Genomic DNA, 72,089 nt, shown 5'->3' on the forward strand with positions numbered 1-72,089 from the left:
TGCTTAAATTGTCCTATTTCAGAAAAAGAAATAGAATAAGCTATTAATTAACTCCTCAGGAAAAAATCCCCAAGACCAGATAGATTTACATGTGAATTCTACCAAACATTTAAAGAACAACTAACCCCAATGTTATATAAACTATTTGAAAAAATAGGGGATGAATGAGTCCTGCCAAACTCCTTTCATGACACAGACATGGTACTGATACATAAACCAGGTAGATCGAAAACTGAGAAAGAAAACTATATGCCAATTTCCTTAATGAATATTGATGCTAAAATCTTAAATAAGATATTAGCAAAAAGACTTCAGAAAATCATGCCCAGCATAATACACTATGATCAAGTAGGATTTATACCAGGAATGCAGGGCTGGTTTAATATTAGTAAAACTATTAGTATAATTGACCATATTAATAATCAAATTAATAAAAACCATATGATCATCTCAATAGATGCAGAAAAAGCATTTGATAAAATTCAACATCCATTCCTACTAAAAACGCTTGAGAGTATAGGAATAAATGGACTATTCCTTAGAATAATCAGGAGCATATATTTAAGACTGTCAGTAAGCATCATATGTAATGGCGATAAACTGGAACCTTTCCCTGTAAGATCAGCAGTGAAACAAGGTTGCCCACTATCACCATTACTTTTCAATATTGTATTAGAAATGCTAGCCTCGGCAATAAGAGTTGAGAAAGAGATTCAAGGAATAAGAATAGGTATTGAGGAAATCAAACTGTCACTCTTTGCAGATGATATGATGGTATACTTAGAAAACCCCAGAGATTCTAATAAAAAGTTATTAGAAATAATTCACAACTTTAGCAAAGTTGCTGGGTACAAAATAAATCCACATAAATCCTCAGCATTTTTATACATCACCAACAAATTGCAACAGCAAGAGATACAAAGAGAAATTCCATTCCAAACAAATATTGAAAGCATAAAATATTTGGGAATCCATCTACCAAAGAAAATCAGGAATTATATGAGCAAAATTACAAGGCACTTGCCACAAAAATAAAGTCATATTTAAATAATTGGAAAGACATTAATTCCTCTTGGATAGGCCGAGCGAATATAATAAAGATGACAATACTCCCCAAACTAATCTATTTATTTAGTGCTATACCAATCAGACTCCCAAGAAACTGTTTTAGTGACCTAGAAAAAATAACAACAAAGTTCATATGGAAGAATAAAAAGTCGAGAATTGCAAGGGAACTAATGAAAAAAAAAGTCAGATGAAGGTGGTCTAGGTATACCTGATCTAAAGCTATATTATATAGCAGCAGTCACCAAAACCATTTGGTATTGGCTAAGAAATAGACCAGTCGATCAGTGGAATAGATTAGGTACAAAGGACAAAAAAGGGTACAACTATAACAATCTAGTGTTAGATACCGACATAAGGGATAAAAAAAATCATTATTTGAAAAAAAAAAAAAAACTGTTGGGAAAACTGGAAATTAGTATGGCAGAAATTAGATATGGATCCACACTTAACACCATATACCAAGATAAGATCAAAATGGGTCCACAATTTAGGCATAAAGAATGAGATTATAAATAGATTAGAGAAACAGAGAATAGTCTACCTCTCAGACCTGTGGAGGAGGAAGGAATTTATGACTAGAGGAGAACTAGAGATCATTATTGATCACAAAATAGATTTTGATTACATCAAACTAAAAAGTTTCTGTACAAACAATACTAATGCAAACAAGATTAGAGGGAAGTAACAAATTGGGAAAATTTTCCCCTCCCTCCATTTACTCCCTTCCCTAGATGACAGGCAATCCTATACATTTTACATGTTTTACAGTATAACCTAGATACAATATATGTGTGTAAATCCAAGTTTCTTGTTGCACGTTAAGTATTGGATTCTGAAGGTATAAGTAACCTGGGTAGATAGACAGTAGAGATAATATTTTACATTCAATTCCCAGTGTTCCTTCAGCTGGAAGTGAGTTGGATCTTCTTTTATGTTGAAGATATCCACTTCCATCAGAATACATCTTCATACAGCATTGAAGTGTACAGCCATCTTCTGATTCTATTCATTTCACTCAGCATCAGTTGATGTAAGTCTTTGCAAACCTCTGAGTGAAGTGGTAAATGGAGGGAGGGGAAAATTTGGAAAAATGAACACAAGGGATAATGTTATTAAAAAAATTACTCATGCATATATACTGTCAAAAAATTTATAATTATAAAATTAATTTTTAAAATTTGATTGAAAGCATCCTATTTTGTCCTTTATAATTTTCTTTACATAATTCCAGATTAATCTCTTCTTTATATAAATCTGTTTTTGATGCAATGATGGTCTTTATATCTATTAAACTTTTCTGACAGAAAGGTGATGGATTGAGAATGCAGATCAAGTTTTAGACATGGATCATAAGGGAGTTTGTTCTGCTTAACTATGTATGTTTGTAACAAAGGTTTCATTTTTCTTTCTGAATTAAAATTGAGTGGGGTAGATGAGAAAAAGAAAGTGAGAAGAAAAGATAGATTTTTATTAATCGAAAAAAAATGTTAAAAAAGAAGAAAATAGCTGTTCAAGACTAACCAATACAGAAATCAAATTTGCCAGCATTTATAATTATCTAGTCTCCCCATTATTAATTAATAGTTGAAATTGAAGAAGAAACATTTTCCCAATTCTTTCTGCAAGTCAAGCTTGCTCATAATATTTATAGTATTTTGTTTCATTTTTGTTGTTTCTTCCACTTACATTGTTGTAGTTGTGGATATTATTTTCATGGTTTTGCTAACTTCACTCTGGATCAATTCATATAAGGCATATCATGCTTTTCTGAATGCTTCATATCATCATTTTTTTTTAACAATATAGTAATACTTAATTACATTCAGGCAACATAATATGTTTAGTCACTTCCCAACTGATCTTAGTTTTTGTTCTAGTGCTCTGCTACTCCAAAAGTGAAAAAAAGGAATATTTTAAAACATATATAACTGAAATTTGTATATGTATCACCTTTCTATTTGTCTTTGATTTTTTAATGCATATTCCTAGCAACCTGATCTTTTGGTAAAAATAAATATAGCCTATATTTCTGTCTCTCCTCTCTGTCTCAATTTCCACCTTTCATTCTCTGTCAGTTTTCTGGGTATGAATGAGATAAAACTTGGGTGTTGTTTTGATTTTCATTTCTCTTATTATTAGCAGAGGGATCATTTTTACTCTAGCATTCTATTTAAGAACACTTCTAATGATTTCTCATTGAAAATAATGTTAACTTTTGGTTTTACACACGTATACTTTTTTAATCATTAAAAGTACCCTTTTGTGCCCCTGCATTGTAAAGTCTTTAATATAAATGAGAATGCTTATGTACTTTGTCAAAAGCTTTTTTATATATATATTGACTTAAGCATATAATTTAAGTTATTGTTTGTAATAATAAATAACTGCTATTTCTTCCTTAATGTTTAATGTTTGCATCAGATGCCAGACATCTTGGCTTCTATATCTTGCTTAGCTTATTTAGTCCATTGATCATTATTATATTTATTAAATATAGCAGTAGGCAGTTTTAAAATTACTGTTTTGCAATTTGAAATCTTGCAATAACATTCCTCGTCTTTCCAAATGTTTTTGTTGTTAGCCTTGATGTTCTTTTTCTTTTGTTCTTCTGTATTAATTTTTATTTTTTTCTCTAATTCATCAAGTAGCCAATTGACTTTGATTAGTATAGCGCTAAACCTGTATTATTAATTTGGGTAATATTATCACCTCTAAAATATTCATGTAGTACATCCATAAACATTGAAAGTCTCCAGTCCTTAGATCTTTTTATTTGTTTATTTAAAACCTATCTTGTAATTTTATGGCCTCATTTTATTTACATGTATACATTTACTTGGTTCACGTGTATTTTGGCAAGTTACTTTCAAAATATTTAATTTACTTAATTATAATTATAAATGATATTTCTTCATATCCATTTTCCTGAGATATTTTATTAACAATACATAAATTTCCATGGATTTATTTTATATTTTGTTGCTTTCTAAAGCTTATTTGTTGTTTTTATTAATTTTTGTTAATTATTGATATTTTAAGCAAATCATCATATAACAAGTATGAATATTTTTTGCTCTTCTTTGATAGTTTGTTTAGTTTTTTTTCTTGTTTTATTGCTATCACTAGCATGTCTAGTTGGCATCTTTGCTTCACATCAGAACTTAATAATAAAACATCCAGTGTTTCTTTCTTCTACATAATGCTAGTAAATTCCTTTCAAGATGGATGCCTGCATAGGAGGTATACCATCCAGCTCCTTAGCAAAATCCTGAAGTTTATACCAGACTGAATAATGGTTAAGATATTCAATGAGAAACTACAATAAGTCACTTTTTTATCCCAGAACTGCACCTGAAATGATCTGGAAGCTCCCTGAGAGCACCTTCCAGTCCTAGCACTAATTCAGGATAGATAGCCTCCTTGCATGGTTGGATATAGCCACAAACATATGTAACCTGAAATACTCTATCTCCTATGACAGCAAGAGCAAAAGGCTTTCCTTAGAAATCTTTCAAGATGGTCCAAAAATCCTAGTGTGGGGTCCTTGGCAATGCTGAAGAATGACAGCAATTAATTAGCATGTGCTATGGCAGTGCTCAGATCAGGACATTCAGGCCAAGGGGTTTAGAAGTCCATAAAAAATCTGTCTTGAGATACCAGAGAAAGCTCATAGGTATTCTAGAAAAACTTAACTCCAGGAGTAGAGATGACTGCTAAAACCAAAGAGAAAATATAGAGAGAAAACAAGAAAGGGCTGATGTACTTACTCCTCCAAAAGCACAGCAGGGAATAGAATCTGGCCACAATACAAAACCCCAGTTTAAGAATTAGAGTTGAAGAAATGAGTAAATCAAAGAAAATACCAACTAACATCAAAATTTATTGCAAACCTATAGATCTCTTTAAAAAAAAAAAAAAGGGGGGAGAGAATGATTATATAATCACTGCACTCAAAGGCAAATATGTTTTTTCTGCAAGGACTACATGAATACTGAGAAGAAATAAAATGAAACATAAAAATGAAATATAAACTCTTTAGGAAATAATTGGTAGATGAATAAATATCTTAGAATATAAATTGTTATATCTAATCCCTAAAATAAACTTGTCATGTGCTAGTATAATGAGGGCTGATCCCACTAGCACTTGGACATCATTGTGCAGACTAAATGGAAGCAGAGTAGATTCTGATAGCCTCTTTTCCCCACATTTATCTGAGGGAAACCAATTTCTGCTTACAAAATGGGAAAGCAGGAAGTTGAATCTCATCGCTTGGGATTCGATTCTGGGTGGGGAGGGAAGGAATACCAGGCTACAGTTATATCTATTCACTTTCATAATAATTATTAGTCTAGGGGATGTAGTTTTCAGATGTAGGCTAAAATCTGATCATTACTTACTAATGGGGAAAGGAAGATCCAAGTTTTATATTCAGGGTTTGAGTCCCTTCCCACCAAATATTGGTTCACATACACCAAATTCCATTTATGCAAATCAATAGCAAATTAGAGTCATCTAAGGGGAAATGTCTCAAAGTCTCTAGGATAGCCACTAAAGATAAGGACATGATACAGATTGTCAGACCCTCTCATTTCAACTTCTTCCCAGACTTTTATTCTCTCTTCAGTAACTAGAAGGGAGATTGGTATCATCCTGCTTCTCTCTGGTTGTTGGAAGCTAAAAGCACACAAAGAGACTCCAGGGACATGAAGAGACTAAAGAGGCTGAAACTTCCTCTCTCCCATACTTACCAATTGCATATATTAATGTGGGACATTAGACTCAAAGAAAAAAATAACTACTTCATGAGGCAGCAAGAAATATTTGTACAAAACCAGAAGATTGAAAATACAAGATGTCACCACCTATGTCTCTCAGATTGGCTAAGATGACAAGAAAAGATAATAATAAATGTTGGAGGGGATGTGGGAAAACTGGGACTCAGATACATTGTTGGTGGAGTTGTGAACTGATCCAACCATTCTAGAGAACCATTTGGAACTATGCCCAAAGGGCTATAAAACTGTGTATACCTTTGAGCCAACAGTGCCACAACTATTCCAAAGAAATCACAAAGGACAGAAAAGGACCCACATGTGCAAAAAAATATTTGTAGCAGCTTTTTTGTGGTAGCAAAGAATCAGAAAGGGAGTAGAGGTCCATCTATTAGGGTATGTCTGAATAAGTTGTGGTATATGAATGTAATGGAATATTATTATTCTATAAAAAATGTTGAATAAGCTGAATTTAGAAAGGCTTGGAAAGATTTACATTAACTGATATTGAGTGAAACAAGCAGAACAGCAAGATTATGTGAAAGATATTGGTTCTATGAAAGACTTGGTTCTTCTCAGTGGTTCAATGATCCAAGGCAATCCCACTAGACTTTGGATAGAAAATGTCATCTGCATCTAGAAAAAGAATTATGGAGACTGAATGTAAATCAACACATACTATGTTCTTTTTTTCCTGTGCTTTTTTTCATTTTCCATGGGTTTTCCCTTTTATTCTGATCTTTCCTTCCCAACATGATTCATAAAGCAATGTGTATTAAAATAAAACAAAAATTAACAAAAGAAAATATAAGATATCTGATATCAACAATCAACCTGGAAAGCAGGTCAAAGAGAGTTAACTTAAGAATCATTGAACTTGGGCAGGTAGATGGCACAGTGGATAGATCACCAGTCCTGGAGGCCAGGAAGATTTAGTTCAAATATGGCATCAGACACTTAATAATACTTACTAGTTGTGTGATCCTGGACAAATCACTTCACCCCAATTACCTTACCAAACAAACAAATGAAAACCCTTCACTGAACTCTCTGAAAACTAGTATTATAAAAAAGAACAACTATAAACTATGTTTTAGGAAATAATTAATGAAAACTGCCCAAATCTATTAGAACAAACAAGGAAAAAATTAAGATAAAAAAGTCTCCTAATATTATCCTGAAAGAAATCCTAAAAGGAAAATTCCCAGGAATATTATAACCATATGATTGTAATTAGTGTGTACAAGGCAAACCATAACTTGCTCTCCTTTATATACAAAGGATATTCACCCACTGTCCATAGGGTATTTGCTTTCTGTTGTTTACACAGTAATGATAACCAATTCCTCTTACACACATTTGCAAAGCAGCTGGCCAGAAATAGGGCTAGGATTTTGTAGAGATCTGAAATTTTCATCACTATTTGAAAAACAATTCAAACCCATATCCTAATGATAGCAGGTCAGTAGCTTCACGCATATTCTATGCTCTCTTGAACATAGAATTTATTAAATATTCAATGAATGAATGAAATGACTGAACAAGTAAGTGAACAACTGTTTGAAGTTCCTAAATTTAAGCCTGAAAAAATAATGGCTCAGCAGAGGACAGTAAATAAACAATCTATTTAGATTAAGGTTTAATCATATATCCTTATAGCTATTCACTAAAATAATGCCTTGAAATAGCCAAAAGCTCTTCTGGACATTCTGAACATTATTTGAGTCTGTGTAGGAGATAAGAACTTAAAAAAAAAAAGAAATTACCCCTTGGAGGAAGGGGAGGAACATTTGGAACACAAGGTTTTGCAAGGGTTGATGTTGAAAAATTATCCATGCATATGTTTTGAAAAATAAAAAGCTTTAATAAAAAAGGAGATAAGAACTTAGAATGGGGCTCCAGCAAATGACCATTTGACACCTTCCTATCTCTAGGTTTCTAACTGAAGATGAAGTGCAGATTTTAAATGTCCCACAGGTATTGCATGGCTACAGAAGAAAGCCCTCCTAAGGTTTACAAACATTGCTAATAGTGAGATTCTCAGCCTCAGGAGTGGAAACCAACCTAGTTCTTAGAGGAGGGGGGAAGTTGTTCCCTTTTGGTTCCCCATTACAGATTTCCTTATAACCAGATATTCAGGAAAAATAAATTTGTAAGAAATAGGTAAAGAGAATGGCAAGTATTTCTTTGAAGAGGGCAGAATTCCTCAACCAGTAAATAGGAACCTACAGATAGCTAGGGAAACAAAGTCACAGAGTATTAGGAGCAGAAATGGACCTCAATGATTTACTAATCCAACTGCCTCATTTTATAGAGGCAAAGGAAATTATTAAAGATCTCAAAGATGTAGGTGATGGAGTCAGATCTTGAAAGCACATCTTTTACTTCTTAAGACCAGTTACACCATGATGGTTTCTAGAGCTGCCAACTACCTAACTATGAGTTCACAGGCAACTTTCCTAACTCTTCTGGGTTTATTTCACCTAAATGAAGAGTTGGAATAATAATGAAGGATTTCTTTCAATTATATAATTTTATACTATTAAGTTAGTTTCTGCAGCCATGTGAAGGCACTAATTCTTCCTTCTCTACAATGTGATCACAGAACTTCAGCAAAATGAAAAATGGCCTTCCTAATGAGGTTGGAATTTTCTAAAGTAGAAGAGTCAGTAATAGTACCTATCTGCACCCCCCAAAAAAGTAGACTTTAGGTGCTCTAAGCTTAAGAAGGTGGCTCACTGCAATTCTTTTTTTTTTTTCTAATTACATAAGCACAAAGTGAATTCTCTAAAGTTTCTTAGTATTCCAAATCTTCCATGTGGGAGTTCCCTGCTTTTTGTTTTCATTTCTGTCTCTATTTAGGCTCTTATTGCATGATCATCCTGGAAAGTTAATTCTTGCTCCTCTCTGTGGAAAAAAAAAAGGGGGGCTAGAAACACTTGTGTCAGAAGTCCTATTATGGAAAATTTTCATTTCTTGCTATTATATGAAACCATGGTCATTTTTAAAAGATAAAACATACTGTTAAAAATCAGTGGATAAAAAAAATCAACAAGAGACAATAGTAATAGCTCTTCCTATTGAAAGCTATAGAAATAATCAGAAAGATAAATAAATCTCAATACAATGATTTGTGTTTTAAAAAAAGTTTTACCAATATTTACCAATGTTTTGTATAATTTCATTCATTAATTCATTTATTATTATTGTTTTTCTAATATTGAATAATCCTTAGATTTCTAATATAAATCCAATTTGTAACAAATATATTTTATATTAATTATTGTAATCTGTCAGAATTTTAATCTAATCTATTTATGCACCAATATGCAATATTAGTTTATAGTTTTGTTGAGTTTTTTTTTTCCTCTGCCTTATGCTTTCCTCTTTGGGGAACAAATTTATATAATGAAAGGATTTTGGTAGAATGTCATCTCTCTTTCCTTATATCAACAGTTTATGAAGCATGGGGATTGTGCCTTTAAATGTTTGATGAAACTCACTTGTAAATTCATCTGTTCCAAAAGTTTTCCCTCCTTTTTCTGACATTTGGTTTATTGCTTTTTCAACTTCTTTTTTGTGATATTTTATTGTTTAGGGTATCCATTTCCTATTTCTGTATTTAACATTTTTCTAGGTATTATGTCACTTAAATTTTCCAATATTTTAACATATAACTAAGCACAATGGTGTTTGATAATTTTTTCTTCTCCAGTGATTGTGATCTCTCATTAATTCTTCTTTCTTTATACTAATTTGCTGTTCCACCCTTTCTTTTTTAATTAGACTAATTTACTGAATTTTAACTCCATTTTTATTAAATTTTAAATTTTTTCAATTATTTTAATTTTGCAATTTGTTTTCAAAAAATCATTCTTTTGTGCTTAGCTTTGGCTTTATGAATTTGTTGGTTTTTTAAAAAACTCTTTTCTGAGCATTCAATTCACTGGTCTTTTTTGTTGATATATAATCAGACAAATAAAGTAATTTCTAAGGACTACTTTACCTTAATTCCACAAATATGGCGTGTTTAGTCACTATTGTCATTATTGTTAATGTAAATATTTATTGTTTACATTCATTATATTTATTCAATTTATTCCCTTCAGATCTGTATCATTTGTTCATATTCTCTAATCAGTATCTATTTTTATTAGGTTATGGCATTAAAATGATATTTTTAAATTTTTTGTTTTTCTACCTTTATTTTTGCATCCTCTGTGTCCTAGCCCAAGACAAAGTATATGAAAAGAACAATTCTATTCATCCTGAAAAATAAGCACATTCTCATATTCCTATCAAATTCTCTCAATATTTGTCAGCCCATTTTTATTTTGTCAACAGCTTGATAACCTGTCCAAATATGTGATGTCATTCTTATCTTTCTATTAAATGTATTTCCAGTCTTCATAAGTGAACACTTGGCTTGTAAGAAGGTCTGTTTGAATGGTAAGCAATCATAGAATCTCAGAGATCTAGATTATTGAATTGAAATTTTCCAGATCATGAGACACAGATGAGAAGTTTACTTTCTATGACCACACTCTTTCTCCAAGGATTCAACCATCTCTCATTTGTAGCACACACTATCTGTAGGTATGGACCAGAGTTTCAGAGTTACCCAGTCAGCTAGAAGAGCTACATTGGAGTAAACCACTGGCCAGCTATTTCAAATATTATAAGACTTTTATAATACATAAAATAAATCCAGATGAATCCAGAATAAGAAAAGATATGTAATCTATAAGAGGGGTGATCTTCACAAATACCACATAGACAGTCTGAAATTCCTTGGACAGATTCAATTTTACCTGGGAGAGGGGTGAAGGGTCCTTAAAGATTTCTTGTTGTTGCATTGATTTATTTCCCTAAAGACCTTTTTTTACTGTATTTTACCTTTAACCATAAAAATTTTATTTACTGTTTTGGTTTCTCTTTTTTGCCTTTTTTTTTTTTTTTTTTTTTTGCTTACTCATTTTTAAAGTTGTGCTTTTAAAATTTACTTAAGTGATTTTTCGTGATTAGTTCTTTTCTTTTTATCCCCTCTTTTGAAATTTGCTTTTACTTGATGTCCTTCTATTTCATTTAACACATTTGTCCTTTTGAGGTGAAATGGAATGTAAACTACTTCCATGGTGAGACTCTTTGTTGAAACATTTCAATTCAAAGAGGGGATTATGTGATTTTAAGGTAGCCAAATTTGTGGGACTATGCTTCTTGTTCCAGTAATGGGGTGAGGTTTCTTCCGCACACCCACTTCCCTTCAATCTTGCCTTTTGCAAGAGGACTCTGAGTTTTGAAGTGGTCAAAGGGTGATGGACTTGCCTATTTCTCATTGCTATCCTATTGGCACCCCTGGAATAAGTGATGATAATATTTACTTTGGAATCCAAGGACAGATGAGTCTGTCATGTACTTTGGGCATCTTCGAGTTACTGAACAGAGAACAAAGAATACTGGTAGCCCAACTTTTAAGGTTCCACAAGGATTCCAGAGTATGCCTAAGGTGAAATTTATGATCCTCCCATAACTGAAAGAAAAAATTGACTGAAAGTCCTAATATCTTCTCATTTGCTTTAAGTGGGGAATGAATGATTTGATTAAATATCAATTACATAAGTTTCCTACATAAGTCCCATCCGCTTCCTCACCATTATGATTTTCAAGCTTATTTATTGACCTTGAATACTTAATGCTCAGACCTAGATCCCCCAATCCTCTGAGCACCACCCCAAAGCTAATGTACAGCCTATTTAGAACCTTATAGAAGAAATATTACACCCATAACATTGGCCAAGTCCTCCCCAAATCCCCAGAACAGAGTAATTTTATGGAAAACAAAGAGGGTTTACTATATTTTATATGAAAAATTAAATTTTGACCAAAATATTTGAGAAAGTGGTCTTGAGCAAATGTTTCAGGATATCAAGCAGCGATTCCAAAGAGCTATAGACCCAGGAAAAAGGCTATGTGTTAGTTTTTCTCAAAAACACTCAACCAGAACATTTTTTTCAAGGTACCAATTTTACCCTCTCTCTTCTAGTCATGGTTATAACCCTGAAAGTATTTCACCATCAATATGCCCCAGGGATAGTCTCCAGAACTATGCCTGGAAATGTGCCTTCCCAGAAGAGTCCCGCATTCTCAATTTCATAATGGACCTTTACAGCTACCTAAAAGTATTCTTGGAAAACTAAATCCCTCTGGAAAATGAGAAAGAATAAAAAAGGGAATTATTCAGAAATTTAGATTGCATAAAAGATACCGATAAAAAATGTAAAACTATTGCAAAATAATTACAAATAAATAAATCTCCTTAATCAATATAGAAAAAAGATTTTTTGAATCTATTGTGTTGGCATGATCTGTTGAAATAGTTTGCTAAACATATCTAGGATTCTAAGATGAAAGTAAAACTTTCATCTTAAGGTAACTACTGGGTTTACTAATAGCATATAAATTCATTCACCCAGAAAGGATACCAGAAAATCTGGTAATCTCCTTTACAGTCATTCTTGGCTCCTAGAATTAAATTGGAAAATGAAAAACTGCTCTCAGAACTTTGACTCTACCCAAAAGGAGATGAAGTATTTTGCACAAAACCAATCTAGAACACACTAGTCATGAATGGGTCACAGAACAATAAGCACATGGAGATGGTAGGACTCCTTTAGGCTCTAGCACCGCACATTGGTAATCATTTGTTTTGTCTCTATATGGCCCATTTCCTCTCTCTAGGAAAAAGGAATCAGGCCCCCAAATCCTGTTTCTTTCTTTAAATAACTTAGAAAGATGCTATCCTTTATAATAGGTGAGGAAAGACTAGTGAGTGGGAAATATCAGAGGGAAATTGCCTTCTGGCTGACATTACAGGTATCTAGGTGAACCAAACTAATAGCTTTCTTATAAAGTCCCTCTCTGGAGAAGGTTTCAAGTTCCCTCTCATCAAGTGCAAAGACACCTAAGCTAAGACGAGTCAGAGAAGGAATGAAGGAAGGAAAGAAGTAGTCATTTTCTCTTCCAGAGTGATCCAGTGCATTGGGTCAGCTATAGATCAGCTTAGCAAAAAAAGCTGCAATCTAGATGCCAGAAGTTGGATCACAAGGCGTCCAGAGGTTTTTCTGAACAGAAAGGAGGAGTGATTTGGTCCCAACATACTAAAATCAGTGAGATGGAGCCCAAGAAGTTGGCATTTGGATTCTGGTTTTCATGTCCAGGCTATGGTTATGTCCAGCTCTGTCTTTTCCCTTATATTGCATTGCCTCAAGTATCTATCAAGAGAAATCAGTCAATGAGCCCCATCCAGCAGATGGGTCTTTGCTAATGTCCCTGTCCCCTATCTCCAAATATGTCAGCAAGTAAAAGAAGGTATTAGTTAGGGTGGGGGAGAAAAGAGGGTGTCAAAACAGCACAATTCATCATAATGAATTGTCAGGACCAATCAGCTTGAAACAGCAGTTTGCAACTTGGGTGCTAACAAATCTTTTCTGGGACATTATCTCACAGAAAAAAAGGAAAAAAATATAGGATAAATTCTTAGCACAGTGGGGCTCCCTCCCTCCACCTCCTCCCCACTTCAAAAAGATTTAACATCTAATTCAGGTTTTGACGAGCTGCTTCATCTCTGCAGAAACACTGTTGATCTCTGTCGGACCCCAACGGCCTTGGGCAGAACAGACCGAAAAGCAGTAGAAAAAGAGTGGTCCGTCTGTAATGATAAATAAATACATTATAGGATCCAGCTCTGGGGAAGGGATGCCGACACTGATGGAGCGCCATGACCTCCAACATGACTGCCAAGTCTGAGGCTTTTAATAGAAGTCAACTTCCCCCTTCCACCCTAATCTCCTTTCTTAAAGGGCCAGTGCCAAAGAGAGAGAGAGAGAGAGAGAGAGAGAGAGAGAGAGAGAGAGAGAGAGAGAGAGAGAGAGAGAGAGAGAGGAAGGAGAGAGAGAGGGAGAGAGGGAGGGAGAGAGGGAGGGAGGAAGGAAGGAAGGAAGGAAGGAAGGAAGGAAGGAAGGAAGGAAGGAAGGAAGGAAGGAAGGAAGGAAGGAAGGAAGGAAGGAAGGAAGGAAGGAAGGAAGGAAGGAAGGAAGGAAGGAAGGAAGGAAGGAAGGAAGGAAGGAAGGAAGGAAGGAAGGAAGGAAGGAAGGAAGGAAGGAAGGAAGGAAGGAAGGAAGAAAAAGAAAGAAAGAAAGATTCCTATCCCCGCCCCCAAACTCCAGAAAATGCTCAATTAGCATTTGGGGTTAGGCCCAGCTCCTCAAATATTCTGCTCTTTTGAGTTTTCCTGATAGATCCAGAAGAAGAAAAGGAAAGACACAGAGTGATTAGAGTATTCCTAGGTTTTTTAGTTCTAGGGCCATCACTCTGTTAATTATTTCCTACCTATCTTGTATATGGCTTTTTAATGTATATTTATTTGCTTATCTTGTCCCACTAGATTGTGAACTTCTTGAGAACAGGAACTGCCTTTTGCCCCTTTTTGTACCAGAGAGCTTAGTGCAGTGCCTGAAACATTACTAGGTGCTTAATAAATTGATTGACTGATATGTTCATGTCCTACCAGTAATCCACAGTAAAATCTAGGTTCAGACTCAGGTCTTTGAATTATGAATTGGGATAGAAGGGAAATCAAATACCATATTTGAAAAACTGTAGTGATCCTGATCCTCAAATAACTTATATAAACCAGTCTCAGGACAACAGGTAGCAATGACTGAATAGAGGGTCTGCCTTTGAGTCCCAGGTCCAATAATAACTAGTTATATGTATCTGTGAAACTGAGTCACCCTTTCTGATTCTGTTTCTTCATCTATAAAATGAGGGAGTTGAGCAGGTGATCTTTTAGATTCCTTAAAAGTCTAATAATCTATTAATTAATAAATTTATAATCACATTTCATATTTTATATAAGAAAATTATTGTATCTATGTTGAGCAGTATATAGCTATTGGGTCATAAAAAATTAGAGAGGGTGAGGACTTAGAACATAAAATAAAAACTGTCAGAGATGGAAAAGATCTCAGGACATGTAATATTAGAGCCAGTAATGAACTTATCATAGAGAGAAGAGAAAGAGCCAGAAGGGACTTTAAAGATCATCTGGTTTAATACTCTCACTTTCAGAGGGAGAAACTGAGACCCAAAGTAGGTACAAGTGGCAGATGTATAACTAGAAATTGGGTTTTCTGATTCCTAATAAAACATTCTTTCCATCAATAATAATACTAAAAATTGCTACTGTAAAAGTTCTGCAAGAGGAGGAGCGATCTGGCCCCAAGATACTAAAATCAGTGAGATGGAGCCCAAGCAGTTGGCATTGGGACTGCTTGTAATAAACAGTTATCTCATTCAATCCCAGGAGGTAAATATTATAGACATTATTATCTCAATTTTATTGAATTTCAGAGAGGCTAACCCCTTACTGGGATTCACATAGGTAAAATATACTAGAGGTACCATTCAAGTCCAACTACCTTCTGACTCCAAAGGCAACACTCTTTACACTAAACCCACTATAATAGGTCCCTGTCCCATTAACATTTGAGTCATACATAGTAATAGAGCACCAGCTTTGGAATCAGGAGGACTCAAGTTCACATCTGGCCTCAGAATAGCTGTGTGACCCTGGGCAAGTCACTTAATCCCAATTTCTTTATCCCCTCCAAATATATATAATTTAATTAGCATTCCCCTCTCATCTCTTAAAAAAAAAAAAATCTATCCATGCCTTGTTATATTGAGGCAGGAAAACTCTATCTAAAATATCTCTTTATTGTGTTAGTTCTCAAGCATGTGTCCCTGTTTTGTTTAACATTCACTGTGAAAAAACCAAGAATTGCATTAAAATAAATAAAAAACAAAAAACAAGAACTGTATGGAATGCTTCCATTCTTCCCCTCCTGTGATATTTTCTCCTCTCAAAAATTAAAGTTTTCTTCATTAAAGGTAAAACATCACCTTCATCCCCCAGGTGTGGACATATCTGAAATGACCATTTCAAATGATTACTATCAACATACTGTCCATAGAAAAAATCTGTGCCATCTATGGACAACTCTCCCTGATGTTTCAGATGGTAAAAGGGGAATCTGATCTGGAAGTCTTCCAAAGAGGTGACCTTGAACTTTTCTACCTTTGTAGACTCGAGGAGAGTCAAACTGAAGTCAAACCCTCAACAGTACAGTACAGTGGGGGGGGGGGGGGGAGGTGTAAAATACTGGCTAGGAGAGCTAAAAGATTGTGTCCTATCTAAACTTTATATCCACCCACCCTATTCCCTACTAAGGAATGTACATGCACTAATGGGCACATAATAGGAACATACAGATAGATAGAGAGATAGAAAGAAAAATAGATACTGATATGTTTGTCCTATTTATCTTTTTAATTTTTTTTAATTTACCACTTAATAGCATTTTATTTTTTCCAATTGCTTGTAAAGATAGTTTTTGACATTCATTTTTCTAAGATTTTGAGTCCCAAATTTTTTCTCCATCTTCATTCCCTGCCCCTCCCCCAAGATAGCAAGCAATCTTAATAAATTATATGTGTTTTAAACATTTAATTATTTATTTATTTATTTAATTAATTTTAACATATTTTAAATGTTTTCATATTAGTCATGTTGTGAAGAAGTCCTATTTATCTGGTTGCATCTAATCTAGGCAAAGGAAAAGGGTAAACATAACTACTGGGGGATCGGTACCTATTTAAAAGAGTTGAAATCCAAGTCCATTAGAATTAACTCCTTATGTCAACACTGCTTGTTATTTTGATATGCTAATTACAAATCATTTATATCCATTCATGACAATAGAAATTTACTAGGCAAGGTTTACTAATTTAATCTACACAAAAAGATATAGAGACAGAAAATCTAGATTGGAAACCAAATACCTCCATTTAAAATTGTTTTTAATTATTATTTTTTTTTTGGCAAAACAATTGTGGTTAAGTCACTTGCCTAAAGTCACACACTAGTAAAAGCTTCCATTTTTACCCCTCTTTTCTTTGTGAGCTTCCAGTTTCCTCTTTAGTCAGCTAAGAGAGTTACATCAGAACAAAGGAATATTAAAATATCCCAAAAGTAGTGAAATTAGTGTGGGGGGGGAGGGAAATTATATGAATTGGAGACAGAACTTTATGATAATTATAAAAAGTCATTATTTTCTTTATCTTATTTTAATGTTATTTCTTATGTGCATATATGCATGGGAAACTAACATGTTTCAATATCTACAATATTGATATTGAATAGAGAACATGGGATGATTTTAGTAAGCCGAAGTTACCCCTTTGGTCTTAGTCCAGCAAAGCCTAAAAATGATTGGATAATTTCTAAGAGATCTTCCTACTCATAAATTTTATAATCCTGTGATGGGATCAACCTTTTCTCCTTTCCTCTCCCTATATGGTCCTTATAATTCCTTTCTGACCAGAGCAGCAGGCTGTAAAAAGCAGAAAGAGTGTCAGACTCTATAGTTTGAACAGAGAGGGCTCTCCACCCTCCCCTAATCCTCTTCCACTCCCTCCCTCCATTCCCCTTCCACCCATCCAGCCTCTGGCTTCTCTTCCTGACAGCCCTGGCAGCAGTAATCTCTGTCAGGCTGTAATTTAAAGCAAAGCAATGCAAACTTGAACCAACTGTATGGGGGTGATTGATGGGTCGAGCTAGCAATTGTTTTTGTACCTTTACAGGATTCATGAAAGTAGGTATTGTGATCCTAATCCATCCTCTATCATTCCTTAATCCACTCAAAAGCAATGTTTAGCATCTTAACTTTATAATAAAAGGTATCAATTAGGACCTGTCAATGTTTTCAGTGGCAATATCTAATTACAGTCACTTGCTATAGGCTATCTTGTTAAAATTTTTTGAACTGAATGACTAACTATTCCTGACAAGTTTAATGCATTATTAAAGGTGTAATTACCCAGTTATTGCTCATGGAATTCTGAGTTAATTATGTGACTTCTAAATTCATCACTTTTATGTTTATTGAATTTTAGTAAGTTCACCCCGTCTTATGCTTTCCACTGATCCATTTTCTGACTCATTTTTAACTCTTGGAACAGGAGAGTTACTTCTTAAGCAACAGAAGGTGTTCAGGTCAGTTTGTATTTACAATCTGAAGAAGACGAAATAATAATAGATTTGAAGTTGGAAGAACAGGGTTCAAATTCTCTTGTTTCACCTGAGTTCAAATCTGGTCTCAGACACTTAACACTTCCTAGCTGTGTGATGCAAGTCACTTAACCCCAATTGCCTCAGCAAAAAGCAAAAAACAAAAAACAACAACAAAATTCTCTTGTTTCTTATTCTTTGTGTGATCTTGTTCAAGATTTTCTTTCTTCTCAGAGCTTCAATTTTATCCTGTATAAAAAGAAGAGGTTCAGAAGCAACATAGTCTAGTAGATACCCCTTGGATCAAGCAAAAGAAAACCTGTGTTTGAATCCTTGCTCAGATCCTCAAACTATCTGTTTGAGTTTAGGTTATTTATTTCTCTTCTATAATCCCATTTCTTTTATTATTATTTTGTTAATCTTATTGTTATTATTGTTGTCATTATCATTATTATTAATGATAATGTTATGAAAGAAATATCTTCTCTGTTCATATGGTAACTTCAGTATATTTACCACAATATGGAAATTATAGAGGCGAAAATTTAGATTTTATTAGTATGCTCAAACACATTAGACCTCTGAAAAAAACCTAGACAATCAAGAGGATTCTGCAAAGGCTTCTTTTTAATCTAAAATTATGTCAGTGACAAAGAAATAATCCATTTACATATTGCAATCTTGAACATTCCTCTTAAGCCAAAAATGTTAAAGAGAAAATAGATCCATAATCCCATACTTCCTTCAATGTCATAAAAGTTGAACTTAAACATTCATAATCTCATGCATTCCCTAAGGAAATAAACCTCATAAAATAGACTCATAAAATAAGCAAAGTCAGTTTACAGATTAAACTATATTTAGAGGATTCACAAATAGATTGATTGAAGAGGAGGATTTATAAAGAATCAGGGACAATTGAAATTCTTCCTCTAGCTTCTTATCTAAAAAATATTTAAGGCTCTCAGTAAATTTTCATACCCCATAGGACAGGTTTTGTTTAGGTAAGGTTAACATTAAGACAAACTTTTAATTGACTAAATTTGTAGGAAGAAGGATCCTGAGTCCTAAATAATAAAAAGAAATAACAAAATAATAACCAGCATTTATGTAACACTTCAAAGTTTTCAAAGTGCTTTACAGATGTTATCTCAATTTATCTTTACAACAATCTTACGAGATAGATATTATTATTATCCCCATCTTACAAATAAGAAAACTGAAGCAGAGTATCAGTGATTCTTTCAGGCTCATAGAGTTAGTAAAAATCTGAGGGAAGATTTTCAATCAGGTCTTTCTGACGTCAGGTCCAGCATAGTCTCATCTTGCTGTTTTTATAAAATGAATCAGTTTGTCTACATGGCTCTTAAATCCAATCCAGCTTTAAATACATGAAAATATTATGCTATTAATGGATGATCTTTGAGGATTCATTCAGTTATAAATCCAATGGTTAATTTCAAAGGGACAACCTGAGTTCCATATCATTACTGGAGTCTGATATAAGGGGAACCACTTAACACTTTGAAGAGTAAACACTGGTGATCATTTATGTTTGTCAAACTCAGAAAGACTTCTACTCCATAAATAAGGGTCCATAAAATGCAAATTGACTTGGAAAATCACATATTGACATTATCTATTTTTATTAATTTTTAAAAATATTTCTCAATGACATTTATTTCTGATTGTTAGCACCAGAGAGTGTTATAAGCCATGTTTGATACTTCTTACTTAAAGAGAGAGGACATACAGGACATTCTTGAATATAATAAGGATTTGAGAACTAATTAGCATTCTGGGATTTGTAAACATTCCTTCTCATCCCTGAAAGTTATTTGGACTATCATAAATTTTAAACAGAGACAAAATTAGGTCAAATTTTGTAGTTTTATTTTGATTTCAAGACTGAGCATCACCTTCTATCTAACCCACGATTGAAGTATAGCGGTCACTCATTGGTCTGATCATACTCTTGACCCCCAGAAGCTTTGACCTGTTCTTTCCAAAGTGGGATAGTTTGCCCAGCCTTTGGAGACCTTTTGTTTTACTTGATATGGAGTTCATCATATTGCTGCCAAACATTGTAACACAGCAGCTACAGGAGCATCACTACAGCTCAGAACTCCCAAACTTAAGAGATTCCCTAGCTTTAGTCTCTCAGGAGCAGAGCTTATACTTGTGTATTATCATATCCAGTCAAAACCTGGGACTTTTGAAAAAAACATGAAGGACTGAACTATGTAAGTCAGTAACTGGTAACAGAACAGAACAGAATGGACAGAATGCCAATGTCTGAGTCAGAAGAACCTGAGTTCAAATCTGTCCTTGTACACTTATTAGCTGTGGGATCCTGGGCAAGTCACTTCACCATTCCTCATCTGTAAAAAAAAAGTCTGGAAAAGAAGTATCTTTGCCAAGAAAATCCAAAAATGGGATAATGAGGAATCATATACAACTGAAAAATAACTGAAAACTAGCGGCAATAGGGAAGATGATATCCTCAACTTAATGAATCAAACAAATGTAAAGTGGAAGCAGAGAGAGGGATGTGTATGGGGGAGGTATAAGGTAGGCCCTTCAGGCATCCTAGATCATGGAACACAGGACTGAACCTGGCAGTTGGAATCAATGCATGAGGAACAAAAGAAAGTTTTTAGAAAATCTGTTTTTATCATAACTTCCCCTCTTTGGAGTATGCTCTGTAAAAGACACTGCGATCTATTCTTCTTCTTTCTTTTATTTAAATATTTCCAGTATATTGATTTTCCCTTATATATATAAAACCCATGGTCAAACATGAAGGCATGTATTGTATACTTAATCCATGTGAAGAAAAGGGGAATGGAGGAAGCCAAGGGTTAGATAAAACTAAAGAAAATTCAAATTAGAACAGAGAACCAAACTTTAGCTTGAATGTTAGGAAATTTCCATAATGGGGATGAGAATGAAATCTGAACTACTATCATTGTATTAATTTTTCATCTGATAAAAATCATAAAGTAGCATAGAAGGGAATCTCTAGTTGCCCTGAGACTGAAAAAAGATGCATTATTGCAGCAGAGTATGGTCAATTAAATCTCTTGGAAAGATGAAGGCACAAGTCAGAGGGCAATTGTCAAAAAAGATCTCTTACTCTGAAAACAAAACAAAGCAAAACAAAATCTTAGGAATAAGATAGTATAGGGCTCTACCCTCCATAGTGACACCCCCCTGTATTACATATCAATAAATCAAAACAATAAGCACATTTTAGGGAAAGAAAGAGATAATAATTTGAATGCCTAGAACTCAAAAGATCTTATGGTTTAATTAGGGTTGTAGAATATTCTTGTGTAAAAGATTAAATTACTGTATTTTGATAAGTTAATAGTAGTTCACTATAGATCATAATTTTAGAACTCAAAGAACCCTCAAAGGTCATTTTATCTTACCTTAGCTTTCCATTTTTAAAATGAGAAAGCTAAAGTCCAAAATGTGTGTGTGTGTGTATATATATATATATATATATATATATATATATATATATATATATATATATATATATATATATATATATATATATACACACACACACATACATAGATATAACTTGTTTATATATATATATATATATATATATATATATACACACACACATACATAGATATAACTTGTTTATATATATTTTTAAAAGAAATTTAAGAAAATAAAAAGATAATAAGTACTAGAGCTGAAATTTGGCCCAAACTCTCTAACTTCAAATCTAATATTGTTTCTGACAGGACACAAAAGGATAGAGGAAAATCATTTTATCCAACCCACTGATTTTACAGAAAAGGAAATTAGAACCCAAACAACTGACATTGAATAATACAGCTAAGAGGTAGAACCCTTTGACACTGAGTCTTAACACAAAAGAGTATCTTCCTTCAATAAGAATTAACTGGTCCAAATTAGAGAGAACCCATTTTAGGAATTCAAAGAGAGAAGAGAGATTTAGACTTATTCTTTTGGACCCCCAAGAGCTAATAGGTAAAAAGTAGAAAGACTTAAATCAAAGGAAAAAAAGGAATTTTTAACAATTTCTAACAACACAGCAAACTTTCTTTTAAAACAGTGAGATTAAGATAATAAGGTGGCACAGTGGATAAAGCATTGGCTTTAGAGTCAAAAGGACCTGAGCTGAAATGCATCTTCAGACATTTACTAGCTATGTGATCCTTGACAAGTCATCTATCCCAGATTGCCTCAGAAAAAAAAAATAAGCAATAACAATAGCAACACAGAGTGAGCTTCCAACAACTCAGTATCTGATAAACTTGAGAACTTGAGAACATAAATTACTTGGGGAGGAATCTCTTATTTACCAATAAATAAATAAATAAATAAATCTGCTGAGAAAAATCAGGAATGTGGCAGAAAATAGGTTTAGGGAAGTATCTTGTAATATATACCACATTAAGTTCAAAATATATTTTAAAAAATCAAATTTAAATAGTCACAACACAAGAGAATTGAAAACTAAACCAGAGAAGAATAAAGAGAAGAAAAATTATTGAACAATATCATTAGTGGCTATTGATTAAAGCATTTAAAACAAAATTGTGGTAAAATGCTATAGCAACAGAGCCAAAAAAAACATATATTATGGCAAACCTGTATTTAAGGTTCAAGGATGGTTTAACATTAGAAAAAACAAGAAACAAAATTAATTATATTAAAAATAAAGAAATACAAAATCAGTGTTATTTCAGTTCCTTTTCTTTATTTAAAATGTATTTATTCAGATTAAGATTCTTTTCTTTTTAAATTTTGAATTCCAAATTCTTTCCCTTTCTTTCATCTCTCCTAATCACTAAGTCAAGAAAAATGATCTCAATTATACATATGAAATCATGCAAAACATATTTCACTATTAGCCATGTCATAAAAAAGCAATATTCATAGAAAATGAGGAAAATGTTTCGATTGTTACTCCAAATTCAAATAATACCTGATGAAAAGCCTAAATCGGGACAGAAAATTTTTCACTCAAACACAAAACTCAAAAAAAGCACAAAAAGGCAAATAGGAAAGTGTAATCACTGGAATTCAATTTGCATTATCTTTTCAACAGAAGTAGAAAAAGAGTTTTATTAAATATGAAACTCATTAATGCTATTTTTAAAAAAGACCTTGTGAAGTATATATATTGAGGGGTAATTTTAGTATGATCACAAAAGTGTCTAATATGAAAACCATCATTTTATGCAAAGAACATTTACTAAAAGCTTTCTCAACATATATCAAAGTAAAGTAAGAATGACTTTTCTTCCATTTTTATTTGATACAATTCTAAAAATCCTAGCAATCTCAATAAGACCAAACAAAGAAATTGATGTATAAATATAGGCAAAAAGAATTTAAAATAGCATAATTTGCTGATGACATGATGATTTACTTACTTCTCAGGAACAAGGAAAGAAACTAAGGGAGAAAATAAATGGCTTCAGCAAAGCTGAGGTGAAAAAAATCCAATAGCACATCATTAATAATAAAAAAATACAAACAAAAGAACAAAAAAGAGAAGTTCTATTTTAAAATAATGAAAAATGTTTAAAATATTTTGAAAATTATTTATCAAAGCTCACTTATTAATTGTGTATATAAGCATAATCCTTAAAGCAATAAAAAAAATAGATAAAGGAATATTCAGCACTTGTGGTTGAACCATCAGTGTAGTAAAAGTGGCAATAATATCAAAGTTAATTTTCAGGTTAATGATCAATCACTCAAATTGTCCAAAAAAGAATACTTTAACAAATCCAATAAAATAATATAAAAATTTATTTCAAGGAGCATCAAAGAAAATAATTTTTAAAGTAACAAATGAAGATGATGCTTCCAAATCTCAAACAAATATATTATAAATCAGTCCTAATCAAAACAATTGTTTGAAACATAGAAAGCGGAGATCAATCAAACAGACTAAACATGGAAAGTCAGAAGATTCAATAATCCTCTATTTGATAAGCCTGAAAACATAATAAGAACTGGCCATTTGTTTAAAACTGTTGGAAAAACAGTTTTTGGAAACTGTTTTTGGAACTGTTGAAAAAACAGCAAAATTAAGTTTAGGCCAATATCTTATACTATAATTAACTATGTTTAAAATATGTTTATATGACTTTGGTATAGAAGAGAAAAAAACAGAGAGAAACAAGAGAGCCAGAAAGAACAAGGAGTCAGTAAGAATAAAATTTCAAACAAAAAGAGCTAGAAGTGATTACAAAAGACAAAATACATAATAGTGATTACATGAGGTTGAAATGTTTTTTTTTTTTTTTTGTATAAAAAAATTAGTTGAACATGTAAGATAAGAAGGAAATTAATTAACTGGGGAAAAATATTTGCATTAGAAATCTCTAAAAAGAATTTATTATTATAACCCTTTTCCCCCCTAGAGTTCAGTCTAAGAAAAAGTTAGCTTGTATGTGTGTGGTTATTCTTCTAAAGCAGGAAGACATTCATGGAAGCAACAGTTAAAACGGAAGTCAAGGTGGACTTAGGCAGCAGTGATTATAAAGACAACAACCACAAGGCAAGGGCAGGGTGTAATTGCATAGTGGTCTCTTCAGGTTTGACCATTGGTAACCTGTGACTCAGAGAAGGAAGTTCCCCGGGAATCCCTTAGTTTGATGGGGGTTAACATGAGTTAGCTTTGTAGCTAATGGCAAAATAGAAGAAATTCCAGGTTTAGCAAGTGAACTCTGCAAAGGATATCAGATATATCCAAAAAGATGCTCAATTTGCCTCCTGCTTGTCTGATTCTGATTCCCAAGTCAGTCTGGCTTCCTCTAGATAGTAGGGAAGTTCAAGCAAATTAAAATGGTTAGTAAACATGATTAACTGCCTGAATTATACATACATACATACACATATATGTGTGTATATATATGTACATATATATGTATATGTGTGTGCCTGTATATCTCTAAAAGTTATATAGACAAAAATATAGACAAATATAGAAATAATAGAACTATATGACCAAAACTCACTTTCCAATAAAAAACTAGACAGTCAATAAATCATTTTAAAGATGTTTTTAATATTAATACCCATGTGAAAGAATGCTTCCAATTATTTAAGTGAAATTCAAATCAAAATAATTCTAAGGCTTTACTTTGCATACAGAAAAAAATAGTTATGACAAAAATGATGATTATTAGAGTTATTGCAGAATTATAGAAACACTAACACATTAATGGTAAAACAATCATTCAATGAACATTAAGTACTTAATATCTACTAGACATTATACTAAATAGTAAAGATGTAAAAGGGACAAAAGAGAGTCCCTGATCTTAAGGAGGTCTTGATTTAATAGAGCAACATGTTAACTAATACAAGTATTTTGAAAAAAAATAACTTGTAGTTATGCAAAACATGGATTAAAATGTTCAAAATAGGATTCCAAAATACCCCAGCTATGCAGTAACAAGGAGGTCATTAACAAAATGAAAAGATCCATATACACAAAAATATTCATAGTAGCACTTGAGAATAAGAAATAAAGTAGATATTCTTCAGATAATAGCTAAAAAATGGTGGTAGATGAATGTAATGGAATATTACTTTCCTTTAGGAAATTATGCACATGATAAATACAGTGAATTATTGAAATTTAATAATAAAAAAAAATAAAATCTTGGCAGCTGGTCCCCTCACTTCCTGGTAAATAGAGGGAAAATAAATGGAAGCAGTACTAAATTTTATATTTTGGGGTTCAAGGATCACTGCAAATGATGATTGCAGCCATGAAATTAAGGCATTTGCTCCTTCAAAGGAAAGCTATGGAAAATCTGGACAGCATACTGAAAAAGAGAGTCATTACTTTGCTGACAAAGATTCAAACATTCAAAGCTATGGTTCTTCCAGTAGTAATGTATGGGTATGAGTTTCAGAAACATTAAATACATTCCTTACAGACAAAAGTGCAATAAAAATAGTACTCAATTTAGCAATTTCAAGCAAAACATTTAGACCTAAGTGAAGTAGTAATAAAATTCTTAACAAATGGATCAAAGAAAAAAATCCTTGAAACAATTGGTAACTGAAAAGCCATGTCAATGGTGAGATAACAGACTAAAATTTCTGAGATACATCACTCTGCAGAGAAAAAAAATGTACCTAAATCACACTTTAAAGAAATAGAAAAAGAGAAGTAATGAGATGAATGTGCAAAAGGCAATAATTAAGTCCAGAGAAGGAAATATCAAAAATGGAAGTAGATAAATTAGAAACAAAAAGTCTATAGAATTGGTAAAGAAAAGCAAAAGTTAGTTCTTTGAAAAGATCAGTAAAATTAACAGACTTTTAGCCAAACTAATATTTAAAAAGGACAAAAAATCAAATTAACTGAATAAAAAGTGAACAATAGGAACCAAGATGGTAAAGTAAAGGCAGGGACTCAACTGAACTCAATCCCATACCCCTAAAAATGCTTTTAAATAATGATTATAAACACATTCTAAAGGCAATGAAACACAAAAAGATGGAGTGAAACAATTGTCTAGCTCCCAACAACTTAGAAGGCTGCAGGAAAGGTCTGTTGCTTCAAGGTGATAGAGAACACAATCCATCACAGACTGCATCGATATAGCCCTGACCCCCAGCAAAAGGAGCAGGTCTTGGAATACATGAAAAATTTCTGCTTCCAAAACTCTTAGTTCATAGTCAGTAAGAAGGCTGAACAATGGTCAGAAGGATATTACAGGGGTCTCTTTGCTAGGACTGAAACAGCTCTGTTGTTTTGCCCACATTCAGATCTGGGTCACTGTCATGGTGATAGCCCCATGTGAAGGAGAATAGTTTTCATGCCAAAGCTTCTAGTCACATTAGAGCAAAGACCCTTTTCATAGTTCCAGGCAGAAAAGAGTGCTTGTGCTCACTCACAGACCAGAGCACAGGTCAGGAGAATAGTAAACCTCTCCTTACCACCTTAGAAGAATTAAAAGTCCCTAGAGATATCTCTGAAAAATCTCTGAAATCTCTGAAAACAGCTACACGAAACCCCTGAATTTGGACAGTGCACTCTCCACCCCAGAACCAAAGTCCTACTTTAACAAAGACTTAAAAGTCAAGTAATAGGCTGGGGAAATTAGCAAACAACAAAAAATTTGACCATAGAAATTTACTATAGTGACAAGAACGCTCAAAATGTACACTAAGAAGAAGATAACAAAGTGCAAACTCCTACAGCCAAAGCTTTCTAGAAAAATATGAATTGGTCTCAGGTCATGGATAAACTCATAAAGGATTTTGAAAAACAAGTAAATGAGGTAGAGAAAAAGTGGGAGGAGAAATGAGAGTGATGCAAGAAAATAATGAAAAAATGTGCAAACAGATTGGTAAAGGAGACCAAAAAAATACTAAAGAAAGTAACACCTTAAAAAAACAGATTAGGCCAAATGATAAAGGAGTACAAAAAGGCCTTACAAAGCAGAATTGACCAAATAAAAAAAGAGGCACAAAAATTCTCTCTAGAAAAAAGTTACTCCGAAAAATAGATTTAAAAATAGTAATTATGCTATAAGAATGAGAGGTAGAGAAAGGAACAACACAGAAGCATTAGATGGGTAAGGAGAGCTTGCAATTCTGAAAATCTACTCACACTGGAAATGGGCTAAATAGGGAACAATACATACATTATATGCATATATATATATATATATATATATATATATATATATATGTATACACACACACATACATACACATACACTATATACATTATATAAACACAGAGATACACACATATATATGCTCACATACATACACACACATATATACGTGTGCATTTGTGTATGTTTATACACCATGAAGGGTATAAACACCCTTCAGAATATATAAAGAAATAAGAGGGAAGGGAATAGAATAAAGTGGAGTACAGAAGAGTGTTTAAATTAACAGGATGGAATGAGGTATGTTGATTAATGGGAATAGGACAAAGAGAGAAGGAAAAGGTAGAGGGAGAAGATAAGGGAGGGATCCATGGGTGATGAAAGAAAATAATAGCAAAGCAAGTTAAGAGTAGAACTAAAGTAGAAGAGTTAGGAGGGATAAGAAATAACCAATATACACAAACACAGTAACAAAAATCAAAAGAATTTATTAGAAAAAAAAGTACATCTAGTAATCATTTTAGACAAAGTCAAACTTAAAGATTCAATTGAGAGAGACATTTCTATTATATATCCCTATTGTTGATGCATGTCTATGGCTATATAAATGCATATACATATCTGTATGCATGCATGTGGGTGTATTACATGTGGGTACATATAGTTTATATATATGTATATATATATATATATATATATATATATATATAAACACATACATACATATAGGCATGTATGTATATATATATAAGTCAGAGGGATGAAAGAGTAGAAAAGAATAAAGTAAAAAGTACATAGCAGAGAATTAAAAAATAACCTACAAGAAAGCAAAGATGGACACCATGAATATGTCTTCTGTTATTATATATGCTTTCTTGAAATGGACATTTATTGTTACATATTACAAATCCTTCCCAATGTTCTGCTCATGTCAAAAGTTTTTTTTTCCTTTTTCAATCTTCATTTTTTCTATTTTTTCCTTACTTTGTATTTAGCTTTAAATAAATAATTTTTAAAAGAAATTTTTAAAAATTACAATGACTGGACTACCTGAAAGCCATGACCATAAAAAGAGTCTAGATATCAGCTTTCAAAGAAATTATCAAGGAAAGTTGCCCTGATATTCTTAGAACCAGGGGATAAAATAGAAATTAAAAGAACCCACCAATTACCTCCTGAAAAAAAAAAAAGATTCCCAAATGAAAACTCCCGGGAATGTTATAGCCAAATTCCACTTCTCTCAGGTCAAGGAAAGACTATTGCCAGCAGACAGAAACAATTCAAGTACCATGAAGCCATAGTCAGAATAACACAAGGTATATAACAACTTGCACATTAAAGAATTAGAGGATTTGATTTGGTATTGGCTAAGAAATAGACTAGTTGATCAGTGGCATAGGTTAGGTTCACAGGGCAAGATAGTGAATAAAAATAGCAATCTAATCTTTGACAAACCCAAAGATCCCAAATTTTGGGATAAGAATTCATTATTTGACAAAAACTGCTGGGAAAACTGGAAATTAGTATGGCAGAAACTAGGCATGGGCCCACATTTAGCACCACATACTAAGATTAGATCAAAATGAGTCCAAGATTTAGGCATAAAGAACGAAATCATAAATAAATTGGAGGAACATGGGATGGTTTACCTCTCAGACTTGTGGAGGACGAAGGAGTTTGTGTCCAAGGGAGAACTAGAGACCATTATTGATCACAAAATAGAACATTTTGATTACACCAAATTAAAAAGTTTCTGCACAAACAAAACTAATGCAAACAAGATTAGAAGGGAAGTAACAAATTGGGAAAACATTTTTACAGTTAAAGGTTCTGATAAAGGCCTCATCTCCAAAATATACAGAGAATTGACTTTAATTTATAAGAAATCAAGCCATTCTCCAATTGATAAATGGTCAAAGGATATGAACAGACAATTTTCAGATGATGAAATTAAAACTATTTCCACTCATATGAAAGAGTGTTCCAAATCACTATTGATCAGAGAAATGCAAATTAAGACAACTCTGAGGTATCATTACACACCTGTCAGATTGGCTAAGATGACAGGAACAAATAACGATGAATGTTGGAGGGGCTGTGGGAAAACTGGGACACATGCGTTGTTGGTGGAGTTGTGAAAGAATCCAACCATTCTGGAGAGCAATCTGGAATTATGCCCAAAAAGTTATCAAAATGTGCATACCCTTTGACCCAGCCATACTACTACTGGGCTTATACCCCAAGGAACTACTAAAGAAGGGAAAGGGACCTGTATGTGCCAAAATGTTTGTGGCAGCCCTTTTCATAGTGGCTAGAAGCTGGAAGATGAATGGATGTCCATCAATTGGAGAATGGTTGGGTAAACTATGGTATATGAATGTTATGGAATATTATTGTTCTATAAGAAATGACCAACAGGAGAAATACAGAGAGGCTTGGAGAGACATACATCAACTGATGCTGAGTGAAACGAGCAGAACCAGAAGATCATTATACACTTCAACAATGATACTGTACGAGGATGTATGCTGATGGAAATGGATATCTTCAACATAGAGAAGAGCTAATCTAATTCCAATTGATTAATGATGGACAAAATCAGCTACATCCAGAAAAGGAACACTGGGAAATGAGGGTAAACTGTTATTTTTACCTTCTGAATCCAATTCTTCCTGTGCAACAAAAAATTTGGTTCTACACATATATATTGTATCTAGAATATACTGTAATATATTTAACATATATAAAACTGCCTGCCATCTGTGGGAGGGGGTTGGGGGAGGAAGGGAAAAAAATCTGAATAGAAGTAAGTGCAAGGGATAATGTTGTAAAAAATTACCCATGCATATGTACTGTCAAAAAAAATGTTATAATTATAAAATAAAATTAAAATTAAAAAAAAAAAAGAATTAGAGGATTTGGAATATGATATTCCAAAGGGCAAATGTTAGGATTACAACTAAGAATCACACATATTTAAGAATTTCCTAATTACTAATAATAATCAATGATAAACACTAATATTAATCAAAATTAAAAAATCCAAGAAACTCTAGGATTTCATCTTAGATCTAGAAAATTAGTAATGATGATAAAGGATGTAAATAATATTGAAGAAATTGTCAAGAAATAAGAATATTAATACATTTTTGGTAGAGCAGCAGATGGATCCAACCATTCTTAAAAACTATTTGAAAATATGCAAAGAAAGTGACCAAAATATCAATATTTTTAAACCACAAATTCTATTGCTAGACATAAACCTTTAAGGAAGTGAATGAGGGAAAACGAATGGATGCCCATCAATTGGAGAATGGCTGAATAAATTGTGGTATATGAATGTTATGTAATATTATTGTTCTGTTAGTAATGAGCAGCAGGATGAATACAGAGAGGCTTGCATGAACTGATGCTGAGTGAAATGAGCAGAACCAGGACATCACTATACACCTCAACAATGATACTGTATGAAGACATATTCTGATTGAAGTGGATATCTTCAACATAAAGATCCAATTCAGTTACAGTTTATCAATGATGGATAGAAACAGCTACACCCAGAGAAGGAACGCTGGGAATTGAGTGGAAAATGTTTGCACTATTGTATTTCTACACAGGTTACTTATACCTTTGGAATCCAATTCTTACTGGGCAACAAGAAATTTGGTTTTATACACATATATTGTATTAAGGATATACTGTAACACATTTAATATGTATGGGATAGCCTGTCATCTAGGGGAGGGAGGGGAAAATTTGGAAAAGCGAATACAAGGGATAATCTTGGAAAAAAAATTACCCATGCATATGTACTGTCAAAAAATTATAATTATAAAATTAATAAAAAAAGGAAGTGAATGAGAAAAACAATAGCCCCTAGTCTCTCACACTTCTCAGTCCCAATGCCATCTTATTTATAACAATATTTTTGTTGTAGCAAAAAAGCTAGAAATAAATTTGAATGAGAAATTACTAAACCAAATGTAATAAATGTATAGATACATTACAATACAACATATGATTGATATAATAAATGGAGAACTGTGGAAATTTTAAATGAATTGATACTAAATAAAATAAGCCAAAAAATACAAAATTACTATAATATTATAAATAAAAAGAATAACAATAAAACTATTTCAACTGAATTCTGTGAGATTTATGTCAACATTCTTGGTCCCAAAGAAGAGATTTGAGAAAATAACCTTTCCTTGCTCCTCAGCAGTGTGTGTGTATGTGTGTGTGTGTGTGTGTGTGTGTGTGTGTGTGTGTGTGTGTGTGTATGTGTGTATCCTAGAGTTGGGAGATGATGAGTATACAATGCTGTATATAATATTAAATAGTTTTGATATGTTGTTAGTTTTATAGAACTTCTAATTGTTATTTTTCTAATTCCTCAATTTTTAAATTCTCTTTCAATGGATGGTTCTCTGGGAGAAATAATACAGTAAACAAAATCAATAAAAATTGCTTTAAAAAGTATTCTATATAGCAGGCTTCCAAAAATCAGAAATAAATTTAATTGGGAGGATTAAACAAATGCAAATTCAACACACATTTATTAAGTTTCTTTTAATTCAGTATTTTTAGATTTCCCACTTTAGATACAAAGCCCATGACTCTCTAAGAGTTAACTTTAATAGGCAGAGTAAAGAGTACAACCAATCTGTCTAAATCTCCTTGATCTTTCTTGCTTCTTGGTGCAATTTCTCATTAGTCTCTTTTCCACTTCTGCCTGTATTTAGGCAGGCAGGCAGGCAGGCAGGCAGGCATTTTGCCTGTTGCTAGGATTCATCACCCCGATTTCAGCCTTTCCTCTGTCCCTGTACCCAGCAGGACCTCCTATGTTCTATAACTTCAGCAGGCCATTGGCTATCCCACATTCACTACAAAGTGAAATCTCTGACATGCTACAGTACCATCATTATACAGGCCATGCAACTGAGGTGATAAATCTCACTTCACTCCCATTTGGAAAAAGGATCTTCAATTAAGCAAAAATTGATTTTCTAATGATTTTTTTTCTATGCTTGTGATTGGTGGATTGTTTGAGCCTGATCCAACTCTTCCATGTAGGGGGAAAGAACAATTAAACCCACCGAGTCATCAACAGCAGGACTGTTTTTAAGTGAGTGAATGCAATTTAACACTTTCATTTTTGGCAAGAATGGAATCTTATAACCATTAGAGGAGAGAAAATGGCAGAACTCTTAAAGTGCCAGGCCACTGGGAGGGAAAGAGAAGGAGAACTCCTCTGGTCTTGGAAATCTCTTTACAGCAGGAAGTGTCTTCCTCACACAAATGGCACCAATGGGTGAGAATGGATGGCTTAATGACAAGTTTTTTTTTTGGAACTGTATGGCATAAAGCTTTATTTTCAAATAAAGCAGGAAGATGGTCTACACTCATGGGTTTTAGCCTTAGCTTATTTCTGCCACCTTAATCAGGGAAAAGGGCAATTGGTCTCTGGAGTAGAAAGGCAATAGATGCTACCCACATCCCCACTGAAGTGACTGGCCTCCCCTGCAAATGATATTTGACTGCAGACAGCTTCTAAAAATCAGTATCTCCATACTGGCTAGCCCATTAAAATATAGTAGTTGAGTTGTGTATTTGGGGGAGGAAAGAAACAGGGAAGTGTGACACAGAGAGGAAGCCTGGTTTTGTGGGAGCTTTCCTCTGGTTGTCTTCTGTTCTACTGGGTTGAGTTTTTTGCATTGAGATGTGTGTGCTATAAACAGCTTGATGTTATCTGTACAAAGCAAACCCAAGAGTTGGTCAGTAATGATTGTTGCAAGCTTAGCATTAAGTACCTTCTTGAGGGCAGCTTCTGAGCCCTTCCATATTCTCTTGAGTGTGTTTGGGTCAGAAGTCATGGGACCCTTGCTTTCAAGAACTGTAAGACTAACATTTTAAAAATTTCAAGCATATATGATTCCATAATCATGGTGTTTCATCTTCTGATTCACCCATCCATATCTTAATATATAGTCTCTATGAGTTGCTATGATAAAAAAAACAAAACAAAAAAAACAAAAAAAAAAACATCATTACACTGAAGGCAACATTCTAGTTATGAACCTTTTCACACTCAGCTAGACTGGTCTTCAAACACAGAAACACAATCTGTCATCAGATCTTTGCTTAGTTTTTCCAGCTTAATAGTAGCTGCTAAAAATCCCTCTCTAATCATATAGTCTTGAACAGCTCAGAGTCACTTCCCTGATCAGTAGAAACAGCTAAAGAGAAATAAAAGAAGGAAGGGAGAAGGGAGAAGGAAGGGTGGAAGGAAGGGGGGAAGGAAGGGCAGAAAGAGGGGAGGAAGGAAGGGAGAAAGGAAGGGAGGAAGGAAGCAAGGAAGGAAGGAAGGAAGGAAGGAAGGAAGGAAGGAAGGAAGGAAGGAAGGAAGGAAGGAAGGAAGGAAGGAAAGAAGAATGCTACAAAAGAATTATGAAAGAAAGAGTCAATGGCTCAGAAAAAGAAAATTCTTTAAAAAGTAGAATTGGCCAAATGGAATAGGAAGTACAAAAGTTAATTGGGAAAAACAACTCTTTAAAAGTTAGAATTGGACAAGTGGAAGCAATAACTCTGACACATCAAGAATCAATCAAATAAATTCAAAAGCATGAAAAAAAGTGAAAGAAAATATAAAATACCTCATGTAAAAAACAACTGACTAGGAAAATAGATCCCTGATACACAATGTCAAAATCATTGGACTACCTGAAAGCCATAATAAAAAGGAGGATATGGACACCATCTTTCAAGAAATTATCAAGGAAAACTGTCTTCAAGATTTGTTTTTGTTGTTGTTGTTAAGGGGATTAAAACTTGATTATAGCTTTCTCATTACTTGAGATATGGCTTACTCCAATTTTTCTATGCTGTAGACTGCCTATTCTCTTTCCCTATTTTCATTGATTATTATATATCTATATACCTATATTTATATCTGACAATGATAGAATCAGAAAGAATTTATGGAAACAAGTGGCATCTAGTTAAGTAAATACTTAAATCCTCTGCATAACATTTTTTGGTAACAATAATTTATACTTTCCACTCTTATCTCCACTTATTTGTGATAAGGCTCTTTGATATATTTTGAAAACCAGTCCCTCAAATTTTTCAAAATTGTGCCACCTCTAGCACTGATCTCTTCTACAAAATGTGTCTGATACCACTGCTCTTCCTACCTTCATAATCTGTACAGACATTTGTTCATACTTAACAAGGGCTACTGAGATAGTAGTCTCTATATGGCAAATTTACCATCTTTCATGTGAGAGGGTGAGTGACTTGTACCCCAAGTTTAAGTAATCAGGGGAACTAATATTCAAATTCAAGTTTTCTTACTCATTATGCTACATTTATCCCAGTATTAGTCTATGAACACCGAAAAATTATGAAAATATTGTGTATTTTTAAAAGTATCCTACTCTTCTGATATTATACTATCTGGAAGAACAAGAAAGTGGGTGATGGAAAAGAGAAGCTTGTCCCATTCTCAAAAGTAATGAGAAGTGATTCCAGGAAAATAATTTGAAATGACTGATGGATGTTTGCAAAGAAATAGGGATATATTTTCAAGCTTGTGCAATCAGAAGATATACTGATGTGGTCAGAAAATATACTTCCTGGATGTCTGGGTGGAAAAAAGATGTCTGACTATGGGATTATTACATCTCAAACTGGTTTTGATGATAGAGATCAGTTCAAAAATGAGAGACCAAAAGTGTATTCCTATCTTGTGAACAAAATTTCATCTCAGACCTGAGGTCAACTGAAAGTATAATGCAGAAGAAAGGTTTTCTTTGGTCTGGTCCTACCTTAGCCATAACAGAATGGCCACAACAAGTGAACTCTGGTGATTGTGCTCATGATGGAGAAGTATCTGTCCCTTGGATCTTGCTGTGGGCAACAGAGAAGCACAGATGGAATTACACAGACAAGCTAATCTATCCAGAATGTCTCAGAACTAACACCATTGGTTGAACTATAAGATGAGCAAAGTCTAGTGCCACCTGCTGAGAGTCATGAAGAATTACAAAAGGCACCAAGGGCTGAGAAACTGAGTGGCAACTCAAAGGACCCCAAGCAGTGTAAGCCTTTGAGTGCCTGGCTCTATAAAAGACTCCTTTGGAGAAGAGCTGATCATTAGCAGATGTCAATCATTCTCATAAGATCAGAGAACAGCTCCATTTGTTTTCTTTGACCTGTGAATATTTTTCTTTCTTTTGTTTTAGTTTTTCCTAAATTAAATGAAGGCTTATAGTTCTAGCCTGAGGAATTGAGTCAGAGATAAGAAATCAAGAAATGCTCCATTATAAAATGGATAGAGACTGGTGCTGGTGTCAGGAAAATTAAGTTTTAAATCCTACTTCTGACCAAGGGCAATTCACTTATCTGAGCCCTAGTTTTCTGGTAATATGAGGAAGTTGAAAGAGGAAATTGCCTGTAACATCCAATGCCTCCCAGCCCTAACTCTGATCTCCAGCATACCTTTCTGTTGTATTAAAAACCTCTAACACAGGAGTTCTTTTTTTATTTAGTATTTTATTTTCCCCATTTACATATAAAAAACATTTTAATATTCATTTTTAAAATTCTGAGTTCCAGATTCTCTCCCTTTCTGCGCCACCCTCTATCTAACCAACTAGGCACAAACAATTCAATATAGATTATACATATAACACAAGAATTTTAAACTTTAAATTATTTTCCTTCATGGACAACTTTGGCAGTTTGGCAAAGCCCATCTTTTTCAGTATGTTTTAAATTATTGAAGGAAATGCTAATTTTCAGGTAGAAGTTAATGAAAACAAAAATATTTTTTTTTTCCCCATTCAAGTTCACAGATGCCTTTGAATCTATGGAGTCTATGTTAAGAACCCATGTTCAAATAGAAAGATTACATTTATATTTCCCCCTGTGCTGGGCCAGTGCTGTGCACCCAGTAGGCAGTTAGTCAATGTTTATAGAACAAATGCAGCTTAGTTTCACCTCCTCCATGAGGCCTTTTCTCATTGTCCCCAATTCACAATAATCTCTTCCTCCTCTCCTCTCCTTTAGCACTTACTGTCACTCATGCGGCACTTAGCACAGACCATGTGAGGTTATTTAAGGGTCAGGCATCTTTTTGTAGATGCATCCCATTTCCCAAGCAGATAAGTCCTGTGAGGGTAGGAAGTCCCTCTTAGAACTCAGCATGTCCCTAGTCCCGAGCATGAAATCCTACACTCAGGAAATATTCAATCAATGCTAGTTATTGATAATGGTAGGGATTACATGAAAATGGGGAATTAAATGGCCGAATAAGGAAGATAAGCCTATATGAGCTGTCATAAGATGATAGATGGTCAATTGCCAAGTACCCAACCGACAAGGAAAATTATAGGGCTTTGGTGTGTTAGGCAGTGAGGAAAGTTTACAGGAAGAAACAGGGCATGAACCAGCCCTGGATAGATGAATTTAGAGCAAGATCATTCCTCCATGAAAGGGTAAAACTCAAAGGAATGGAGAAGGAAGCAGTAAGTAGTCTCTAAGTAATCTATGACTGTGCAGCTGGATAGTCCAGGGGCTAGAGCTCTGGGCTTTGGAATCAGGGAAAACCAGCTCAAATCCTGCCTCCGACCTTTCTAGCTGTGTGAACCTGAATCTCATTTTCTTTGCCTGTAAAATGGGAATTATAATAGCAGTACTTTACAGGGTTGTTCTGAGGATTGAATAAGCTAACAGATGTGAAACATTAGATGAATACTATTACTTATCATTTTATTATTAGCAATAATAAATGTATTCTCTGGATCAGAGGATGTGTATAGGAAAATATTGGAGCAGAGGTTAAAAGTTGTAGGAGAATAATCTTGAAGGGACAGGGAAGACAATGTGATAAAGTATAAAAGAGCATTGGGTTTAAAGGCAGACTACCTCAGTTCAGCTCTTGATCTAGTTATTTCTAATCTGCATGGCTTTGGGAGAATTGCTTTATTTCTCTGAAGCAATTTGTTGCTCAGTTCTGTCAGTCTTGCCTGACTCTCTATGACCCCATTTGGGATTTTCTTGGCAAAGATATACTGGAGTGGTTTGTTATTTCTCCCTCCACTTCATTTTACAGATGAGGAAACTGAGGCAAAGTAAAGTGATTTACCCAGGGTCACACAGATGGTAACAGTCTGAATCTGGATTTGAACTCAGGAAGATGGGTCTTCTTAACTTAAGGCAGGGTGCTCAAATCACTGCACCACCTGGCTGCCCAAGGCCTTTTTCTCTCCTGTACAATTATGAACAAGATGTCCTCTAAGGCAGGGCTTCTTCAACTTTTTCCATTTGTGATCGTTTTTTGCCCAAGACATTTTTCCGTGACCCTGTCCCGAATCTAACTGATGTGTTTCCAGTAGCATGTGTGCATGCAGAGTACAAAGCTTGCATGTTGTATGTTCAGAAAAAAGGCTGCAATGAAGTTTGCATGATGCAAAACAGGCAAGTGCTGCCAAAAATTTATGTATTTTATTTTGAATTAATTTTTGGTCATTGTGTTCAGAAGCCTTTTACCGTTGCAAATTTTTCATGGCACAATATGGGGTCACAACCAGCAGTTTAAAAAAAATTGATCTAAGAGAATTTCATTAGAGAGTCAACACAGCAAAGGGAAAAAGAGAGCTACAACATCCTTGGGATTGAGTCTTGGACCAGACACCTGTCTGTGACCTGATCAAATCATTTAACCTTTCAGATTTGAAAGTGACTTTGAGGATGGCCTTGAATGATAGGCCAAAGGAGAAGGCAGCACAAGGTAGTGGAGGGAAAGTAGAAGTCAGAAAGATCAGGATAAAAATCCCAAATCAGACACTTATTAGCTTGCACTCTGCTCAAGTCACCACTACTCTTGCTCTTAGGTTTCATGTAAACAATGAAGTTGGATTAGATAGTGACTTTCAATTTTAAATCAATAATCCAATCTTCTCTCTTATAAATAGGAAAATTAAGATCCAGGTTTATTTAGCTAGTAAATAATAGAAGTGGAATTTGTACTCTGTCTTCTAATTCTAATGCTCTTGCTTTAAGGCTTGTTCATGTCAACAGAAATCCTTAACAATAACAATAATAAATAAACTAGCATTTATATAGTGCTTGCTTTGTGCCAAGAACTATGCTAGGTACTTTAAAAATATTATCTCATTTTATCTTCACAACAATCCTGGGAGGAGGATGCTATTATTTTTCGCATTTTACAATTAAGAAAATAACAAGCCAGTTTTTGACATTGGACTCGAAATCAGGTCTTCCTGACTTCAAACTCTGCTCTAGTGGCTGGGCCACCTAGCTGCCTAAATTAAAAAGAGATCCCTGTATCTGCTACACAGGAAATTCTGATTATGATATGATCTTGACCTTTGGACACAGTTTGTACAGGTATTGCCAGTCCTGCAACCTGTGTTTCCTGTGTGTGATTCCCCTCCCAGCACTCTGACCAGCTGATGAAATCCCTAAAAGGAAACTTGTTCTTTTTTTTCTCCTCCTTTCTTTCTCACAGAGCTAGGATTGGTGTAAACACATTGTAAAGGCTGGTTAGTCTTTATTAATGTCTTGTCAAAATGGCTTTTGAAGACCCTATGACATAGGCTGTTTGTAATTATTAATTATTACTAAGAAGTTTTTGTTTCCCAGACATGTTCTTCCTGCACCAAATCATTGTTAACTCTTAGGAATGGTATCTAAATGTGATCTTTTGGGCACAAGGATCTAGGCTGCAGAAAGAAGTGATGGAAAAGATGAGTTTCAAGGAAGAATCTGAGCACTAACTTGAACTGTGATAGGGCCCACTTCATTGTCCTAAATGTGATTTAAATTAAGTATTAAGAACAAGACCACGGGATTAGAAACAAATAAATAAAATATACCATTTATTAAATAAGTTATTTCTTTATCCTTTTTTCTTCTTCTACCTGATCCATCACCTACTTTTCCATCTCTTCATTTATCTCTTTCCTTTCTTCCTACTCAGGCTCTTACTTTTCTCTTATTCTGTCTCCTCCTTCCTCAACCTCTTCCTCATCCTCATTTCCTTTTCTCTCTCCTTCCTTTCTTCCTTCCCTTGTTCTTTTGAGGGAGAATTATTTTATCCACCACACAGGTGAGGACCAACATAATCACTACTAAAGGAGATGGTGACATCCCCAGGCCAGCCACAGAAGAATCAAAACTGTAATGGGGAGATCTTAGTCCTAGAATGAAACAGCTTCATTCTTTTCCTCATCCTCCCCCTTAAATAAAGGTGGAAACAAAGCCTGACTTGATTACGCGTGGGGGAAGAGAGACAATATAGGGTTTAATAGAAAAGTAACCGTGCAAGAATTCTATTTAAGCTAAGAACTTCTATCATTAAATTCCACCTTTTTATTCGAAGCCCAGGCGTCTGGAATAGCTCAAGTACCAATGGCGACCTTCTGTATTTCTTTTAATTATTCCAATGTAACCTCCTCCTCCAGCCCCACTGTAAGCCCTCAGCTACTTCAAGCAAAGCCATTCTAATGATTTCGATTAAATCCTGGCCTCTCCCCAGCAGAACACAAATTAAAAGCATTACTAGGAGGAGACAAGCTTCAGCGCTTGGAAGTGTTGTTATATAAAGAATGGGGAGTGTTGCCAAAGGCTTGTTGGCATTTCACATGCAGAGGGGGAGGATTAACCCTTTCTTGGGGTTCCAAGACAGAAAAGCAGGCAAGGGCTGCATTTCAGTTCTCCCACTGGAGTCTGCCTTCACCTCCCACACATTTTTCCCCCAATTACACTTTCAACCGATTTGCATCAAGGCGAGAAGTTGAAGCTTTATTAAAAACAAAAACAACCAACAAAGCTTTGAGAGAAAGAATCCCTCTCCCTCTCCCCACTAAACCATGTTTTACTAGGACTTAAAGGGACACATCTGGTCTGTGAAAGTCCTTCCTTTGCTTCTTCCCTCTTCGTTCCTCTCCAGGATCATGTTTGGATTATCTGTCTGATTTACCTATTTGTAAACGGTGCAGACTAACTGTAATTGGAGATTTGGAGGGACACAGAATTTTACCTCCATTCACTTAGGACTCTGAGATCCATCAGGTGAAGATGCCTGAGAAAGACGTTCTTGGATCCACAGGCACTCTACCGCATTCCATGTCTCCTTCACCTTTCCCATCATGTCCTAGTGCAGGTACAAGCTGGAACTTTCTCAGAACATTTACTCAGAGCAGTATCCTCCCAGCAGTGCTCTTCTCTCACCTATCATGGTAATATCATTAATACTTACTCATTCTGACAAGTTCAGAGTAAATAGAGACCACCAGTCCTTAGTTCTCAATGAGGAAGAGGAAGAAAAATGTCTAAATGACTAATAACAAAATTTATATCGAGATGAAAACAGGAATTTTCAGGACTCTTTAATTAAAAAATATTAAAATGACAAACAGGTTTATTTCTGCATTGCTTTGAGAGTTGACAAAATATTTCTCCTAGAGCTAGAGCCCAACTAAATAGAGCAATGCTTTCTGTCTGAAGGAGAGACCTTTTCAAGACCATCTTCCTCATCCCATCTTAAAAAACAAATATGGGGAAAGTGAGCCAGACCCTGGGAGAACACTGAAAATCATGCTATGCAGAACTAAGAAATGATTTTATTTATAATTTATTACTTATTATTTATCTTATTTATCAGTCAGTCCCTACTCCCCCTGATTTTACGGAGGAAGAAATAGAGACCCATAGAGAGAAATTGACTTGATTGAGACCACACAAATGATAAGTGGCAAAGCTAGAATTTAAATCCAGCTCTTCTGATTTTTAAAGGCTCTTTCCAGTATAATTCTCCCAGAGGAACAATTTTCTGGTCAGAGCAACCAGAATCTACATTCTAGATTCATCAAAATCTACCTCTCTGTAGCAGTCTATTCACTGGCCCTATCCTGTCCATGGCTACACAGAACAAACCTGCTCCCTTTTCCATTTGATAACCCTTCAGATAATTAAAATCAACTATTATGAGCCACCATGATCATCAGCACCACCTAAGCCTTTTCTTCTTTATAGTAAAGATCCCCAGTTTCTATTAATTTTCATGCTTGGTGTTTGAGAGATGTATCAAATGTAGTAACTCCCTGATGAAAAGGAGGGAGATCCCTACAGGAAGAGGGAACAAATATAGAATATAATTAGGACTAAGGATAGGTGAAGAGGCAGAAAGAAACGCACGTGTGCGCGCGCGCGCACACACACACACACACACACACAGTAGCTTGTTTTTCCTGGACCTACAATGTCCTTTTCCCCTTTTTACCTGTTGCATTTCATCAATTACTACCCAAATCAAATGCTATTTGCCTAATGAACTATCCCCACCCCACTTCCCCTCCACCCCCATTTATAAGTACTTTCACTCTCAAATTCCATATGACATTATGTTTTACACCTTTCTAAAGCACTGACCATTTAATAATGTATCAAGAGCTATTCAAAATTTCCTTATTGGTGATTTGGAGCTGTTTTTCATATAATTTGCAATAATTTCTATTACTCCTTTTAAGAACTATGTGTTCATATACTATGACCACTTATACTGTGAGGAACAGATCTTAGATGGATCTAGGGCTAGGCTGAACTCCAGGGAGGTAGATCCAAATCTAGGTCTAGATCCAAAGAGATCTTTCTAGATATAGATTTAGCTCTAACTAGACAAATCCACAACTATCCAACATCTTTTGTCCATAGATCTAAATGTGTATATAGAATTTTAAGATTTATTATTAGTAGTATTAATGAGAGGAATCATAAGATAGTAGGTAGAGGCTTGAAACTAAGAAAACCCATGTCCAAACTCTCACCTTTAGGCATTTGTTATTTCCTCTTTTTAAAATTAAACTCATTGCAGGGAGAGATTGTTTCATTCTACATCCTTGTGTCCTAGATCTAGCACAGTTCCTGGCATGATAATAGGAAATTAATAAATACTGGTTGATTTATTGATTGACACATGTTGGCTGTGGGATCCTGGGCAAGTCATTTAACCTCTCAGAGCTTCCAATAATGTTCTAACTATAATTTTCAGAGAATGCTGAGCTACATTGGTAAAGTCCTCCTCAAAAACTCCTAGACCAATGAAACAATAAGTTTAGTCCCCATCCATAAGAGTATGTTCAATGTCATGAAATTGGAATCATCCATTTTATCTTATGTAATTGACTGTCTTGCATCTATTTTGGTGAAGAGTTCTCCCTCTAGCTATAATTATGTTCCTTAAACCTGATACTCTGGTACACGGTAAACAGCAAGATCATGTGATAAACTATGACAGACTTGGCTCTTCTTTGCAATATGATGATCCAAGACAATTCCAATAGACTTGGGGTGGAAAATGCCATCTGTATCCACAGAGAGAAAAAAAGAATGATACTCTGTATTCTGACTCTGTTTTTACTGATCTCAATGGAAGCTAGAATGTTCTCCTTCCTCACTTCTTCCTGCTGGCCCTCCTGACATATACAAGGACATTGGGCTTAACCTTGGAGATCACATTGTAAATATATTAATTGTAGATCATCACTCGAGTTTTGTGCCAATGTGATACAGCCAGTGAGAAGATCATTTAGCAACTCCGCAGTATCATCCAGTAGCAGGAAGGGCATAGATAAGTGTCCATGTCTCCTTATTGGGAAGTTTTGGGGGTTGGATAGGGGCCACTTATTAAAACTTTTAGCCACTGAGGTCAAGGGAGGCAAAAGCTGTCCACTTTTAATTGCTACAGAGATCTCCCTTTTACCTCCTCACTCAGTGCAGAGCTCATTTCACTGTGTGCTATGTTTAAGGGAAACCATGCTGTGTTTATGGACCTCCATGTTAGCCAGCTCTCTAGAGGAAATGGTGTGAATTACTCCACAAGTCCTGAGCAAGCTTTAATGCTGATTCTCAGCAAGTAGAGATCTCTGGTGACAAACTCTTTGGCCACAAATTAATTCTTCAGACAAATGGCTAAAATCAATCACTGGGCAGTCTGATTGTCAGCACCAATAATCCAACCCAGGTCAAATTCAGAACTCATCAAACTTTGTCTCTGGTGATTTTTACCTCTATTTTCTATACTTTCCCTCTCTTTCTACCTTTTCTCAGCTTATCAGACAACCAGAGAGTGTGTTAAGAAGAAAGTAAGATTTGGAATCAAGAGGTCTGAGATTCAATCAAATGTCTTTTGCTTGCTATCTTTGTGATGATGATACATGAAAGTCATGTATCATCTGAAGGTCTTAGACTCTTCCTCAGAAAAAATGAGAAGGTTGGACTACTTGATTTCTAATGTTCATACCTACTCTTATTCCTGTAATCATCATATTGTAACCTGTTTAGCAGAAATGATCTAGCAAACTTTCAGGTTTTTTAAATGTCATTGCTTCCTTTTATCTTTACAAAAACCCTGTGCAATAGATAGGCATATGTTCTTATCTTTATTCTATAGTGGAGGAAAACTGAGGCTCAGTGCTCCTTAAGGACTTATCCATGACCACAAAACTAACTGAACTGTATTTATAAGGTTTTGTCTAAATATGAGATTAGTCTTAGTCCCTTTCCTGTTATCCTTCTCCCACTGACATTTTTTAGGAGATGAAACTTTAAAGTAGCAGGTAGCCTAGAATTCACAAAACATTAGTGTAGTCTCAAAAAGTAGTTTCCAAAGGATATTACGCAAATTCTGATAAGATTTCTATTGATTCTCTCTCTCTGTGAATGTATATATCTCTGTTTCTCTCTGTATGTATCTCTCTCTATGTCTCTGCTCTCTCTCTCTCTCTGATTTTCTCCCTATGTCTCTGTCTTTCTCTGTCTCTGTCTTCATCTTTCTCTCTGTTTCTCTCTATGTGTCTGTGTGTATCTCTGTCTCTGTCTCTGAATGTGTCTCTTTCTGTGTTTTTGTCTCTGTCTTTTCTCCCTCTCTTTCTTGCTCCCATCTTCCTTTCTTCCCTTCATCTCTCCCTCCTTTCCTCCCTCCCTCCCTCTCCTTCCTTCCTTTCCTTTTTCCTTCCCTCCCTTCCTCTCTCTGTCTATATGCCTATCTGCCTGCCTCTGTCTTTCTTCTCTCTCTTTCTCTCTCTCAATGAAAGTTGAAAAAATAGGAAAAGAATAGTGACAATAAGACATAGGATATGCCAACCTAGTCAGCAAGGACTAAGGAGAAGAGGGCCAACTCAGGTGCCCAATGGGAGTTGTGAGGGGGCTGTCCTGTTGTTGTTAGACCTTCATCCTTCAAAGAAGACTAATGATTTACAAAGGTGAGTTGCTTGTGAATTAGATTTAAGTGAGGCAAAGCTGAGCAAGTCATCAGCCTTACTTTTCCCTCCAGTCACCAAAGTCCAGAGGTAAAACAAAAGTCTAGATGATTGACAATGGCCCAGGATGCAGTGGGTGGCCTTGACCTTTCTAAATTAGGTCCTATTAAGAAGATGGGAAAAGAAAGATAGAATGTGAATATAAGAGCTTTATCCCTAGTTATATTTATTTCCAAGTTTTTAATTCATTTTCCAGAGTACCTTCTTGTGTCTATGATTCCATAATTGAGCATCATTAAGATAATGTGATGTATACTTTTCCCAAAGAGAACTGAGAAGCAGGTTCTGAGTTCTAGTTGTCTTGGTGGAATGAGCCAGTGGCTTCCAAAGGAATTTCTGTGATGAGATAATGTTCACTTGGCCATCCAAGTCCTACCGTGGCTACTAAAAGTAGTCTTTTCTCCAGAGAGAAATTTTTCCTCCAATTTTGTGAGAGCTTGTGAAGATAGGACCTTCCCCACACTTTCCAGAAACTATTCAATTAGAAAATAGCAAAGGCATAGAAAAGTAGGTCACCCTCAGGATTGTAGCAGTGGATAAGGGACTGAAGGGCAGACTGCACCCCTCGACCTTCCTGCGTCCTTTCTACATTATAAAGGTGCTCATTTCCTTGCCCACTGAACAGACAATGCGTTGTGGCTTGGATCCAGTTTGTCTTAAGAAAATCATTCCCTGCTTGACTTAAGAAAACACTCCCCTGTCTCCATCAATCAGTGGGCTCCAATTCAGAGGCACCTCTCCCCAGGAAGGCCCAGATGTTTTATTTATGGGCTGGTCTCTTTAAGACAGAAAGGAAGCCATGTCAGACAACACATCTTGTTTCCTATTATTCATGAGCCTAAGGTATAGTGAGACTGTGAAAGCAAAATAAGAAAAGCATTCAATCAGATCTTGATGAAATAAACTAATTAGGAAAATTACACCTCTTGTACAGACAGGAAATCATGGAGTTTGGTTTTGTCTTTCAAGATTTTTTGAGCAAGGTATATATACTAAGCCATATTGTTTCCAGAGCAAAACAGCCAAGCTATGTGATATGGTAGCAAGAAACTGGATTTGGATTTAGGGGATCAGATAGAGTTTGAATTCTAGAGCTGACTTACTATATGATTTTAGATAATTCCTTTCTCCTCTATAGTCCTAAATTTCCCACTTTGTAAATGAATAGGTTATATAAGATGATCTTGAAGTTTCCTTTCCACTTCAATAGGCTACAAACCATCCATTCCTGCTCTGTCCTAGGGCTGGGGTGTGAATTGGGCCTTTGAAACTTAGTTAAGAAAAATGGCCTGGTTTTCTCTTTTCTAAAGACTGGCTTAGGCTCTCAGAGTATCTTTAGTTTTCTTTACTACAGTGAGTCTAGACATTCAGGAAAGGAAAATAATCTAGTGCATACATCCCTGATTTAGCATCGTGCAAAAGGAGACTAATTCATTTGGCTGAATTGAGCACTTTTGAAGATGAGATTCTTACATCCATCCTTGATGGAAATCAGTCTCTGCATAAGCTCACCCCAAAGTATGCCATTGTACTTCAGCCATTGACAGACCTCCCCACTCCTGATCCATTCTTTCCCTCACATTACCCCCACCTTCAAAAGAAAAAAAAAAAAACAACATAATAATCCAGGCCTCTTTTCAGTATAGCCTGACAGACCTGCCAATCAACTCAAATTGTGCAGAGGCCGAATCTGCAAATGGGAAATGGGACTGAGCCACTGAACTCATTTGCATTTGCAAAGTGAGCCAAGATTTGACCTCCAATCTCTAGGGCAACAGGGCTACTGCATTTCAGTGGGTACCCCCTAGGCCCCAAATGAAGAGGTATGCTGAATTTCCCAGCACTCCTTGCTTGAGCAATGACACACAACTTCAGGCCTGAAACTAGATGTATAAAACACATTTATGCAAAATGTGCCTATGTTTGTATGGTCTCATATATGTGTAAAATAAATGAGAAGCAGTCAAATCTTAAAGCAGGGGTTCTTAGACGTTTTCCACTCATGAGCCTTTTTACCCCAGAAATTTTTACACAACATTGGGTATAAAGGTATACAAATCCAACATTTACTGATAATAAATCGCAATTTTGCAACCCCCCCATTGAGTTACATAACCCACACTATAAAAATTTTGGAATGGAAAGAGTACTGGATTTGGGGTCAATAACTTACTAGTTGCCTTAAACAAGTCATGCAACCATTAAAAGTCTGTTTTTCATTTATAAAATAGAGACAATAATATTTTCACTATGTAATTCAAAGTGTATATGGAGAGGAGAGGGAGTTTATAATGAGATCATTTCAGAAGCCCAAATCATTATACACTTTGTATATGTTGTATTTTTGCATGTGATTATAATTATGACATAAGGATTAAAGCCTGATCAATGTTTTTGAATAATAAGCAATAAATACCTTAAATTGCCCATTTCTACTTATATTCATAAGCAATTGTAGGTATCCTTAGCTTCATTTTCTGAAGTTCATTCAATAGGATATAAAATATTTTTCATATAACTATATGTGTATACATATGTGTGCCTACATGTACATATATATGCATATATGTAGTATATACCAATAATAGAAAACATAATGTATGAAATTATATAATGTATAGTACAATATGGGCAACTAGAAAGCAAAATGATAGAATGCCTAGCCTGGAGTCCAAAAGATCTGAGTTCAAATTTGAACTGATGCCTACCTAGATGTATTCCTGGGCAATTCACTCAACCTCCTTTGCCTCAGTTTTCTTATCTATAAAATGAATTGGAGGTGATGGTGAACCTCTCCAGTATTTTTTCCAAGAAAACTCTAATTGGGGTCACAAAGACTCAGACATAACTGAAACTTCTAAACAAAAACAAAACAGCATAATATAAAATTACATCAGTATATAATATATTGATATAAAACATTATAAATATGTAATATCATAAAATAACTGTATACATAAGCATACATATATGTAGATGCATGTACATATCCTGGCCACATGTGTCTGTGTAGACATATATCCTGAAGTTATGTGTATACATTTGTATATATGTATATATACCCAAAATGTATGTTTGCATTTGTTTATCAAACACATGTGGGTCTATATAGACACACATCCTATATGCATATGTATAATATATGTATATATACAGACAATGTATGTTCGTGTATAGCTCATACACATGTGTACATAGAGGCACAATAGTGTGTGTATATGTATGCATGTGTGTATTGTAAATGTGTGTATAAATGTATATACACAGAGAATACGTGTTTGCATATGTGTGTCATACACCTGTGTACCTATAGAGACACATCCTATACACACATACACACACACACAGAGGATTGTGTTTGTCTATGGGTTATATACATGTGTGTATTGTGTGTATCCTACACATGTGTGTATTGCATATGTATATTTATATGCAAGAAGGTATATATATATATATATATATATATATATATATATATATACACACACACATACATATATACACATCTCTGTCTCCTATCTTAGAACTGCTCCTTCTTACCTGACTTTTGGTTGTTTTTTAAAAGGAGTAAGAGATTTGTGTGTGTGTGTGTACAGATATTAATGGCATTAATAAATAAAAGTACATTTACGTGTCTATAGATATGTTTGAATTTTACAAGCCTTATTTCATATAAGGGAATCCCTCCTCTTCCTTGTAGACAGTAAGAGCTTAATAGTTGTCACTTATTTTAAGCAGGATAGATTTGCCAGACATGTGGACTAGTGCCAAAGAGATGGATTAACTAGCAGCTTAAATGGGACAATCGCTGGATTGTAGGAGTGGAGTGAAAATGGCCTTCAGAATTCATCTGATTTACTCCCTTGGTATTACAGGTGAGGAAGGTGAGGGCCAGGAGGGGCAGGTGATTTTCCTCCTGTCTCTGAGGGGCCGGCATCAGAGGAGTACCTGGGTTCTCTGACCAGAGGCCAATGCTTTTTCTACTAACCCTCATCTTTTCCTTCAGATGTTTAAGTGACCTCCACTCATAAATCTAGAGAGCTTTTGATGCTTAAAAAATAGAATGTTGTTTCTTCTGGGACAAGAGCCAGAACCTGCATTCAGTGGCTGGTACGCTCTTGCCCCTTCACTCAGTGGGGCAGGGCACCCATCTTGCACATTCCCTGGCTGTATGTGCTCCCTCCACATGGGTCCTTCACTCATGACCCCACACAACCTATTCTTTCCAGCAATGTTGTATTTGGGGGATGGTGTGTCCCAAGTTTATAGGGGGAATCTTTTAGAACTACTTATATTTCTGTGCTTGTTCATTAAATGGATTTTGTTTTTATATCTTCTACCTGAAAGCAGGTTGGAAAGGGCAGGAGAAGGAGTAAGTGAATTAATTAAATTCACTCCACTTTGCATCTGCTGCCTTGTCTGTTTTCCACTCCACACAAGATACCCCAGGAGAATAGTCCCTGCTATCTCTTCCCCTCCTTTCCTGCCTCCCTTTGTGTACTATCTCCCTCTTTGCATTGGATTTATGGACAAGAGCTGTCTTGTTTTTATTAATTGCATACCCAGTGTTTAGTACAGTATCTGGCACATAGTAGGACCTTAATAAATATGGATTGGATTAGATTGGATTGGATTGGAGTAGAGGCTCATGAGATATGATTGTGACTAGGTAAAGATCTCCCTTGAACCTGAGGTAGTTATTCTTGGGGTCTTATGTATGAAAGGGGATATTCCCAGGTGTTAAATTGAAGAAATTAAAATTAGGAAAGAATCTATGAGCTGAAGTTCTTCAGTGAATGCCTCCTAAAGGAGATAAGTAGTAATCTGAATAATCCTTTTAGAGGCAATGCGTTGCAATGTTACACATAGTACTCATTTAATAAATGCTTTTCAATTGGGTGAATAAGTGAGTGAAAAGGACACTGGATTTGGAGTCAGAGGATAAGATTATCTAAAGTTGTTTTTTTTTTTTTTTTTTTTTTTTTTTTTCTGGACCTAAATCATAGTATTCTGTGAGCTAGGGATCTACAAGCTGGCATCAAGACTTTCTATTCCAGGGACTGGCAGTTTATAGCCTTGATTGCCATGTAGGCCAATCCTTGGTGGTCTCAAGGCCTGTTGCCAGGGCCGTACCCTGAATACAATATTGGGAAGACAGCCTAGGGCCAATCGCCTTCTCTCCCTCTTTCCCCTCACCCCCAGGATGGGAGTCTTGGCTCCCTATCTTTGAAGAATTGCTAATCTGGGCTCCTTCATGTGAGCCTCATAAAGAAAGGAGTCATGTGTAAGCTTTCTGTAGGACAGAAGAAGACATGAAAATCTATTCCCACCTCCCAGAATCGGTTAGGGTCAGGCCGTGGCAATCTGCCCCAAGTCCTGGGGGTTGGGGAGAAGGGTGGCTGAGCGCCATGTCTGTCCCAGGGTAGTGCTTGGAATATCCTTGGGAAGCACTTTCCTCCAGCCGTGGCAGTCCTGTCATTAACAGATTGACAGGTATTTATCTCGAACTTCACCTGCTGTGTTAATGAGCATGTATGTATGGAGGTAATGGCAGGCCTGCTAGACCCAGGAAAGGCAAGGATGGGCTAATGGGAGGGAGCACGCTTTGCAAATGCTAACTTCCTCCCTGGCTCACAGAAAAAGGAATAAGGCCAGTCCCTGAGCAGTCTCTTCATTTAGCACCATTAAGGCATTGCAAGTCTTTAATTTAGCTCATTTCAGATCATTTTGCTGTGCATTCAGTCCTACTTAGGGAATGCTTCTTTCTCTTGTCTTTTGTCCTTATGATGAGCACTGGCCAGGGACTCCAGGAGGCAGCAGCTGGAAGATTGAACCCACTGTCTCCTGGGCACGTGGCCCTTCTCTGCACAGGCCTTGCCTTGCTAAGCCGAGAAAAACAGAAACATAGAAATGGGGATGTTTTTAGAGCCATGGAATCCTACATTTTATAGGGGAGGAAACTGAGACCCAGGGAGAGGAAGTTTCTTGTCCCAAGCTAGCAGGTAGATATAATCCTTGAGGGTCAGGAGCTGGTTTGGATCCCCATTGCCTGACACAAGCACTTGGTAAATGCTGACTGATGGATGTATTGATTGAAAGTGGTAGAACCAGGAGTTCAAAGTCATGTCTTCTGATTCCAAGGTCATCCACTAGCCTTTCTTCTGATCCCATTCTTTGCTGGACCTGGTCTAGCTGGACTTTGTAACTGGAACATGAATATAGGTCCAGCTATTAGAGGCTCTGAGCATATCCTATACCGTGGAAAAATAGGACAGAATATGAAATCAAAACTAATAGATGTCTGCTGGGAAAAACATGACCCAGCTGGGACAAGAAGAAGCTAATGACTACATGAAACTTCAACGTCAAAAGAATGTATGGGGCAGGAAGGTAGGAAGTGGGGAGAGAAGATAGGGAAAAACGTGACATGTTTCATTGAAAAACAAGTGACCCAGAAAATAGATTGAGGAGAAATAATTTGAGAATTACTGGCCTATCTGTAAGCCAAAATTTTTTGAAGAATGACTGAACAAGTTATAGTATGTGATTGTGATGAAATACTGTTGGTTGTGAAAAATGGGGTTGTTTCAGGGGGAAAAAAAATAGCAAGATTTACATGAACTGATGAAAAGAGAAATAAGAAGAAACAAAAGATCATTTTATACAACAAAACTAATGTTGTAATGTTGATCAGCTGTAAAAATTAACTGTGAATGATTTGGCCATTATTGCAATGATCTAAAACAATTCCAAAGAACTTATGATGGAAGAATGCTGTCCTTTCTCCAGAGACAAAAGTGATGAACTCTGAGCAAATTGGAATATACTTTTCTTGCTTTTTTTTTTTTTTTTTTTGCTTTTCTTTGCAATATGCCTAATGTGGAAACATGTTTCAGATGATTTTATATGTATAATTGATATGATTGTTTGCTTTTTCAATGAGCAAGTGAGATGAGAGAAGGAGAATCTAGAACTAAGAATTTATAAAGAAAAGCATCTTTAAAATAAATACTAAGTATTTAAAATAAATAAAAGCATCTGAGATATTTTTTTTGTTATTAGATAATTTCTTTTTAAAAATAAATTTTATAGTTTTATTTTGTTTTAGCAATAACACATTTTCCTACTACCAATGTTACTATGTAATCAAAAATATCTATAATAAAAATACTTGAATAAACAAAAAAATTGTATTAAAATGTATTTCTTTTTATCATACTCTATTGTGTTATGATATGGTATGTCATATTGTATTATATTATGGAATCTAATATAGTCTAGCCTCATATTGTCCTGTAAGTAACTAGGACCTTACCTGTACCAGAGTAATTAGATAATTGACTATTGAATTAAATATAATTACATACAGAATGCTTCATTAGAGTAGGTATGGAATGATGCAACAATGAATAAACTGCTTTCCCCTCCTTACTTTCTGGAGGCTTACAATCTGACACTGACTGGGGATAAAGAGGCAGGATCACAAGATTAATTGACTTAGAAAAAAGAGATCTTAGAACCTCCTCATTTTAGAGTCACTAAGAGGGAAAAGGAGTTTGCTCAAGGGAATAAAGGAAAATAAATAGAAGAGCCCTTTCTATATCACCATATTGACAGGAAGAATTTGAAGCTAAGTTGCCTTTGGTTAGAACAATTCTGACTAAGAGGCACTACTTTGTGGGTCCTAGACAGCTCCAATGAAACAGGAGGTCCATGAGCACCTTGTGGAGGAGATGGTAGAAGAGACTCAGACTTAGCACAAATACATTCAGTTTCTTTTTATTTTATTGATAAATGTTGTTTTCATATCATCTAAATTTCATCTTATATAGTCTATTTCCCCAGTGATCCAATGTAACAAAAAAAAAAAAAAGAAAAGAAAGAAAAAAGATGAAGAGAATAAAATAGCAAATGCTATATGAGAAAAAAAATCGACAATATATTTAATGTTCCAAACATTTGTCCCTTCTCTCTCCCCATATCTTCAAAGGAATTGAGAGAAGAGTCTTTTCATATTTCTATGCTGGGGCCAAACTTGTTTTTGTAATTTTGCAACATTCACTTTTTATTGTTTTGTGGTTGCTAATTCTTTCTATTTACATTTTTGTGGTCATTATGCATGGTGTTTATATCATTTCCTTGATTCTGCTTTTTTCCCTCTGCATCAGTTTATAAATCTTCCCATGTTTATTTATAATCATCATACTTTACAATACAATAATATTCTATTACTTTCATGTATTATAAGTTATTTAACCATACCCTAATCTGTAGACATCTGTCCACCTTATTTCATTTCTTTGCTATCACAAAAAATTGCTATAAATATACATGGACTTATATTTTACCAATGTCCTCTTTTAAGTAAATGCCTAACAGTTGAATTTCTGGGTCAGAGGTTATAACAATTTTAGTCACTTTATTAGCATAACTACAGATCTGTTCCAGAATGGTCTTTCTAATTTACAGTCCAAACCATAAGTATATAACCAATTTCATTGTACTTGCAGATATTTTTGTGTCTTGGAAATTTCTTTACTAATTCTTTCTAATCTGAGAGTTCATAAAGAATGTACAGATTTCTAGTGCTTTGGTCATTTGTGGAGAACTTAGAATCTAGGAATTCTGCTCTAGAACACTTGGTTGATATAAAAAGGGGGTCCCTCCATTTCATACCTCCCTCCATTCTAAGATGTTTCATAAACAGAGGTCTAATTATGATTCCCCAGGCTGTGCGTAATTAGAAAAATCTAGAATGGTGATTAAACAAGTATAGTTATAGGGACAGTACAGTTAGATCAGATTAAGACACAGGTCTGAATCAAGAGCCACACAGACAGTAGAATCCAGCAATCATAATGGCAATCAAAACCTACAAAGTCAGAAATCATGGCTCAGAGAAGGTGAAAGATGACTCTCAGGTGAAGGAAGAGAGGAATACATTTGCTAACCTCACTCCTTCTAAACTGGTAAGAGTCATTCCTAAAAGGATGGAAATGGAAGCCTGAAGGTCACTAAACAGGGAAGCAAAACATGCAGAGTTCCAACTATAGGCAATTCCTGGTATATCATTATAATGATATTTGGTGAAATGGAATTCCCTTGGTGTTAAGTTGATAAGAGTTTTAAACAGGAAACTTCCCCAGCAAAAATGACAGCACTGAGGATTTTTACTATGCCACACAACATGAATGCCTTAGAATATTCAAAATGGAAAACACCTTAGAATATAGAACATAGAATGACAAAGCTGCATTCCAAGAAACCTTAGAACCATTAATGTCAGAGGGAAAGAAAACAGTGTTAGAGCTGAAAAGAATCTTAAGACAGTGCAATATAGTCAAAAGAACACTTGATTTAGAATCTGAGAGCTCGTATTTGAATCCAAGATCTGCTCTTATTTTTGAGTAGATTGTTCCTCCCCTGAGGACTCTTATTTGAAAATAAGGAGCTTTGGCTAAATTATCTCCAAGGTGGTTCTAACTTCAAATCTATGCACAAAGACCAAACAATCAGAGCTAGGAAAGACTTTAAATATCTTTAAGTCTACATGGAGGGCAATGCCAGGTTTATCAGGTGAAGGTGACCTGATATTTATAGTTGATATTTATAGGTGAGCTCATATTTATAATCAAAACTGATCTGTTCATCTTCACCTGATAAACTTGACATTGCCTGCCTTATGGAATTGTCAAAATGAAATTTCACTAGATTCAAGTAAATCCAATCTGAGTGGGATGCAGTGGGCTGGAACTCAGATTTTAAGGTTCTTTTAGGTCCATCTACTACCCTACTTCCTGGATGATATAATTTTTCCATACTAGCCCAAGAGGAACTTATATTATAAGTATAAGTATTTCATACTCATGTCCAGGAGAAAGAAGAGTCTCTTACAAAAACAGTTATGCCAAGTGGAAAGAATCAGAATGTGGATGAGGGAAAAGGAAATATGGGATTGAGGATGTGGGGAGAAGACATCCTCAAGTTATGGGCAGGGTTTATAGCAACTGCCGCTGCATTCTTTCCTGAACTTGACATCCCTCTGCTTTCTGAAGATTGATTATGTGCAAACAGGTTTAGTAACAATTGGCACGAGTTTAGCAAAATTCAATGCAGTGAAAGTCATTATAATTGTTTCTGAGCACAAACCACATGCACTCTGTGACCTCCTAACCCCTCAAAGGCTCTGAAGTCTTGTTGGAGGCACATACAGCTTTTCACTCAGAGAAGCTGGGACTGTGCATTGATGGATCTCTAACCTGGGAAGGATAGAGAAGGGAAATGGACCTGTTCCAGGGACATAGGGGCCTCTTGGAGAATAGACTGTGTTATAAATATCTTTGTTTCCTTGACCCTGACCAGCCTGGTCCTTTTCCCCCACATCCAAGAAATGTTCAGTTGATAATTTTGTTATCTAGCCAGTGGAAAGAATGGTGAATTTGGAGGCACAGAACCCAAGTTCTAATTTCAATTCTGCTATTTTTTACTCATGTAACATTGGCTACACAACTTCCCCTCTCTGGGTTTCCTATCCCTCATGTATAAAATGAGAGACTGATATTAGATGACCTTTAAGGTCTCTTCCAATTTAAATCCTGGAGTTCTAGAAACAAAAGAACATTTCACGTGTTCAAGTCTCAACCAACAGGACCCCATGTAATTTTAAGTAGATTAACCTTATTAATTGTGTGTGTGTTGTATAGATTTTCAATGGGAAATATTTGTTATTATGTAAGACTAAGAAACATGGATGGAATAAGGAGGAAAGAAGTTTGCCTAGCTATGTAGAGTTATATGAGGACAATGGAAACAATACATTCCCTTTACCCAAATTCTCATAATTTTTACTCTTTTTAGTTGAAGCATTAAAAATTCCAATTAAGATACAAATATGATTTGGGACAACCCAAACAGCCCAAAATCAGCCATTAGCATTCTACTTCTGTTAAATTATCAGATTAGTTTTAGTCACCTAAAAGGGTTCTAAGAATTTGACACAGGACCATTATGTTGAGATGGAGAAAGGAAGAGAAAGGGAAGGTGTAGAGAATGGGACCCAAATTAAAGCAAGATACTTATCTGCAGCCAGGTCTCTGTAAAGTCTTAATTAAAATGCAACTGTTAACTAGAATTAGTAATTAGACATTCACATTCTTTAAAATAGCTGACTTGTGATACTTGCCTTCCAGAGGTACTCCTAAACCATAAACTTATAGTTATGTTACTTGCAATCATGTGATTGTACCTTAATAATAATAGTCAATACATGATCTGATGCTGAGTAAAATGAGCAGGACCAGGAGATTGTTGTATACTTCAACAACAATACTGAATGACAATATATTCTGATGGATGTGGCCATCTTCAACAATGAGATGAAGCAAATCAGTTCCAATAGAGCAGTGATGAATTGAACCTGCTACACCCAGGGAAAAAACTCTGGGAGATGACTATGAACCACTACATGGAATTCCCAATCCCTCTGTTTTTGTCCGCCTGCATTTTTGATTTCCTTCATAGGCTAATTGTACACTATTTAAAAGTCCAATTCTTTTTGTACAGTAAAATAACTGTATGGACATGTATACATATATTGTATTTAATTTATACTTTTACATATTTAACATGTATTGGTCAACCTGCCATTGGGGGGGAGGGGAAAAATTAGAACAAAAGGTTTGACAATTGTCAATGTTGTAAAATTATCCATGCATATATCTGGTAAATAAAAACTATTAAATAAAAAAATGATTGTCAACATTTCTCTAGGGCATTAAGACTTAAAAAGAACTTTTGCTACACTATCTTCTTTGGTCCTCACAACAATCCTATGGAATAAGTATTACAGGTATTATCATTCCTGTTTTGCTGAGGAGGAAAATGAGGTTCTGAGATATTAAGTGATTTTCCTTCAGTTGTAAAATGAATGTACCAAAGGCAAGATTCAAACCCAGATCTCTATGCAAAGTAGTAAAAAGGAAACTAGAAGCTGGGGAAACCAGAAAAGGACCCCTACAGAAAGTGGCATTTGAGCTGGATACAAGTATAGTAGTTTTTTCTGCCACAATACTTCTTCCATGACACCATGACCATCACCACCAATTCTCTACATACACATGTACCATGTGTTTTGTAACTAAAGCCAGATGGTCTTCCTGCACAGATAGCTGATAGAAAAAACTTGCTATAACCCATTTAAATATTCTTTCTTCTATTAAAATACACTATATTAATACAGATATGCATCTATCTATTCAACTAAAATTTTGTGGAGAATTCCTTGGAGGTTTTCTTGCTTTCTAAAAGGTTATGCTAAAGAAATAACAACTCTGTAATATCCAGCGCTAACAGCTTTGAGTTGTTGGTTATAAAGAGTATGTCTCTCTTCTCAGGCTCAATCTAGTTGAATTCAGTTGTTTATTTGTATTGATCTTAGAAACTCATGAAGCTATTTTCTACTATGAGTTGCAATGGTGAAAAGAATACCCATTTGAATGAAATAATAGATCCTTGAACTATGCATATATCAAACAAAACACTAACTTTCTATGTTTGCATACAGAAAATAACATTCAAAGAAAGATTTTTTTTTAAATTCTAACATTTAGGCACATATATGAGATTTCTGAATAAATCATTCATTTTATCCTTTTTAGTTCCTTTCTCCTGACATATTGAATATCCTGTTATTCTTTAATTATCTACTTGGTCTGTGACTGGTCTTATCTCTGCTCTGAGCTCTTGTTAATACTGCCTTTATACAGTCCTTTCTAAGAAAACTTTTTTCTTTTGGGTTTCTCCTTTCTCTTCCTGACAGCAATAAACTCTAGATTCCTCATTAATGGGAAGCAGGCTTTTGTTAACCATAATTCTCATCTTCTACAAAGAACATGGTGACCTGAGTGACTATATCACTAATAAAAGGTAGGTCCTAACAGCTCTTAACAATGCTAGTGTTTCCCTTAATTTGTCCCTCTTTTTAAAATAAGTATCTTTAGTCTTTAAGGCTGTAGCCCTTCCAGTTTTTTAGAATTATACTTCTCTGCTTTCAACAGAGCTTTTCCCCCTTCCCTTCAACTCTTATGTCTCTCACTCTAATGAAGTCCTAAATGACACAGGAACCAGAGCATCTTCCTATACAACTGACCTGAAAATGAACTCCTTACTTAAGTGTGAATGTTTTTCATTCCTGAGAAAAGGGTAGTATCCCTGACTTGATTATGTGACTTAAGCATTATGATAAAGACCAGTAGAGTTCAAGGATAAAAAGGATCTTAGAGATGATTTAGTCCAACCCCCTAACCTTATAGATGAGAAAACTGAGGCCCAAAGAAGGGAGATAAATTGATCAGGGTCATATAGATAGTAAGTAGAAGAGTCCCGTTTCCCATCTTCAAATTCAGTGCTCTTTCCAATATACTATATCTATCAGAATGGTCAGGAGGAAGGAAAGGGAAGGGTTGAGGAAGTAAAGGGTAGGGGGGAACTATTTAGTGGGGTTTCTGACAGTTAACTGAAGATCCATAAACTGATGAAAATTTAACAGTCTTGTGTTCCTGCAAATATTTTTTCTTATACTTTTTCTTTTCCCTTTCATTCCCTACTGATATCATATCAATTGATTTAATGGAAAAAGGAATGTTTGTATATACTTGAAGCATTAAATAATTTTCTAAGAAAATTCAAGTTTTTTCTGTCCATTCCACCTTTCATTTAAAGTCCAATTCAAATACAGCTTTGATTAATCCAACACTGATGCCCCATTAGAAATAAATTTCTTGGAATCATTTTTTTTTTCTGTAACTAATGCACTTATCCAACTTTATGTCTTATTTTTCACCATACTTTCACTTTCATTCTTAACTTTGAGTTCCATGAGGGCAGAAACAATTTCTCAGATAAATTGTATAGTATGTGAGTTTCTTCTTCTCATTTGTGGTACCCTATAAAAACTACTTCATGTTCAAAAAAATTGTGGGTTCTCATCCCCTCAAATCACAATTCTCAAGCCCCAAGTAATATGCTTATTTTGAAGGTAACCAGAGGACACAATTTATTCAAAGCAAAAGCTTTTTTTCATAAATAATGCATAAGGAAAGTAGTAACAGAAAACAATTTTCCCTTATTCTGGTGCAAATTCACCCACTATCACTAGGTAGAATGGGTATAATTAGGAGCAAGGGTTGGAGGAACAAAAATATAGGACACCTGTGATGCCAGGACACATGTATAGGGCCAGATAATTATATGGAATATAACTAGTGTGCACACATACAGAGGCAAGAAAGAGGAAACACATAAAACCAGAATATCTCTATGAGGGATACATATGTGGGAAACACATGGCAAGGAAGGAAGGAAGGAAAGAAAGAAGGAAGAAAGGAAGGGAGGAAAGGAGGGAGGGAGGGAGGGAAAAGAAGAGAGGGAGGAAGCTAACACAAAAAAGTAGAAAAAAAGACAACTATAGCAGAGAAAACACTACAAGTTGGCAGGGGGCTCAAGAAGGAAAGGGGGAAGCGGTTATAAAAGAACTGTAGAAGTTGATATTTGAGCTGAGTATTGCAAGAAACTATGGATTTCAAGTAATAGAGAAAAGGAAGAAAAGTCTTCTAAAAATGGGAGAAAGCCAATACAAAGGCATGGTAGCATGATAGTTAGCTTAAGTAAGATTAACTTTTTAAGGATAAAAGAGACCTGGGCAGATAAAGAATGGTAAGATAGTGAGAGATTGAAGATTATATGGAGAGTGTAATTAAAGAAATAACTTCTATTACAGATGGAATAGAGATCAACTAGGGAGGCATAAAAGGATTAAATAGCATAAATTTGTTGTAGTCCCAATCAACATAAAGGCATTCATTCCTCCAGATCCATTCAATAGCACATGGGTAGAAATGGAAGAAACACTTTCTACTTCAAAACCTTATTCTAAATCTTTGACTTTCACATACAAGTGTGACTAGCCACAACCCCTACAGGTTTTGAATCACTTTACATATGCACACTACTTCCCTCAGTGCCCAGCACAGAGAACTGCACATGGTAGATCACTGACAAATACTTATTACAAATGTCTCAGAGGATTAGGCAAGATTGATAACCATAAGGAAGTGAGAATTTAAATCCAATTTAAGGGACAGTTTTTTGGTTCAGTCTAGGAAGCTATTCCTGATTTTCCAAGGGAATATTATTTTAATCTATTTCTTTTAAAAGCAATGTTTTCATGACTGGAAATTTTGATTCATCTTGAACTGAGTTTAACCCAATTTACAAAATAATTTCTTTGCAAACATTCTACAATGATATGTAAAACATTATCTCATTGTGACTTGGATCCAAGGGAGTAGGATAGATATCATTTGGGAAGCAGTGTTTGTTTGGAGTTGAAGATGTCCCACATGTTTCTCTCTCACCTCCCTGCTTCTTGGGGGAGAAATAGCCAGCAGATGCTCTGTGTACAGCAGGGACCCTCTTTATAAAACCAACTGAATTCCACAGGTTGATATTATAACAGTCCAAAAGCTATAATCTGAAAGGAACCTAGATGCTATCTAGTTCAACCTTCCATTGAGGAATCTCTTGCATAGCACTCTACTTGGTAATCACTCAGTCTCTGATTGATGATTACTAGTGACAGAATTCTTACTACTTCATATGGCAGCTGACTCCATGCCAAATGCCCTTTCTTCTTTATTCTAGGGAGTAGATTTGTTTCAGGGGATACTACATGAGGTCTGTGAAGCTGTGTAATTATCATCTATTCTACTCTAGGATTTAAAAAAAAACAAATTTGTTAGCAATATGTAAAATTGGAAGAGGAGATCAGTGCCTGTAGAAAGAATGGGACAAAAGTTTAATCAATCAATAAATCTTTATTAGATTTACTATGTGAAGATTTTTCACAAGAAAAAAACCCTGAAAGTTTTCAATGATTTAATTAAATATGTGTGAAGAGTGTGAACTGGCACCCAATATGTGAACAGAAGATTAATCTACCTTAATAGGAGCAGAAAACAAGGTGGGTTATGTTTTCACCAACTTCTGCTCTGGTCAAATCATATCTAGAGTATAGCATTTTATTCTGAGATCATATTTTAGAAAAGATGTTGATAAGCTGAAGAGTATCCAAAGAAGAGCAAATAGAATGGTAAAATGTTTCAAGATCATGTTATTTGATGATTTGTATAAGTAATGAGGTACGTTTGAGCTAGTAAACCATTATTAAGCATTTACTATGTGTCATGCTACCATGCCTTTGTATTGGCTGTCTCCCATTCTTAGAAGACCTTTTATCTATCACTTGAAATCCATAGTTTCTTGCAATACTCAGTTCAAATGCCAACTTCTGCAGATCTTTTATAATCCCTTTCCTCCTTTCTTCCTTGAGCCCCTTGCCAACTTGTAGTGTCTTCTCTGCTATAGTTACCTTTTTTTTTTTTTCTATTTTTCATGTCATCTTCCTTCCTTCTTTCCTTCCTTCCTTGCCATATGTTTCCCATATATGTATCCCTCATAGAGATATTCTGGCTTTATGTGTTTCCTCTTTCTTGCCTCTGCATTTGTGCACACTAGTGATACATGTTCCATATAATTATCTGGCCCTATGTGTCCTGACATCACAGGTGTCCTATATTTTTGTTCCTCCAACTCTTGCCCCTAATTATCCCTACTGAGTTACATATAAGTAAATAGTGAGAGAGGTTTTATAACTATCTTCACATATTTGAAGCACTGACAATTTTTGCATCTAAATGGATATACTAGGAATAATGGGAGAAAGATACAGAGAAATAGGTATCAGATCCTTGTAAGTAAAAAACATCCTAATAATTGGATCTGTACAAAAAGAGATTGGCCTGCCTCAGTGAGCAGTGAGTTCCCCATCACTGAAGGTCCTCAAGCACTCTGAACTATCTCTCACTGGATTTTTGCTAAAGAAAACAAACCAAGCATTAAGAGAACTCAAAGACCCCAAACTCAAAAGGTCACTTGAATAATGTCTACAACAAGAAATAGAAATCATTGACCCCAATAGAACCCCTTTCTAAAGGTCATACACAGAGACCTGGCAGTTGACCAGGAATCATAGTTGTTCAAATAATTTAAAACAAACCACAAACTCCACATTCCCCAGATCCAGAACTGTCATTGACTGAAAACAAAGGGGACATGCCTTGCTAGCCAGAAGGAAGCTGTCTGTAATAGGCCATTTAAGAAATCAGGCCCAGTTAGCATCCTGGCTTGACCAGTCCAGGGGTCTCCCAGAATCCTCTAGGGCAGCACTGTTGTTTCAGTTTGATAAGAGAGAAATGCCTAAGAAACAGCATTTGTAGTGGCAAGATTTGTGAACCTGGAATAAAAAAGATTGGAATTTGAGTCTTTTGTCACATTCTAGCTATGGAACATTGGATAGGAATCTTCCCCTCTCAGATACTCATCTGTATACTGAAAAGACTAAGCTAAAATTCTCTCTGGACTGAAGCAGCTGGAGAGGTTTTTCATCACTTATGAATGCCCATAAGCTTTTGCAAAATTGGATTCCATTTACTTTCTAAAGGGTCATAAGATCATAGATTTAAGCTGGAAAGGATCTTAAAGGTCATCTTGTCTAATCTCCTCATCTTAGTGAGCAAACAGAGGCCCAGAAGGAAAAGAAGGAAACAAGCATTTATTAAGCATCAACTATATTTCAGGCATTATGCTAATACAACTATTTCCTCATTTAACCCTTACAGCAATCCCAGGAGATAAATGTTATTTTCATTATATTGAGAATTATTGAGAAAACTGAGGCAGATTGAGGTTAAGTGACTTGTCCAAGTTCACACAATTAGAAATTATTTTGTACGAACCATGTCTTTCTGGCTTCTAAGTCAGTTTTCTATCCATGGTACCACCCAACTGTCTAGAGGTGAAATATCTTACTCAGGGTCACACAAATAGCAAAAAGTCTTTGAATAGATCCTGCCTTTGCTTGGAGGTCTATAGGGTAGAGCCAGGAAATGAAGATAAGGTTTTCCTCAAGTCAGCTTTACCTGCCAGCCCCCCAGGAGGAGTCATGTCTTTAGCTTCAACTTGAACGCCTTAAACAACATTTATAAGTATAGAAAGAGATGCAGGAATCAGCTAGCTCAGGCTGGCTAGGGTAAGGAAGACCTAGAATCACATCCTACCTTAGATATTGACTGGTTCTCTGACCCTGAGCAGGCATTCAGCCATATGACCTCTAATGTCCTTTCTGGTTCTAGACCTTATGATTTAGTCCAGGTGTTCTTAATTTTGTGTGTGTGATGAACCCACTTTCTCAGAATAGTGTTTTTAAATAAGTGAAGGAAATGTTAAATTTAAGTTAGAGATGAGCACAAATCAAGATTTAATTTGTAACATCTAAGATCCTGGATTCCCTGAAATCTAGCCACACATCCCTTGGGGACCTATGGGCCCTGGGTTAAGCGCCCCTTATCTAAGCCAACACTAATTATACATATAAGAACCACAAGTCCCAGAAGAGAGAGGGGAACTCATTTGCCCAGGTTAACATAACAAGTATCAGAACTGAGATTTAAACTCAATTTAAACTGATTCCAAATCCAGAGCTCTTTCCATTATGTCATGCTGCCTTTTACAAATAGTTTTCCATTGAAAGTTCAGAGGGTTCAGCTGTGGTGAGCACTGTACCAAAAAACAGTCTTTGATGGAGCAGAAGATAAATCTTGAGACTTGTTTCAATATCTAAGCCATCAAGCTCTCTGATATACCAAGGGCCTGCCTTACGGTTTGCTTCCCAGAGGCCAGGATAAATAAGCCTCCCCAGATCAATCAGAATTCTAAGACATTATTGCATTTGATTCAACTCAACTGAAATATATTAAGTACCTACAGTGTGCAAAGTAACATAGCAAAGTAGACAGAGGTTTGTCTCAGAGTTAAACAGTTTTGGATTAAATTATTACCTTTGACCAATACTTGCTATATAACTCTAAAAAAGATATTTAATCCTAGGAAAATCTCTAAAACCATGATTTGCTGACCTACAACTTTGGAAGGACCTTCCATACTGAGAACTCCCCCATTCTGATATAAACAATGTGCCAGGTGCTAGGTCCACACAGGTAAGAAATAAAAAATATTTCCTGCCCTCAAGGAACTTATATTTTACCATGCTGACTTCACTAATGTTATTAATTGAGGTTTTCTTGCAAAGTACAAGTATGTTTGTGTAAAAATCCTATACTCCCATTCAGAGAACACACTCAGAATTCTATGAGTGTGCTGGCTAAAGCAGCCATGGGCAGTATCTATGACACGCTATGTGGACTGAAGTCTTCCATGTGTATTTCAGGCTTCTACTACTGGCATTAATTAAATGGGCATTGTTACTTTAATGAACATTTCAGTTAATTGAGAATCAGATAATCATGATTTTAATGAACTTGAAATGCTATTGGGCAAAGCTGTGCAGTTCTTAGAAGGGCAACCTTGCTGCTATATTGCAAATCGAATTCGAATTGTATCTATTTGAGAAGATAATAACAGTAATAATAATGTTGGAGCCCTTATTTTGGCACTGAGGGGGCCCTGGAGTGGCTAGTTACTGAAAAACAATAAGGAGATAATAGATATAATACTGAATTGGGAGTCAACAGATCCAGATTTTTGTCCCAGTTCGATCACTAAGGAAATGAGTGAACTTGGGCAATCCCCTTTCTGGACCTCAATTTTCCTATCTCTAAAATGAGAAACTTGGTGCATTTCAACACCAGAGTTTTTTGGTTTGGGAGGAAACTAGCAGTGATGTCTCTGTCTGGGAGTTCTCTCACCTTTTTTTGTGGATAGAAGGCTAGACTTAGAGTCAGAAAGATCTGAGTTTAAATCTCACCTCTGACTTTCTAGTTGTGTGATCCTAAGAAAGTGTGGCTTTAATTTCCTGTATTGTCAACAGTAAACTGGGGATAATAACAATGCCTAGTTCTCAAACACCAAGATCACATGAAATAACATTTCTAAAGCACTCTGCAAGCCAAAAGGCACTATACAAATATCAACTGTTGGTAGTATTATTTCTTCCTCGCCCCAAATGACTAAACATATACTTATTATTTATATACTCTATTAGCTCCCTAAAATAGAAGGTTTTAGGGGGCCATGAGAGTATATAAATATAAAATGTAAGGTTTTGGAGGATGGAGACTGTTTTCCCATCTCCTAATCCAATATTTTTTGTGCATCAATATGCTTCATAAATTGTTAGTCTGGAGATGCTCAACTGGGCTCCTGGAAATAGCTTTACAAGGGGCTCCTAGTCAACCTCTAGTTATAGAAGTGTGTCCCCCACTTCCTTTCAGAGAGTACAAAATGCTTTGATGCTCAAATAAATGTATCCTGGACAAAGAAAACTACCTTGAAGTCTAATGGAGCAGTAAGATCTTGGGATCTGGAATCAACACCTGGACTAAAATCTCTTCTCTACCTATTGAACAAGGTTGCTTGCTTCATCTGTAACCTGTAATTTGATCTTGAAGCATCTCCTCTTTGTGGGTGGAGAGAATAAGAACTCTTCTCACTCCTCTCCCAGATTCCCTCATGAAGGGACATAGCTGTAGAGTCCTGCTGTTCTCCACCTATGAGGCTTATACAAATACTCTAGGCTTAATCTCCTAAATTATACATATATATACATATATATATATATATATATATATATATATATATATATATATATATATATATATATATATATATATATATATATATATATATATATATATATATATATATAAAATCTCACTATAGCTCAATTTGCTCATCTGTAAAATGAAGAGACTAAGGAGGATGATTTTTGACATTCCTTCTATCTTTAAAACTCCATGACAAAAACTTTCTTTTTTTACTTGCATTTCTACTTTGTCAAATTTAAATTTAATGCACATGTTAAACAATCATTTACCATCTAGGAGATAGTGTGGAGGAAGAAAGGGGAAAAAATTAGAACACAAGGTTTTGTAAGGGTGAATGTTGAAAATTATCCATGTATATATTTTGAAAATAAAAAGCCTTAATTTAAAATTTAATGTAATATTATTTTCCCAATTACATGTCAAGATTATTTTTAGTATTCATTTTTAAAAGAGTTTAAAATTTCCTCCCTCCCTCTCTTACCTTCCTTTTTCCTAAAATGGTAGGCAATTTGATATTTTATACCTGTGGATATTTCCATATGTGGGATAAAAACAAAATAAAGTAAATGAAACAAGTATACTTCTATCTGCATCCAGATCCATCAGTTCTTTATCTGGATGTGCATAGTATTTTTCCTTTGAGTCCTTTGACAAAGACTTTTTAACTTCTGTGACCAGTTACCATCAGCAGGACAAATCCAAACACAGCCCAAGTCACAGGCAGCAAAGTGAGCATTATCCAATCCCACAGTCATGACTTTTGTTAATATGAGGGTTAGTTAATATTAGGTCTAATTCATTGCTTTAAAATTACTATCATTGGATTTAGAGGGGATTGGATTGCCCAAGATATATAATTAGCATATCAGTGTTTGGTAGTAAATGAGTATTTCTGAAAGTTTGTGAAACAGTTTGTTCTCTTAAGTAGCTTAAATATTTCCCCAACCTCTGATTTGAGGCTATGAATTGGCTTAGCAAAACCCATATAGAGAATAATAGAATTGGAGAGACCGACCCAGGTAATGAACATGGAGTGAGGCAATGTGAAGGCAGTGCAGCTGGGCTATAGTATTTAATAGGTGCCCAACTGTCACCTAATCCCTCAAAGCCTCCTTTTGCTTATCCTTACAATGGGAATAATACTTGTACTGCTGGCCTGCTAAATTGTCAAAAGGAACAGGATCTGTAACCCTTCAAGTGCTACCAAGACAAATATCTACTGAGCATCAGAGAGCTTCAGAAATGAAAGGGACCTGATGCACCAACCTGCTTTTTAACCTGAGATCTGTCAAGTGATTTTAAAAAATAAATATTTCAGTAACTGTATTTCACTATTATCGGTGTCCTTTGTAACCCTATGTATTTCACGTTATATATTTAAAAACATGATTTTGAGAACAGTTTCACAGACTTCTCCAGAGTTCCTGAGCACCAAAAGGTTAAGGAATCCTGATTTAATCCAATTTCAGCCTAAAGTAGGATTCTTCTTGTCCTAATGCCTTAGAGGTAGTTGGAGGGACCTTCTGTGTCATTGGGAGCTGTACGAAAGAGAAACAGGCTCAATCCCAGCTTCATATGGCCATAAGTTTTGAATTAGCAACTCAAAATTAATTAATGAGGAACCATGAGAATGTCAGCACTCTATTTCCTTTTGTTTTGCTCTTTCAATGTCTCCTAGTTAAAATTACAATTATTATTAATGGTTACCACTCTGTGGTTACAAAGCACTTTCCTCATAGATGAGGAAACTGAAGGTTAATTAAAAGACTTTTTTGGTTTTTTGGTTTTGATTTTTTAGTCTGGGTCTCTTTAATCTTGCCAGAATCAAGCCAGAAGTTCATCTCCTCATGTCCTCATTTGATGCCATTGTAGATCAGACATAGAAACTTTAACCCATTCCTTTTTCAATCAGGATAGGTTCCCTGCTCCTTAGGCCTTCTTCTAGAAGACACACAATGTGAAAACCTCAACAACTTTGGCCCTAAGGCAGCTCAGAACTTCTGAGCTCTGCTAAATCACTGCCTCAGTATCCCCAGTAGCAAGGTTATGGACATGGTCCCAGAAAGAAAAAGACTTTTGTCTTTACTTCTAATCAGGGTAAAACTGAATTTTTCTGATCTACCTCAAATATATTTATATATGCACATATATGTGTGTAAATATATATATATATATATATATATATGTGTGTGTGTGTGTGTGTCTATATAGACATAAATATACAACACACTGCATTATTGTGTGTGCACATATGTGCATATGATCACCTGTGTGTTTATGTATGTTGCATTGTACAGGTATGTGTGTGCTGTTTGTGTATGAGCCCTATACATGTATATGTGTATGACAGGTTTACATATAGATATATGAGTGGTGTATGTGTGTTGTGTATTTATACACATGTAATGTGCATGTGTGTATGTGTGTATAGTAGGTGAATCCTGTCCAGACTTGTGATTTGAAGGACACTATGGTAAAGTAGAGAGTAGAGCAACAGACTTGTAGCCAGAGGATATAGGTAAAATCCCACCCTGGCACTTCATTGACTGTGTAATCCAGGATCACTCCCTTACTTCTCTGAGACTCATGTTCCTATAGAATGAGGGGTTTGCACCAGACAATCTCCAAGGTCTCTCTCAAGTCCATATCCATGTCCTATAGGATACTGAATGAGATGGCTTTCAACTCTTTCAGCTCTAAGTTGTGATGCTCTGATTTCATTGATGATTCAAAGCCTAGAGTTGTCTAGAACTCTTATGATTTGTCTGGAATCACAGAGCCAGTACATGCCATGTGTAGGATTTAAAATTGGGTTTTCCTCACTCAGAAGCCACTTCTCCATCCTATAAACCAAGTGTATCAAACTCCAATGGAAATAGATATGTCTGTACTAACTCAGAAAATCACAAATTAATACTATGTATCTTGTATTTTACTTTTACTTAATATGTAAAACATTTCCCAATTACATTTTAATCTGGCTCTGGCTACAAACTAAGCTTCTGAGACTATGACACTTGCTATAGACCACAGGGTTTCAAATCAACACTTCAATGACCCATGGCTTCATGAATGTGGAATACTGTACCCTATGCAGATCACATCCCCTTATCTTTTAGAAGATGATCTTGATAAGTTGCTATAGCCCCCCAATTTTAGTACCTAATAATAAGCTTCTCCAATTTTAGTGGGTTATGGCAGACATAAAGTCTATCTCTAAGCTTATAGGATGTCCAAGTAAAGTCTTCCAGAAATTAAATCTATCTTCTATTGGCAACACCCTGTTCCCTACTCCTCCATTGTTGTTTAGCCTCACAGGAAGGACTTCAGCCTGAAATATTCAACATATATACACACCCATCACACCCCAACCCCAGCTCCCACATACTACAACAAACAATTAAGATCACTTCCACCCTCAATGGAGGCAGGAGTTATCCTGTCCATTCAGGACTGGATCCAGGGAAGGAAAGGCTGGGAAAGGAGGGGGTGGGTGGAAACCCAAGGAGTAGTTCCATGTGCGAACTTTAAGACCTAAGTCAAGTCTATAAATACTAGCTTTGAGGAAATGTAGGGCTTATAGAATCAGAGCATTTAGAGCTGGAATGTGAATAATAATTAAGTTCAAGGTTTAGAGAACGCTTTTCATAATCTCATCTGGTTCTCAAAATTGCCCTGAAAGATGAAGAGGAAAGGAATTTTGTTCCCCATCTTATAGAAGGGGAAATTGAGGCTTGGAAAGGTTAATTAATTCACACAGATTGTCTCAGAGATAGGATATAAATCCACATCTTCATGATGTCTAGTCTGGCCTACTAGCCAATGTTATATTTCCACTTATAGAAATTTAAAAATCATTTAATCCAACTCTATTTTTATAGGAATAGCAATGTGGCACAGTGCATAGAGTGCCAGTCCTACATCTTCCTGACTTCAAATTCAGCTTCAGATATTTCTGAGTTGTGTGCCTCTGGGCAAGTTACTTAACCCTGTTTGCCTCAGTTTCCTCATTTATAAAATGAGCTGAAGAAGAAAATGGCAAATCACTCCAGTATCTTTGCCAAGAAAACCCCAAGTAGGGCCATGAAGAATTGGATGCAAATGAAATAACTAAATGATAAAAATTAATTTTATAGATGAGGAAATTAAGGCCCAGAGAGAAATTACTTATCCAATGTCCCATAGGTAGTAAATAGGATAATAGGATTATAACTCTAGGGCTGGAACAAACCTTAAAGATCAATTAGCCCAACCCTTTTTTTTTTACTGTTGGTTGGATAACTGAGGCACAAAGGTAAAATTATTGTTCCCCAAGTAATTTAGATAGCCTACCACAAGTCAATTAATTTTGTCTTTTTAGGGGATGTAGTTATATTTGGGGGGGAAGCTCATTTGAGGCCAAAGTTTGACTTTGAATCACTTTATCTGCATTTAACCTCCTACAGGTTTAAACCCTGGCCAACCCAGAGAGTGACATTCATTATTATTCATTATTCAAACCCCATCCCTTTGTTTTCTGGAATAGCTTTGTAGCCTGGAGTCAAATGAGCCAAAGTAAAATTATGTGACTTGGCGTTGGGAATATATTACTTGAGCTGCCAGAATGGATTTAGCAGAATATGGGCACAGTTCTTCACTTCTTCCACCCCAGTCTCCCTCCCCAACACACAAAGGGATATGACAGGCCTTGAGTTATGAGGGGCCATTCTAAGGGCTATGATAGAGCTGATTGTTTTATGCACTGACTTAAGATCTCATTTCCTGCAACATTCACAAGTGCTTTCTGGGCGACTGAAAGGAAACCTGCTGTTTGTGCATGGTACATGGCCCTCCCTCCAGCTCTCCCAGCCTCCCTTGCCAATTCAACAGGGGAGACAAGGCCTTGGTTACCTTGGGTTTCTACTGAAACAGAAACCTTAATCAAATTGAGTGGCAAGAGAGGTGACAATGCTGCCCAACCAATCCTCTTGTGTTTCTAGAGAGTCCAGTGCTCTTATGGAAATAGTCGTGGGTTGAAAATTAGAAAAACTTAATTTGAATTATCTCACTAATACAGGGTATCTGTGAGATTATGGTTAAATAATCTAATCTCTTTAAGCCTATATTTTGTCATCTGTGGAAAGGAGAGTTGAACTTAATAACCTTTAAAGTACTTATAAAGAGAGCAAGAAAAAAAGTGGGAATGAACTTTCCCCAAGGAAATTATTGTAAACCGGATCCACATTCCCATTCCTGCAAAGTACAAGTCAATCAGTCACTTTAAGACTCCACCATGTATCCATGTAATGTTCTTAACCAAAACATCCTTTTTAGACATGTTCTCTTTTATGTACCATCTTCCCTATTAGAATATAAAGTTCCTGAGAGCAGGACCTATTTTAATTTTTATATTTGTAGGCCTGCCAATATCTATCTATCTTTCTTTCTTTCTTTCTTTCTTTCTTTCTTTCTTTCTTTCTTTCTTTCTTTCTTTCTTTCTTTCTTTCTTTCTTTCTTTCTTTCTTTCTTTCTTTCTTTCTTTCTTTCTTTCTTTCTTTCTTTCTTTCTTTCTTTCTTTCTTTCTTTCTTTCTTTCTTTCCTTCTTTCCTTCTTTCCTTCTTTCCTTTCCTTCTTTCCTTCTTTCCTTCTTCCCTTCCTTCCTTCCTTCCTTCCTTCCTTCTTTCCTTCCTTCCTTCCTTCCTTGTTCCTTTGTGGTATAGCTGTAATTGTTTAACTCATTTTAATTTGTGATTTTTGAAGTCTCTATAATGGGTTAGGTCCGGTTTAGGCTGGACAAAAGGACACAAAAATTTTTTTTTTAATTAATTTTATAATTATAACTTTTTTTTGACAGTATATATGCATAGGTCATTTTTTTTTTTTTACATTATCCCTTGTACTCCTTTCTGTTCTGAATTTTCCCCCTCCTTCCCTCCATCCCCTCCCCTAGATGGTAGGCATTCCCATACATATTAAATATCTTATAGTATATGCTTGGTACGATATATATGTGCAGAACCGAATTTTGTTGCTGTTGTTGTTGCAAAGGAAGAATTGTATTCGGAAGGTAAAAGACACAAAGATTAACAAAAAACACTACTAATCTCAAGGAGCTTACATTCTATTGAATTATTTAGAAGTTCTTTATATTAGTGAGATGTTTTTTTTGTTTTGTTTTGTTTTTTTTGTTTTTTTCCCTTCTAGCCTCTATCCATTGATTTAAAATATTTACATATATACTGAAAAAAATTGTAAATAGGGTTGGGAGAAAAAGTCAGAAGTAACAAAATATATTGATTATTCAAATTATTTTAAAACACATATATTATAATAATAATTAAGAATTATATAGGATTCACTTTGTGTCAGACAGTATGCTAAACACTGAAGCTATTATCTCTTTTGATCATCACAACAATTCTGGAAAATAGGTGTTTTTATTATTTCTATTTTACAGATGAAGA

The sequence above is a fragment of the Sminthopsis crassicaudata genome, chromosome 2 (assembly GCF_048593235.1).
Source record: "Sminthopsis crassicaudata isolate SCR6 chromosome 2, ASM4859323v1, whole genome shotgun sequence".
Classification (NCBI taxonomy): Eukaryota; Metazoa; Chordata; class Mammalia; order Dasyuromorphia; family Dasyuridae; genus Sminthopsis; species Sminthopsis crassicaudata.